Here is a 72,089-nt window from a genome sequence, read left to right as displayed (position 1 = left end):
TTTAACAAGTGTGTATAAACCTGCCGATCATCACTAAATAAATCAGTTCATATAATTATTAATATTTAAAAAACCAAAATACTTTAATTATGGGTTGGCTTGTATCGGCCAGCCTAATATGATCTTTTTAAGTAGTCAATTTTTTATATAAATGCTTTTATTTATTTATTTTTGTGACTAGGATTGCAGACCAAATTCGTTAAACGTGCGAGTGTCAAACTAATTTGGGTCGGCTCGTATAATTAAAAATCCCTTAATTTTATGTAGCTTATTTTCCGGGGTTGCTGCGACCTGTACGTCAACTCATTCTGAACTTGACTCTTTAGCGCATTATTTATTTAGTTATTTATTTTGGATAAATGTGGTCGGTATTATATTGAATAGTTGGCTAATTACAATTTAGATGATACGAATATTATTATTTTACACATGGGTTAAGGTTGAATAGGGTGAGCCATCCTATTGACACTCCAACCACTGAGATCAGGAAATATATCAGTAGTCACTGTTTGCTAGATCTACATATGCTTTTCCACTTTTGAAGCCCTCAAACCTAATTAGACCTTGGGAGAGGTAAGCATTCGAATTAAAACTGAAAAAAAATGCAAAATTATCTAGAGAAAGAAAAATCTTTATTATCTACTAGTGGGCCAAAAAAAATACACTACGTGACTCTGTTAAAGAAAGAGAAAAAAATAATAAATTCATCCTTATAATTTGGACGGTTATTAAAGATAAAATAAAACTAAATATTAAATAAGAAAACCCCTTTTATTATTAGTATATATATATATATATAAATTTTGACTTATTTAACAAATCCTTTTATATTTTGTAAGTGTATAAATGTATTATAGTTAAATTACAGTTATTTCAATTATTTTTATAACACATCTTAAATATTTCTTTACAAAAAAAAATACGATAAAAAGATATTACACAAAAATTAAAACGATACAAAAGTAACATTAAAAGAATAAACAAGAAATGTAGAAAATTAAGTTGGGAGGAAGTGTTTGCCAAATCTAAAAGAAATTGTCATGTGTTCGATAAAAATACTTATTGATAATAAATAAATAAATAAAAAATAAACAATAAAAGATTATAAATTTCATTATTTCAAAGAGAAGTATTTAAAAATTATCGCAATGAAAGTTCAATAAAAACTAAATCACAATAATTGTTGTCACATTCTTAATAAGAATAATAAGCACTAATTTATTCTAATTAGTTTTTCAAGAATTAAATTATAACAAATTTTTAGTCTTATTAGTTTCAATAGAAAGTTTGTTGGAGCAATAATTTTTCTATTATTTTTGTTGTCACTAATAATGTAACGATCCGTCATTATTTCTATACTTAATGAACACTAACTATACTAGTTAACTAAGAGGAGCTATTAAACTGGATAACAATATAAACATGAATATAAAAAAATAATAGTAAAACCACACCACTATGTACAAAATGGAATACTATGTATATACAGTCATCCAAATAATAATACTCTCTTAGTGTTCGTCAAGCACCTCTAAACAGTTATCTCGAGCGGTAACTCTAACATTAGGACAGAACTCCTCAACTCACAACAATCACCACGTCCAACTCCAACCTAACCTTAACTTGCTTCCATACACAGTATGATCATCGCAATCCATCAACATGAAAATAGAAGGGTAAGCTAGAGTTCAATAAACAATCATGCAAGCATAAGAATAAACTTCTATGCTACTAAATCATCACATCAACAATCATTCTTATAAAGTCATGCCATACGCTCTATCATACCATAATCATGCAATAAATGCAACTCATGACAGATATCCATATATATCAATAATCTAATGCATCGTCACACATTCACCTTGGAGATCTCCCCAACAACAGAGCAGCATAAGTGACATCTCATCCTACCGAAATCATCTCGATCGCTTTTACGTTCGAAGTGCCCTGCTGGGTCAATAGCAAATCGAGATATCAAATCTCCCCAGTTGTTTACTCGGATAGTGTCACTTATATACTTGGAAGTCCGGTTCCACTGTCAGGTATATCACAGCTGGGTACAGGCTTACCATGACCAATGACCTATCCACGCACCACTCTCACCCAAAACTAGTGGCCTATCCAAGCGTCACTCTCATATATACCAGTGGCCTATTCAAGCACCACTCTTAAGAGACTCTGCGTGAACTTTTCCAGTTCAAAAACATTTTTCCCTCTCCTCAAGTTCTAGGCTAGACTACACATCATACATGGTCAATCCACCATCATGATTAAATTCATTATCATATGAACATACATACATAATACTCGCCTTTAAACATTCATACATATCTTCCTAAGCATAAATATGAACCAAACATCAATTCACCTACATATATGATCAAACATTCAACATTAAAACATGCAAAAGCATCACAACCCAACCACAACAACCAAATGCAAATTCACGCCTGGCGCAGCTTTGTCGCGCCCAGCCTAAGCTCAACCCAAGAGCTCCAGGACTTTCTCATGCCCGGCATCAGGGTACCAAGTCTGGCATAAGTTTGATAGAGACTCCCCTACAAAATGACGTTTGACGCAACTCACTTTGCGCCCGATGTCATGAAGTCAAAGACTTCTTTGGGCATCTATGCTCGACGCAACTAGACATGCGCCCGGCATCATATAGTAAGATCCCCACTTGAGCCACTATCTGATACTACGTCTGGTGTGGCCTTCCTCACATCTGGCGAAATTTATCCAAAGGCTCCCATTTTGAATCACGTCTGATGAGACTAACCTCACGTCTGGCGTGATTGCAAGATGGATACCTCTAATGAAGGTCCATTTGATGCCATGAAGACACGTCCGGGGCAGATTCAACCTGTAACACCCAATTTCAGAAAAACCAACCAAAAACTTGCAAAATCTTAGAACAACAGTCATATACAATCCACACCAAACAATAAATAGACTTCTTACAATCCATGGACACCCTTAGATCCAACATACATCCTCTCGATGTACCAAAATCACTAAAAATCCCATTTTTAGCCCAAAGCCCCAAAAATACCAAAACCCCATCAATTTAGCAGATTGATTTGTTAACCATAATTTTCTGAGTTCCTAAACTCACATGTAATCATACAAACTACGTTCTAGTTTCCCTTACCTGAAAGTGGCTCCAAATCAGCCATGAAAGGGTGAATAAGAGAAAACTTCAAGCAGTCGACTCGACGGCTTCAATCCAACAAAAACAAGCTTTCTAACCTAAATTTCAAGAAAAGATAAAAGAGATTAGCGTTCTAGGGAAAGAAAGGAATTACACAGAGAAATTTGAAAGAAAAAGAATCCTACAGTTCAAGGGTCTTCTTTCTAAAACTTCGCTCTAACTTTCCTTGAGAATGAGCCTACAAGGCTTTGTTAAAAAAAAATCTTATATATCTTTCTTTCTAAAGTAAATTAAATTGTCATAATTATCTTACCCTTTACGGTGTTACAAATATTACTATTAAAAAACTGATTATATAATTATAAGTATAAATTAAATGTATTTTTTTTAAGATAATCATGTTAAAGTTAAATTGAACTTTTTTATAGGACAAAATTTTCCTTTCGATTATTTAACATATTATCATGTCTAGGACTTAAATTCAAAACCATTAAAATTGAAATGATTCCTAATCATTAATCCCCGTTCTAAATAGTTAGTAGACGATTTAATAATTCAACAACGGTAAAATCAAAATATCGCATATATAAATACGCTTTTAAAGTCGTACGACTCATTGAATTAATGAATCTATTGATTTACGATTCAATACTTTATACATGGTAAAATCTAATTTAGAACAATAATAATTAAATATTTTATAATATTATGTAATATATTTAGTAACAAAACAGAATAAAATTAAAATTATGAAAATAAAGCAAAATTTTAAATTAACATAAAAAGAAATCATATTACGTCTTGCAAACAAACAAAAAATATAACAAATAATAACCATCTATATCTAAATTTCATATATATGCCTTTATTTAGTTAAAAAAATGTTTTAGAATAAAAATAAAAAAAGTTCAAGCAAGTTTTCTGAACCGATTTTGATCGGTTCATGATCAGTTTGACTGGCCCCATTCCAATTGGTCAAATTTGCCATTTCAGGTCAAATTTTTACAAGAAAGTTTCCTGCATCATTAATGGAGTTACCTAACTTATCCCATATGAAAATGAGGTTTATCAACCCTATGGTTGATGATTAATTGCACAAATCATTTACAATAGTGTTTGGAACTGTTCAACCCCATTTTTTCTTCGGGATAAACCATCAATATCACCGATTTCTTTTTGGGTTTTCGGGTTGAACCAGATAGGATGATCAGCAAAACTCTGCTTATGCAATTGCATAACTAAAACTCTGCTTTGGCAGTATCACTACATATTTTTTTTTTAAAAGGATTAGTATCACTCTATTAAGCCTCGAGATAATCTTAAGAACAAGCAGTTTTATAGCCTTTCAAAGTTGCAAAATAATGAGACAATAAGGTGCAACAACACATGCATAATTTACATAAAATATCGATGCTAAGTCCAAGTTATCTTTGCATGCTGTTTGCATCTCTCACTTGGCACACAAAACTAGTACCAAAGAGTTTTGGCCAATCATTGCTCTAATGCACTGAAAAAGAAAAAAGAAAAATCTTATATAACAGCAACAAAGTTTTCATCTATCACTTTTCTGATGCATAGCATAGAGCATATGAAAGCTCTCCACTAAAACTAATACCTCCCCCATGCATTTGAAACGCAGCATACAGCAAAGCAAAATCGTGCTGCACTTTCAACAATCAAGCTTATCAGTGTCGTTGAATATGCATTAGAGCAAAGACACAAGTTACAAGAAGAAATGTAAAAATTGACGAAGAATTTCCATTCTGTGAAGAGGATGAAGTTGAAGACATTGCTGTTGTATTGCTTGTCACAGTTTTATTACTTCTGCAAAAGCACAATGGACGAAAAACCAAATGTCATATATGGTTCCAAATTGAATTTGTGCAATTTAAGGTCGTCCAAAATAAAAGGAAGAAACCAAATATCATGTCCTATATTGAACTTACCCAGCTTTCATGTAGATGCAGTTGTCATAGCCTGCAGAATTGACCACCACTTCATTAGTAACACAGAAAAGGAATAGACAATTCAATGAAACAATAGACGGAACAAGCCAAATATCATGTCCTATATTAGGAACATTGACAATTCAACGAGCAACTATGACAGCAGCCAAGTTTGCCAGATATCAAACAACTTCCACATAAAACACATTCCTCTACAAATTAATACTTTCTTCTACTAAAATTGAATGCATTTTGACTAGCTTTCTTCAAATTATATCTAGCATATGTATGCACAAAAGATTTTGGGAAAAACAGCACATTACAAAAACACTGACTAAATAAATGATTTATTGGTGATGGGTTGTGATGAACAACGAAAACATACTTGGATCCTTGTCAACTTTTACACCTGTGCCTCCAAAACTGCAAGCAACATCAGAAGCCCCATTTTGCTGGTAATAGCTATTAAACGCATAAGATGCATGTGAAGCTAGGTTATCTGGCTCAAAACAAGGCTGGCTAGGCTGGATAGCTGTACAATCCACATTGCCAGGACCACAGGCCCAATCTATGGCATTCTGCAAGTCAATTTGTGAGGCCTTACTTGAAGCAATGCACCATGTGGTTCCATTTGACTTGGTTACATTTGCCTCAGTGGTCATATCAACCGCACCTCGTCCGGTGAAATCTAGGCTATACACACTTGTCTGGTCTGGATAAAATAATCCCCAGTTCCTCTCAGATTCTAAACCAGGCTTCCTATTTTCATTGAACAATGAGAAAATATAAACATCTAGCTCCTCTCCAGGCTTTGCAGGAGTACCAGTGTTATTGATAACATGCCTTATCAGATTAGTATTATATGTTTGCGCATTATCAGGAGTTGCAGCCGTCTCCTTAGGTGACCCCTTGGAAGGCCAACCCGTTTCGGTGACCATGACCTTAATTGTTCTGAAGTTCAGGGCCATCAGAGCAAAGTAAATAGCATCAATCTGAGCATCAAACATGCTAGTGTACAGCAAACCAGTGTTTGGATCAATGACTTCAGAGGATGCCTCAAACAGGGCATAGTCTAGAGGCACTTTATTTGGGGAATCTCGGAAGGCGTAATAGGGATATATATCAATCATAAAAGGTGACTGATTTTCAGCAAGAAATTCTAGCAATGGCTTGAGGAAATGCGCATGGCTGCTATTGAAAGCCCCAGCAGAAGGCGGGAACGATCGCGACAAAACCCCAAGTGAATGAGTGCTGGAAACTTTGATCTTTTTGTGCAGGCCAAGTTTCTTGAGTGCTGTAAGCACATTGTTCATGGCAGGCACCAGAAATGAGGAGGCATTATTAGGACTTTCAGTGACTTCAGCACCAACGGTTATATACGTGATCTTTGTGGCCGGATAGTAAGGAAGGACACTGTTTTTCAACCAAGTGTCTGCATTAGACTGGAACTGAGAGAAGGACAGCAAATCTGAATTTGGAACCCCAATCATAAGCTCAACCCCAGTGTTTGCAAAGGCCTTGAGAACCTGTATGTTAGAGTCATAGATCCTGACATATTTTATTTTATGAAGTTGAACCAACTGTGCCACCTTGTCAGGTGTGGGGAGGTCATCAGCACTTCTTCCATAGCAGACCCCAATAAAACTCCCAGAGCAACAATCTGGCACAGAATATTTCATAACATTATATTAAACAAAAATTAAGCATTACAAACAGTCTTACTCTTTGTGAGTGAAAAATGCTAGCTCTACAAGCTTGTATCTTCAAGCCTAAACAATCAATTACTAATTTTTATTTTTGTTTTCAATCCACAGTACACAATGTGGGGTAAGGTGTCACTCTAACCAAACTATGAGCAAAGAAGTGATCTTTACACATGAGCTGTATCACAAATTGAAAAGAACTGCAAACCCAGTTGAAGGGGTAGGGTTAGGAAGAAAAAGCCCTGTTAATATGATATCATCATTAATTAATTAAAAAAAGCAATTTTTTCACCCTCCCTCAAGTTCTAAAGAAGATTCTACCACTAACTGCATGCGTAAATCTAGTTTCTGGTAGTGGCGTTTAAATATCAGACAGGAAAGGAAAATATAGAAGCAGAGCACAGCACCGACATTGTTTGAAGCAAAGTTAGGAAATTGAAGGAAAAATCGAAATGAAAGAAAGGTACGAACCGAGAAGCAAGAGGAAAAGTGAAGCCGCGAAGAAGAGGGTGAAGCCAGTGGCCATTGGTGTGTAGTGATGTTGGAAGCACGAAGAAGAGAGAGTGAAGTGTGAAGTGTGAAGTGTGAAGTGTGAAGTGTGAAGTTTGATGTTTCACTTTGGAAAGCTTTTTCACTCACCTAACGTTCCAATGCTCAGAAAGTAACGGCTATTGTCTCTCTTTCTCTGTTTCTCTCTGTTCTGTTCAGTCTAGAGATTGGAGCTCAAGAGTGGAGTGGGCAGGACCAGGACATCGTGTCTTGTCCACTAATGCAGATTTTTCTTTATACTCCCTCAGACTCAGAGGAACTACTTACTTAATTAATCACAATTATGCTATTATTAATATTTTTAACTATTTTATTCTTTAGTATATATCTTTATACAACGTTTATTTGTGTAAATAAAAAATATAAATAAAACTATTGTGATGTTGTTTGTGTTTGCATTTTGCAGGAGGAGGCGACAGAGAATTGAATATGTGACTGTAACAATACAAGGCTGCTTCGGGTGTCAGCGGAAAAGCGCCGGTCCCAAGTTTTTTCTTTTCTTTCGAATTCGGTTTATTCATATTTCTCGATCCCGCAATTTCGCATGTTTGTTCCTTCTCTCTATGCGTTTCATATATTTTTAATCTTATATTATGTTACTTTTAATAAAAATAATTAGTTTCTTTTAATTTATTTATATATTTTTGTATATCTTTTAAATAGGTTTTTTAATAAGCATATCATATCTATTTCGATGTACAATTTTGTTTCATCAAATTTTAATTTTTCAAATTTATAATTTAATTTAATTAATAAATATTTATTTTTAATTATTAAAATTATATCCTTGATTTAAAATTAAAAATGAGTTAACTTCAGTCAATTCAACTGCTAATATTTAACTTAGATTTACTTGAATTTTTTCATCTTAAACTCGTCTTGATTAAAAATAAACTCAATATACTTATTATATATACCCTAAATCCTAAATTCTAAATTTATATATTTATATATTTATGTTTATGCAGGAATTAAACACATGAGTATTACCCATAAAAAAACTCAGTATTAGAGATTTAAAAAAAGATAATATGCTTGGCAAATATTATCAAATGATAAAAAATTCATCATATTGAAAAAAATTTCTATTATTGATAAAAAATTAGAGTTTGTGATTAAAAGATATTAGACTAATTTCTAGCTAACATTTGTTCTCACATTAATTATATTCTGATAACGAATTGTTTCGAATGTGAAATCATCTACTACAACCGTTATACATTCTTTTATTAACTTTACTATAAAAATATTCTTTTAAATAATAAAAACAAAATAAATTATTTTAAAATCAATTTGAATATAATATATTCAAATAAAATTCATTTGACATAATTAATTATAAAAATATATTTTTATTGAAATAATTTAATATTTACTATCACGCGTTAGAATGTTAGCTTTGTCAAAGTAGGTGTATGTCTTTTCATCACCAATGTCCTTATGTTTTGGATTTCATAAATTTTTTTTCTTCTTTAAATTGGTTTTATAAATTAATAAAAGAATTATATGTTAAAGCATTATTCATGACATAAATTATTATAATTAAAATATGATGGAAGTAGTTGTGTTTAATACTAGTTGGGAAAAACTTTCTCAATGATGTACAACACTGATTAGAGATTTTATTGACCATGGCATGGAGTACAATAGGATGATGTGATCATGAATCGCAATTTTAAGCTATGATTATTGATTACTAGTTACTAGTGATGCCCCAGTCAAAAATCAAAATCTTTTTCCTTGGCCCGTTGCACTGTTGTTGTTAGACTAGGCACAATGATCACTCCATTCTGCACGATCAATAATGTAATAATTTATCAAATAATATATCAAAATCTTTCTCCTTTGGCCCGCTGCACTGTTGTTGTAATAATATATCACTCTCTTTCTTAAATAATTATTACATCCTTCAAATCATTTTAGTAATTCTTAAAATTAGAAATCATAACATATAATCCTTCAATATAAGTAAAATATATCAATCCAAAAACTAAATGAATAAATATTCAAAACTCTAAAAACTATATATATAATTTAATTAGTTTAAATGTTTAATAACTATTTAAGAGAAAGAATGATTTATTCATTTTCTAATCTATACCCGGTGTCCACTCAACAGAGAAAATAAAGAATTCTGCTTAACACGATATCATTTTCTTCGAGATATCTTAAGATTTTGAGAATGTGGTTATTTTTTTTCTATAACAACATTTTCTTTTCTTTTTTTTTGCCCATGTTTATATTTGTAGGGAAAGAGTATTAATTTGCAGGAAGGGCCATGTCTCTACTCGTAGGTGATCTGTTCAGAACAGTTCATTTCGTATTGTTTACTTTGGCAGATGATATGCATCACAGTGGAAAACTCAATTATGCCTTAGCCTTTTTCAAACAAAGGACAAAAGTTCTATTTATTTATGGACCATGGCATGACAATTGGGCCTATGAGCATCATTTTTGTTCTTTTCGTTCGTTTCTTTCCTTGTCGTGCTTAAATCTACAACTCCAAGTCTCCAAATTTATTTTCCTAATAAAAAACAAATTACGTGTTTATTTTAACTTATTATAAAAAGAATAACTATAGTTTTTTAATAATATATTATTAGACATTCAAGCTATCGGTGCATCGATCTCCAAGGAACATACAAAACCCTGTGGGCTGTTATGCAACTATCCTAGTCAGCATCCACGCGAAGAAAATATTTAGCAAGGAATAAGATCCTATGGCCTGATGTGACTTTCAAGAATGAAAGAGGTGATGAACAACATCGAGTTATGTTCATTTTAAACTGAAAATGAATTATCTTAACAGACAACATAGGATGATTTACGGCCATGAGATTGTATGATAAGGCATCAAGAAAGGGCTTTTCATCGATGTGCCTATGTTAGTGGACAACAAGAAATTAGTTGTCATGGAGAAGTTGCAATGTGTACTTTCTTTGGCACAAGTGTATGTCTTTGTAGACTTGGCAATGTCCAAGACTAGGTATTTCAACTCTTCGGGAAAGCTAATGAAGATGATAAGTGCTTAAATAGTTGTGGCTTAAGCTTAGTTTTCATTTTTTTATTTTTTTATTTTTTGTATTTATGAACTCTCATAAATTGGTTGGGTATTCAACTATTTGCTAAAATAGGTTTTTTTTAATATTTTTTTAAAATAGGATAGGTTTTTTTTAATATTTTTTTAAAATAGGTTGATTTATTCATTCGTCAACATTGAAGGTGAATTTTTTTATATAAAAGAGTGAACAATAAGATCAATGATAAACCTATATTATAGTGAAGATAAACAAATGCACTTCCGCATTTTAATTAAATTATTAATATATATTTAAAAATATTATATTTTATATTTTCTAATTTTATATATTGAATCAATCGATGATTGCTTTGGATATTTATGTTTTGCTTTTTTATATATATGATAATGATTATTAATTTTTATTTTTAAAAAAAAGTTGTGTCCATTAACTCCGGGTCTTGAATCCACCATCAAATAAGATATCAAAAATAATAATGAAACATGTAAGGATCGAAATAGACAGAAAAAATAGCAAAAGAAAGATAAATGACAATTTTTTTTGTATTTAGTTGACACATTTCATAAATAAAAGAAACTGCCTCCTATATTCATCGTAACAAAAAGTAAAAATGTAAAACTAAGGTTAATTTTATGATTTATTCGACATTCATCGTTAAAATGAGACTTTTTACAGAAGAATCATTAATGAGGTAAAAAAAATGCACAATGGAATGATTGTAGTCGAATGAAAATGAAATTATATATATATATATATATATATTATTCTAATTAATTTTATTTTGAGATTAATTATCGTAATGGAAATATTATATTATATATATTGATCATAATTACCTTAATTATTTCAAAATATATTCTTTTTATAATTACCTAATAACTATATTTATATATTTTTATGAAGTATAAAAAAAATAAAAATAAAATAATATTAGGCGACATTTTAGTAGAAAAATAATCAATAATATGATATTTACTTGACAAATCTCTCTTTTATTAATATATAATACATTTGAATTGTAGGTGTGCGCGGTAATTTCTTTTCCTAATTAATAAAAATATATATAATATGTTGGGAAGTCTCATATAAATAAAATAACAAAAACAAATATGACTTATAAAATATACACATAGATTGAGATGTCTTTTAGGTAATGATCAAAAATAAAATCTTGAAAATGTAGATTCAAAATGCATAATATCTCATCATTATAGAATTATGGAGTTGTGTGTAAATTAATTTTATAAAAATAATTATTATAAAATATTTCTCAAATAAATATCATTAAAAAAACCATGAAAACGAGGATCATTCACTAAAATTATTAGAAAATTATATTTATATATACATGGTGTGATAAAGATAAACAATGCATTAAAAGGTGGGAATATATATAGCTGTCTGTCATGCCTTTATGAAGCAAAGTTGGTGAGACGGGAGATCACAGTTTCACACGCCAAAAATCAAAAGAAGTTATAATAAGGTGATTCATTGATTCAGGATATGGATGTCTTCAAATTTAGTCCTTATCCTCTATAGCGATAGAAGGGTATTAATTTTGCACGCTATAACGTTATCTAACAAACAATGACAAAAAGTTATGATTTAGTGTTATAATTGATAAACTTAAATAAACAATAATGCTATTCAGTTCGTCATTGGTAATCCTATATATAAAATCACTCAAACTGTTAAATGTAACTGCTCGAATCAGTTGATATCATAATCTACAACTGATCATGTGAGATTATACATAGATGAGCTCCCTTAATGAAGGCCTATTCCATTTCATAAAGTAGAGAAGAGATAATGTTCATCTTTCTTCTTCCTTTATTTTCTTAATTTCTATAACCGATGAGAAGGCAAAGCAAGTCTCTCTAGCTAGAAATGAACGTGAAGGAAATCATGAATGGTAGTGGAGCTGGAAACACAAATTGGGTTGTTAAGGAAGATGTCAACAATGATGTGAGCGATTCAATATTCAATAATGGATCAATCTCAGATGATTCAATGAACTCTGTGTGTTTATATTCTTCATCAAAATTGGCTGAGGATGCATCATCCTCTTCAACTTCTTATTTATCAGCCTCATCATCTTCATCAACACATTCAAATAACCCTTTGTTTGAATTATCAGAGCTGATGAATCAACTCCCATTAAAGTAAGCAATTTCATGCATGATGCATTTAAAAAAAAAAAAAAAAAAAAAAAAAAACTTTTACTAATTTTCTTGTTTGAAAATTAATGTTAGGAATTGGTTTAAGTTGGTGCGTTAACATAGTTTATATATCACGTGTGCAGGAGAGGCTTGTCTATGTTTTACCAAGGGAAGGCTCAATCTTTCAGTTCTCTAGCGAACGTGGAGAGCATAAAAGATCTTCCTAAGAAAGAGAAACCTTACAGGAAGAAAATCAAATCATGCAATAGCCATACAATAGCAAAGAAAGCTTCAAGAGGAACTTTTGTATCTGTGCTAGCTAAAAGGAGAGAGTTTCCTTGGAGGGTCTAGACCTTCCTTCTGCACATATATAAAAACTTTTGAAATCCAATCTTGTTAATTAGAGAGCTTGATATTTCATGCACAAAATGGGGAAAATTTTGAATCCCCCTCGTCTTCAGCTCTGACATAAAATCATATATATTATACGCATATGATTCAATGATTCATCAATTAGTTTCATTACTACCGTACTAAGTTTTTCATGGTAGTATAGAATCTTGGCCCATGTTTCATTATTAATTACTAGTATGGTATGAAGATTGCTAATTAGCACATGTATGAGAGGGATTATCAGGCAATCGTTGTTCGTAGGAGGATTATAAAAAGCAATTATATGTGGGAAATTAATTCAAACTACGATCGAGATCATGAAAAAATCAGTTAATGATTTGAGCTCACACAACATAATGAATATATTGTTTTAGGTTTATTAATTAGTTGTATTGATCACTTCCAAACATATCTCCATAAAAATTGAAGCATGAATGTAAATGGGAAATTACCACAACCAGCTAAGCTGACACCTAAATAATCAGCAACACTATAGATCCGTTAAAAAAAATTATCTTGTTTTTATTATGATTCGTTATCATCATAGGATGTGAAGGCAAATATAATCGCAAAAAATACGTACCCACTTTAGTTAATTACAACTTGATTTATTAAATGTGAAATAAGATGAATGTCAACATTTCTTCTGATACTCACTTACTACCCCTCCGTCTTCATTATTATTTGATATTTATTGAAAATAACAAATTTTTGTAAATATTAAAAAAAGGGTATTATGAAAAGGGTTAGACCAACTAAATTAAAATTTGAATCCTTACGGGGAGTAATACTCATATTTAATAAGAAAATAAAATATACCAAACCTTCTTCAAGTTTTAAATCCTTCAAAAAGCCTTCACCTTATACATGTACAGGCACATAATGTTTGCAAACTTATCTAGACATTGTTGCATAATTTTTTTTTCTAGTTTTTGACAACATAAAAATATGTAAGCTTGCATAAGCTGATCCTGCTGAACTATTTCTCCTAACCAAATCCAACACCAACTTCATGTTTACAAGTAGAAACAAAAGCAATCAGACGAAAAACAAAATAACTAAACCTAAAGCAGAAAACGCACTAGGCATAATTACATCATCCACTGCAAAAGTGCAAACTTGTCTGAATCTTGCAAAATTGATTAGCAACTTGTTTGAAACAGATTTTCACATTTTAACAATATTCATCTTAGCTGCTTTTTTCTCCAATTTCCTACGGCAGTATACTAGAGCCAAAGCCTTCTTACCCTCATCACCCTTTTCTTTCCATTTAATAAACTACCAACTCACGAAAGTTGGCCATATTCGGCTGTATCCAAAACCAAACCTCTCCAGCAGTTAACACACATGCCAACTCCTCCAAGTCCCTGATGTGAGATAACACCTTGATTAACTTCAAAAAGTCCTTGTAACTTGTAAGTGAAACCATTATTATTATTCAGGTTTTCAATGGTAAACAGATCCTCACTGAAACCAACCTGCAAAAGCCCAGCGCATGCTTCTTGATCACAGCTTGTTGTCTCTCCAACGGCTCACAATGGTACATTGGTATGCCATTAAGAAGTGAAACCTGCGAAACAAAGAGAGAAAACACAAATAATTATATTGTGGTGATGAGACTGGCTGAAACTATATATATATATATATATATATATAAGGAATGCTAATATACTTTCACCTAGGCCTGAGCATCGGTCGGCCACGGTCGGTTTCGGACCAAAATTCCTAAAATCATCCGAAACCGATTAAGAAAAATCAGGGGCCATTTCCGACCGACGAAGAACTCAGATTTTGGCGGGTTCAATCCGTGCGGGTTACGGGTTCATCGGATGGATTTATCGGTTTGAGAAGCTTCCTCGTCGCCATCCGTCGCCATTCTTTGCCGGTCTCTGTCGCTGCTTCATTTGGGGGAAATCACGGAGTTTCAGATCTCCGCATCACCACCTTCATCAACCAGAACAGGAAGTTTCTCAGCAGCGGTAGCCATGGAAGAAGAAGAAAGAAGCAGAAGAAAGAAGACGAAGTGAAGAAGAAGAATAAAGAAGACAGTGTGAAGAAGAAGAAGAAAGAAGCAGAAGAAAGAAGATAGAGTGAAAAAGAAGAAGAAAGAAGACGGAACGAAGAAGAAAAAAAAAGAAGACGAAGTAAAAATGGAGAAAATAAACGGTGAAGACGAAGGTGAAGAAGAAGAAGATAAACGGTCGGATTCGGGTACATCGGATAAGAAAATTCCAACACCGAATCCGACCGTTCAAAACCGTTTGAACCCGAAATTTGCTTAAAAAAAATCCGATATACCTAAGAATCAATCCGCCTCACCCAATCTGATCATCGGTTTGGCCGGTTTCGGATCGGCCGGAAATTTTTGCACAGGCCTACTCTCACCTATTTTTTAGTTAGAGTATGTTAGCAACCTACACCAAAATTTTAGGACAAGAAAATCACTTATTTTTTTTATTTGGTTATTAATTTGTATAAAGGATATTATAGTTATTTCTCACTCCTATTAAATTCCTTCTTCAACTCATTTTTCTTTCTTATTAAATATCTTCTCTAACTTATTTATTTTTCTCCTATTAAATTCCTTCTCTAACTCATTTATCTCTCTCCTATTAAATTCTTTTTTTAACTCATTTCTCTCTCATCTCTTATGATGTCTCTCCTCTTTCTCTGAACAAATAAAAAATTAATTAATAAAAAAAATGAATTGGAGAACGAAGTTAATAAGAGAGAAAAAATATTTTATTTTTTTTTAAAATTAAATTAAATTACTATAATGTCCTTTATACAAATTAACCAAATCAAAAGAAATGAATGATTTTCTTGTCCTAAAATTTTGGTGTAGGTTGTTAACATACTCCAAGTAAAAAATAAGTAAGAATATATTAGCATTTATATATATATATATATATATATATATATATATAGAGAGAGGCTGGGAAAGACGAATTATATTTTCTAACTATTCCATTTCTGGTTTCAATGCATAGTAAATTGTAATATTGTTGGAATTCTAATTTTATCTATTGAAAATTTCACATTCTTCTTTCGAGATTTCGAAATTCTAACCGACAACAACTATACATTTTAATCCAAGTCCAAAAGAAGTTAGGCTAAATTAAACACATTGTTATTATCCTTGTATAATGATATTCGTTTATCTGCATTACCTCGGTAATTTATTTCACACTTTTTTTTATCCCATATCTCTATTGGTTATAGAGAAGATTGTAAAGGACAAAAATAACAATATAATTTCTCTAATTGTAAAGCTTAATCAGTACATTTTTTTTATATATATATTTTCATATAGTTTTTCTATGAAGCTCAATTTTTTTTTTACTATTACATATGCCACTATTTTTTTTTTTCTCTTTTTCATATATTTTTTTCCTTACATTTTTCCTATTAGCTAGTTCCGACTGTTTTCAAAGTGTAGTGTGTAGATACATCTGCACAGCAGCAGGCTAATATTAGAATGAAGGCGCAGGTCTGTTTACATCTGAATATCTGATGCAGTCTAATGCACTGACATTTGAACTGTGTGCAAAAAATAGTGTCTTCTGAAAATGAGTATTATATATCTTCATAGGAAATTAAAAAAAAAAAAAAAAAAAAAGGTGATGAGGACTTCAAAATTGCTAATATTATTGGTTTTGGTTGCTGAAAGAATTGCCCTAAGTGAAGTGTGACAGTTGACTACCATGATCAATTATTAGGACACTAATTTGTGTTGTGATGTCTTTTATTATTACTTGTGATCTATGTAAAAAGGTTGTTTAGATCTCAAAGTTTTTGTTACTGTTGTGTTGAGTCTTCAACTATTTTCTAGAAAAGAACTACATAGAGAACCTGTATTTAACTAACTTTAATGTAGTTTTATTTGTCAGATTTGCTTAGACTCAAACGCAATATTTATAAAAAAGATTATGATTTGCTAACACTATAAATAAAGTTATGTATATAGTTTATTGTATCATTAAATAAGATGTAAAATTTATAAATTATTTTATTTTTTAATAAATTTTAACTAATTAAAAAAGTCGTGTTTAAAAGAGTGTTAGAGAATATAGTATTTTTCTTATTTTGGTTAAAATGTTTAGGCGTCTTTCGTTGCCCTCTTGTTGAGTAGTAGTAACTTAAATTTCTTTTCACAGGATCAACACATCAGGGGCATGTTTAGTTTCTCCACAAATGGGTTCACACTTTTGTAGTGTACCTAGCTAAGTTGGAAGGTTCGATTATGATTTATTTTACCGAATCTATTATATTTACGAAGTTGGGTATATATATTTGGACAAAACTTAGGTGCAAATATACCAGTAATGATGTTGGGTTACAATATTTTCCATCATATCACTACTAGATTTTAATCCTTTAGTAACATTTTCTTGTTTACATTTATTAAAATGTTACTATATATTAAATAAATATGTTATTTTGTAATACTTTTTTGAAAAATATCATTATAAGTAGAGTAACATTTTTTATTTCAATATTATTCTTTCTAATTGTTTTCAAAATTAAAGTCCCATATCGAGTAAAAAAAATTTACATAAGTTATTTTGCAACATTTTTTTGAAAAATATTACTATAATTGCTTCTAAAGTCAAAGTCCCACATCGAGTAAAAAAAAAGTATATTTCTCTTATATATAATTGTAACTCATAATTAAAGTCTCACATCGAATAAATTAATGACATATAAAGAGTATATATACTCATATAGTTATACTTAAGATAAATAAAATTTGATATTCTATATATAATTAGTGGTGACTAACTAAAAATGTCTTTCCCTAAAAACTTAAGGAAGGCTAGAAGTTTAGGAGACATAAAAATATAATAATTGGTAGTAATATTTAAATTAAAATTAATTATTATTTTATAAGATTATCAAAATCTTGGCAACATCATTAAAATGTTACAAGAATACTACTTTGATAACATTTAAAAAATGTTACCTATAATATGTTGCTAAAACAATTAGCAACATTTATACATAATTAAGTAATATTTTTCAAATGTTGCTAAACACCATATGTTTAAAAAAATGGTGTTTAGCACACCATTTATGTTTACCTCATGCGTACATATCACACTACAACAAAAATGGTGTTTAGCAACATTTGAAAAATATTACTTAATTATGTATAAATGTTGCTAATTGTTTTAGCAACATATTATAGGTAACATTTTTTAAATGTTATCAAAGTAGTATTCTTGTAACATTTAAAAAAATGGTGTTTAGCACACCATTTATGTTTACCTCATGCGTATATATCACACTACAACAAAAATGGTGTTTAGCAACATTTGAAAAATATTACTTAATTATGTATAAATGTTGCTAATTGTTTTAGCAACATATTATAGGTAACATTTTTTAAATGTTATCAAAGTAGTATTCTTGTAACATTTTAATGATGTTGCCAAGATTTTGATAATCTTATAAAATAATAATTAATTTTAATTTAAATATTACTACCAATTATTATATTTTTATGTCTCCTAAACTTCTAGCCTTCCTTAAGTTTTTAGGGAAAGACATTTTTAGTTAGTCACCACTAATTATATATAGAATATCAAATTTTATTTATCTTAAGTATAACTATATGAGTATATATACTCTTTATGTGTCATTAATTTATTCGATGTGAGACTTTAATTATGAGTTACAATTATATATAAGAGAAATATACTTTTTTTTTACTCGATGTGGGACTTTGACTTTAGAAGCAATTATAGTAACATTTTTCAAAAAAATGTTGCAAAATAACTTATGTAAATTTTTTTTACTCGATATGGGACTTTAATTTTGAAAACAATTAGAAAGAATAATATTGAAATAAAAAATGTTACTCTACTATTATAATGACATTTTTCAAAAAAGTGTTACAAAATAACATATTTATTTAATATATAGTAACATTTTAATAAATGTAAACAAGAAAATGTTACTAAAGGATTAAAATCTAGTAGTGTCAATTGCTTCCATCCTATGAATAAGTGGTAGAGGAATGGGTTGCAAGTAACCCATTTGTTGAAGCCACAAAAACAACCTTTTTACAATATGAATTACTTTAAGGGTCAGCTATCAAGGATATGCTTAGATTCATGTTTGCATTCATATCCTAATTGCATTAGGGTATTCAAGGACCATGCTTAAATTTATTATAGAATTGTATTTAACATCATCAAAGACTCAGGAACAGTCACATTTAGAGTCACCAAAACACATTGCATTCCATCTCATTTTTACAATATGAATTGCTTTAAGGGTCCGCCATCAAGGCATATGCTTAGGTTCACGTATGCATTCATATTGTAATTGTATTTAGGAACATCAAAGGTCATGCATAGATTCATTGTAGTATTGTATTTAGCATCGTTAAAAACTTAGACACTGTATTTAGCATAATCCAGAAAACAAAAAAAAAAATTCAAACGAGATTGGGCTAGTGCAAACCGTGTACTCTAGTCTGGATGAAGGCCCAATCAAGATCTCTCTTAAAGTTTTGAACGAACCCAACCTCTATTTTGGGTCTCCGTTAGAGTTCAACCTCGTGTGTGAATTTTATAAAGGCTTATGTTAAACACACCTCCACCCTCGTATAAGCACACCCCCTTTTTTAAAAAAAATATATAAAATGTCTAAATTACCCTTTAAAAAAAATTAAATTCCTAAATTTACACCTCTCTTCCCCACACCCCCTTCCCCGCACCTCCCTTCCCCACACCTCCCTTCCTCCGAAAATGTTTTGTTACATAATTACGGAAAGTACTTTCCATAATATTAAAGTTACTGTTACGGAAAGTTCTTTCCGGAATTATATAAAAATGTTCCGGAAAATACTTTCCATAATATTAAATTCTTATTCCGGAAATTATTTTCCAGAAATATTTTGTTACATAATTCCGGAAAGTACTTTCCATAATATTACAGTTACTATTACGAAAAGTTCTTTTCGGAATTATATGAACAATAATTTTACTATTCCGGAAAGTACTTTCCGGAATGCTAAAAAACTTATTTTACATTCCGGAAAGTACTTTCCATAATATTAAAGTTACTATTACGGAAAGTTCTTTCCGGAATTATATGAACAACAATTTGGCTGATGATATATACACCTCCTATCATTTATAAATACACCTCCAATCTTTTTTTTAAATTCCTAAAATATCCTTGTAACTAAATTATTATTTTTAAAATTGTTTTATTCACCCCCTTCTTTTATCATTCTTCTTCTTCTTTCTTCTTCTTTCTTCTTCTTTTTCTTATTCTCCTTTTTTATCACTCTAGTCATTTTTTGATGATTTTATTCTTTTTCGTTTTTCATTCTTGATTTTTCTTGTTTTACAATCAACATAATCATATTTTATCTTTCTATCTTTTAAATTCTATTTTTCACTTTCCACTCTATTCTTTCTTAAACCCTAATTTTTCATTCAATCATCATTATCCTCTACATTCAATACAAGGTACAAAATTAATATATTAAATTACATTTCATATTTACAATTTTTTTAAACTTATTTAACATTACTTATGCACAACAGGTTCGATCGCAGACGCCGGTGGTGGATGAAGAGATAAAGAAACTGGTAAGTTAAATGTGTCATGCGCTTGTAAAATAAGTTTTTTAGCATTCCGGAAAGTACTTTCCGGAATAGTAAAATTATTGTTCATATAATTCCGGAAAGAACTTTCCGTAATAGTAACTTTAATATCATGGAAAGTACTTTCCGGAATGTAAAATAAGTTTTTTAGCATTCCGGAAAGTATTTTCCGGAATAGTAAAATTATTGTTCATATAATTCCGGAAAGAACTTTCCGTAATAATAACTGTAATATTATGGAAAGTACTTTATGGAATTATGTAACAAAATATTTCCGGAAAATACTTTCCAAAATAAGAATTTAATATTATGGAAAGTTCTTTCCGGAACTATAGTATTTTCTAGAACTTTTATATAATTCCGGAAAGAACTTTCCGTAACAGTAACTTTAGTATTATGGAAAGTACTTTCCGTAATTATGTAACAAAACATTTTCGGAGGCTACAGAATTAAATATTATGGAAAGTATTTTCTGGAATAAAAATTTTATTATTCCTAAAATATTATATTTTTGTTTTTAGTACAATTCTTATATTTTTTTTATCTCTCGTTATAGTTTTATTTATTTAATATTTTATTTTTATTTATATGTGCACATGAAATACATGTTAGGAAAATGTCTGAGGTGAGGAATATATCAACCAATGGAACAACAAATAAGACTATTGACTGTAGTGGTGTATTTAACACTAAAGAGGTAATTGAACAATCAATTATTTTTGTTAAGTTATCAATATATAATAATAATAATAATAATAATTGTGTTTCTATTTATATGTTTAGGTTTTTCCATGTCGAGATGCTATGTTGGATTGGGCACGACATGTTGCAAAAGAAAGTGGATTTGTCCTTATTATTTTTAGATCAGATACAAATACAGGACGTGATAAAAGGAAGACATTTGTAATTTTGAGTTGTGAAAGAAGTGGAAAATTTAGAAGATCAAACAAAAATGCATTATCTAATAGGGTGACTAGTACCAAAAAATGTGAGTGCCCTTTCAAACTAAGGGGAACAACTTCAAAAAAGGCTGGAGGATGGACCCTTAAGATAATGTGTGGTTATCACAACCATGATTTAGCAGAAACATTAGTGGGTCATTCATATGCTGGTCGATTGAGTGCTGAAGAGAAGTCTTTAGTTGGTGAAATGACAAAGAACATGGTAAAGCCAAGAAACATACTACTTACATTGAAAGATCGTAATGTGCATAATCTTAGTACTATTAGACACATTTACAATTATCGACAAGCTTATCGATCCTCTATGAAAGGTTCTAGAACAGAAATGCAACATCTGTTGAAATTATTAGAACGTGATAAATATGTGTACTGGTATAGAAAGGTGGATAATTCTGATGTTATCAAAGATATATTTTGGTCACATCCAGACTCCATTAAACTTTTTGGTACTTTTCATACTATTTTACTCATAGATAGTACTTATAAAACCAACAGATATGGGTTGCCATTACTTGAGATTGTTGGTGTCACTTCAACAGAGTTAACATTCTCTGTGGCATTTGCTTATGTGATGTCTGAGCGAGTTGATAACTACACTTGGGCACTACAAAAGTTAAAAGGATTGATTACTAATGACAATGATACACCACAAGTGATTGTAACAGATAGAGACCTTGGTATGATGAAGGCCTTACAAATGATATTTCCTAGCTCTACTAATTTGTTATGTCGTTTTCACATCAACAAGAATGTGAAGGCTAAATGCAAGATGGTAGTTTATCCAAAGGAGAAATGGGACTTAGTAATGGATGCATGGGATGATGTTGTGAATTCTTCTAATGAGGATCAATATGTGCAACGTTTGACATTATTTGAGAAGGTTTGCTCAAATTTTCCTATTTTCAATGATTATGTGAGAGATTCATGGTTGATTCCGCACAAGGAAAAATTTGTCACTGCATGGACAAATAAGGTGATGCATTTGGGTAACACAACAACCAATAGGTAAGCTTAAATTTATATTTTTATAACTTATCGTCAAAATATATTATAACTATTAGTATGATAATTAATAATTTAAATACAATTATGATTATGCTAATAATTCTTTTTGTTATTATTATTATTATTACTACTACTACTAATGTATTATTATAAATATTACTCTATTCAAATAATTTATCATGAAATATATTATAATTATTATGCTATTTTTTGTTATTATAATAATTATGTCAAAAATATTATATTAATTATTATTATTATCATGCTAATTATTTATATAATAATGATTATTATAATTATTAACTTAGTTATTATGTGTTACTTAATAGGGTTGAGGCTGCACATTGGTTTCTTCAACATAGTAGAGGGGATATGTGTAATTGTTGGGATGCTATGAATAACATGATTACACTACAACACACAGAGATTAAGGCATCATTTGAGAAAAGTATAAATGTAGTGGAACATAGACACAATAATTCATTTTACATTAAGTTGCGTGGATTTGTATCGAGGAACGCATTAAGTCATATAGCTTACCAATATGATCGGGTTAAGACCATTGGTATTGACAGTTCTATATGTGGTTGCACAATTCGAACTACACATGGTTTACCTTGCGCATGTGAGCTTGCTAGATACAGTACAATGTGTCAACCAATTCCCTTAGATACAATTCATAGTCATTGGAAGAGGTTAAATTTTGGTGACCAAGGGAAAAACCATGAAGGTAACGTGTTATCACTGCAACCTTATATAGATGCTTTGCTAAAGCGATTTATGGAAGTTGATAATGTTGGAAAAGTAACTATACTTGAAAAATTGTGTGAGCTAGCATTTCCTGATACAACTTCATTGTATCCACCTCCTGAAAAGGTAAAAACAAAGGGTGCACCAAAGGGTTCAGGGTCAAAGAGAGATAGATCAACTAAGCGTGATCCTTCTTTTTGGGAGCATGTTGATGCAGTAGTTTCTATCCATGATAGCACATCAACTCACCCTTCATCTTATAAATCAACCCATGATTCTAAACGTAGGAAAGTTTTACCATTTATGGACTCTTTTCCGATTGAGCTTCATCCATTTATTGAAGATATTATTGATGTTAAAGCGGATGGAAATTGTGGTTATCGTGCAGTTGCAGCACAACTTGGTATGGGTGAGGAATCATGGTCTCTAGTTCGTCAAGATTTAATTAAAGAGCTTCAACAGTGGAAGGATGATTACGTCGAACTCTTTGGTAGTGTTAGTCGAGTGGATGTATTGAGACAATCTTTGTATGTTGATACACATGCATCTGTTGATAAGTGGATGACCTTACCAGATATGGGTTATGTAATTGCCTCAAGATATAAAGTGGTTCTCATCACTTTATCCTCACAACAAAGTATGACATTCTTTCCTCTTAGAGGATCTCCTCCATTATCCAAGTCAAGTCACCGACTTATTACTATTGGGTTTGTAAGTAATTGTCATTTCGTGCAGGTATGATATGATGCATATTATTTTAATTTAAAATTTTAATCTAATTATAAGTTATTAACTTTTTAATTTAAATTAATTTACAGGTTGTTTTGAAGGCCGAAGCTGCATTACCTCCCATTGCTTTGCAATGGTCAAGATATTGCAAAGTTGAATCTCGTTTTTGGAAAACTCCATATATTAGTCGTATGCAACGGTTTACATCATTATTTACTAAAAAAGTAGATTATGTAGACATTACTAAGGATTGAACGACCATATGTTATAATTTCGAATAAGATTGACCTACCAGAGGTATGTGGTGCCCGAGCTTCTATGTGAGTTAAGTATTATCCCTTCTCTTGTTGGGATTAATTTATAGGGGATTGATTCCTTATCTTCTTGGGATTATCCCTTATTCTGGCATAGATCTTGCTGCGTATGAAACCTTGAAAGATATGTCCAAGACGTATATTCTTCATGATGGAGGTTAAAATATAAAATCTTATTCAAATGTGATGTTCCATATATTTTCTTCCCTTATGTAATTAAATTCGTAGAGAAACAACTTCTTTTTATTTATTAACTCTAACAAACAAAAGAAAAGGCACTAAACTAATCGCTGTGATGCAAAATACATAACAATAAATATAAAAAAAACAATGTAAAATGCTGATCAATTTTGGTGAACTGACTTCTTTTTATTTACTAACTCGAACAAACAAAAGAAAACACACTAAACTAGTTGTTGTGATGCAAAATGCATGAAATAAGCATAAAAAGTATCGCAAAATGCTGATCAATTTTGGTAAACTAACAAGTGTGGCAAGTGGCACTTGTAACTGTCTCAATCCATTAGATTTGTTTCTCTACTAAGGTGTACTGCCGACTGTTTTCAATACCCGCACTTTGAATAAACTAGGGTATCAGTTTCTTTGGCTTTGTTTTTATTCATTCATGACATGTATTAATATTTTCATTTTTCAGGGCATAGTTATCTTGAACCGTTTCTTCCAAATGTCACCACACTCACAAAATAGTAAATGACTGATATCCAAGTCCAAATTAATTTCTGTAGAAAAAAAATCAAAAAAATATTGCAGATAAACTCACATTATTCAAAGCAAAACGCTTCCATAAAGGGTTGCATGAGGGGTTTCTTACTCAGTATTCTCGTGCATTAAACGCTTACTTCACTGCTTTTTAACCACGTCAAGTTAATGGTATTGTTACCTTCATTATAACTTAAGAAAAATGAAAGAAATTAAGATAATTGTAATAAATGATGAACTTAATAAAGCATGTTTCTTGCGGAAATAAACTCATTTAGTAGTTAAGTTTTCTAAAAAAGAAGAAAGAAAACTCAGTTGAGATTGAGAATGAGAATTCTAATTTAATAATATTAATTATTATAAAATACTTTATATCAATATCATAATTAAATAGTTATGTTTTATATAACTTGGACAGAACGAGGGTGAAAATAAGTAAAAGCTAGATGAAAATATAATATCACAATAGAAAAGTGACAAACATTGAAGTCCGCAGACAAAGTTAAAATGATACACTTTTTAAGGAACAAAAATTTCTTACTGTGATATCAGGTGAATGTCTTCTTCTATAAAAGTCTGTTATAGTACTAAAAGACCAAAATATGTTAAAATAAACAAAAGAGACCAAAGTAAACTATCACTATTATATGGTAAATTCAACCCTTTCTCCCTTTTTGATGTGTGAATTTTTCCCCACTCCCAACACGTGCCATGATCAATGCCTGTCTAGTTATATCCCAAATTTCAGTACCTTCTATTGCCAATCTTCTATCAAATACCATTTGCAAAATATCATAAATCTTCTTACAACTCTTGCACGTCTCCTACACATAACAATAAATTTAGAATTATTTGATGCATTTTGAAATGAAAATATACAAAGTTATTTAAATGAATGACATAATCTTACCCCTACAAAATGAGGGCCATTAATACTTGGATAATGAGAAATTGTAGCAGGTTGCATTTGAGGCACCTTAGAAGTCTCTCTCTCCTGTGGTGGAATGATCAATGGGTGAGAAATCCGAGAGAACCATTGCATATATCCATCTTCACAATCTATTGAATGCTCTTGTTGATGGCCTATAACAGCAACATCCACCACATAATTTGCATAGTGCAACCATATATCATCAATCTCCTCAAGAGAAATCACCACACTAGTAACATGTTGAGGTGATCTTGGGATGTGTTGAACATGTCCATATTGACGTAATACCCGCTCAGGCAAGTGTGCTTGCTTGTAGGTACCCCACTTAAGCCACCCTGAATATAGTGTTATATCTTCAAATGGTCGATAATCTCTATGATGACTATAAGGCATCCAACAAACTTCATTAATGATGATTGCATCCAGTTCCTTCCTATATCGAAGCACGTGGCCTATACTCTTGCTATGTGACCAACGACTAGCACGAGGATTTTGCTCCAAGTATTCCATGGACAACTGACGGGAACCAATCCGAGGAAAGTGCTCAAATATCCATGCCTTTTTCAAAATTAATAACCCAAATTAAATTAAATAAAGTCAAAAGCAATACAAAATTTTTACATTAAGCATAAAATAGTATGAAAAGTTTTCACCTGTAAAAGGGTCATGTAGCCACCTATTTGCTTAGTGCTATGGACACAAGCATCACCCAAGTACTCATACAAGAATGTCAAGGTAGCTGCACCCCATGCATAATCACTACAAGCTGAAAGGTCACGAAATAGGTCCAAGAATGATACATCCACATATGCTGCGCTCTTGTTAGCAAAAATTGTGCAACCAACCAAGAATAGAAGAAAAGCCCTTGTAGCAAATTCCCAACGCTTCTCTTGGCACCTCGCATCATAAACATCTCTCAACCAACTCATGCGAACATGAGCACCTCTTGTAGCCCTTATCTCAAGGATTGCATCCTCGTGTGAGACTCCTAACAAATCTTCTAAGTATACACATGCAATGTCATGGTCCATGACCGGCTGACTAAAAAGTGCACCTCTAATTGGTAGGTGCAATAAGCATGACACATCATCAAGAGTGATAGTCATCTCTCCTATTGGCAAGTGGAATGAGCTTGTCTCTGGATGCCATCGCTCAACAAATGCAGACACAAGACCTTTATCCACCATCTGGTAGTTGCAAACTAGAAGTGATGCCAAGCCAGACTTATCTACCAACTTTTGTATTTGGTGGTGCTTGATGACAAAATTTTTTACTTTTCTTCCATGATTGACAATCTTAAGCTCACCATGATCCTAATGTTTTATGATCTTGTCATTATAAAAGTTTATTAAACATCAAATTTAAAAAATCCAACAACATTAATTACCTCGCCACTCCATAAGCGGGTTGCAACATGGTCTGAAAAATTCCTAAGGACTGACAAATCCTCAGGGCCTCCTAGAAACGACCTCGGTGCTTGAGGGTTTACAACACCATCTAACATGACCTCTTGAGGCTCCTCGTGATCATCGACTATAGGTACTTGAGAATTCACATGTTGCTTATCTTTTGTTAGTCGTTGACGCTTTCGTGCAACGCTACCACCTCTTGTCCGTGCCATAACTTCACATAACGATAGATGATCGGTCAATTTCAAAATACAAAGACAATTGATCAATCAATTTCAAACACACAAACCCTATAAAGAATCCTAAAAATAAATGTAAAGATGAGATACAATGTTAACAAAATAGAGAAACAATAAGCAATAATAAAGGACAAACAATAAGAACAAAAGAATATAGAAGAAGGTGGAGATAGTGAGGAGAATTACTTGGAGGAAAAATGCATATGACCTTACACCTTTTCCTTTGACACTAAACCGTGAGCTTACAGTTTATAACAAAATAAAAAAGGAAGAAGATATTACAAAAACTAAAAAGGCTAGAAGAGGAGGTAGAGAGGTCGGATAAGAAAGTGATGAAGAAGAAAATAAGAAAGGGGTAGAAAAGAAAGAAGACGGGGGGTGCGGGACAAAGAAAGAAGAAGAGGGGTGTGGAGAAGAGAAAGAACAGGGGGTGCGAGGTGCGGGAAAAAAAAAGAAGAAGAGGAGTGCCAGAAAGAGAAAGAAGAGGGGTGCGCAATGTTAGCAGGTGGTCTTGTAAGAGAAAGACTCTTACTTGTTCTATGGAAAGAAACACTAGTACAAAAATGACTTTTAAAATCGGGGTTTTAAAATCAGTTATAGGTAGCCATTTTAAGGCACATGATAAACACACCTCCACTCTCGTATAAACACACCTCCTTTTTTAAAAAAAAAAATATATAATATCTAAATTATCCTTAAAAAAATAAAATTCCTAAATTTACACCCCCCCTTCCCCGCACCCCCTTCTCTGCACCCCACACCCCTTCCCCGCACCCCCACACCCCATACCTCCCTTCTTCCTAAAGCTTTTTTGATTATTGATATTGCTCGATATTTTGGATAAGCAGAGTATTTTAAAACCTTGGCCCACAGTATTCTCATGACTCAGCTTTTGGTCCATTTCTTTCAATTACCCTTTTTATGTTTTTACTTTTATCCTATATTGAAATTAACTGATAGAATACCTTTTACTTGGCACGCATTAAACAGCTATTCGGCCAAAAGATCTCTCCCGTTTTGATTACAAGTTTTAGCTAAATACTGCATAAAACCAATTGAGAGCTAAATTTTCAGTTCCAAACTATAGTGTTCATACTGTTATTACAGATATATAACAATTGTCATTTTTTCTTCATATTTCCAAGATAATATAGGGGAACATGTATAATATTTTTCTATAAAAAATTAATATTTTTCTTAAAATTTGACCTTTTTATTATTATTTCATTCTTAAAATTTGACTTAAAAATTAGTTTTATTCCATCTTACTAATAGTTCATATGATTAACTGTTTAGTAATTTTTTATTACAAAAATTTTAAAGTGGTCCGTTTTATTTGAATATGGAACGATAATTTATTTTATTATTATTCTCTTATGATTCTTTAATGCTATTGTCATTTGAGAATTTATAATTTTAAAGTTATACTAAATCGGAGGGATTTAATTGAAATGTATCAATAAAATAGAAAGAGTTTGTATAATATTCAACAAATGGGACGGGTTCGTATCATGAGAAAAAATAATTTATAGATATTTTTTTAATACAAAATAATTATTTTAAGCTTTGTTAACACAAAATGAGATAAACATACTAAGATGATAAAAACTCAATGGTGAAGTATTATTAAACTGTTAATTTTAAACCCATATAATACCAAAACATAATATATTCAAGATGAATTTCACTTAATATTAAAATTTAGTTTATAATTACTCTAAAATCCAAATATTAGATGATATAAAAGCATCAAAACATTGGTCATTATGCTTTCAAAGTGCAAAGATTTCACTGTTAAATTCTTTTATGTGGCTTTTTACTTCTTCTAAATAGATTATTATTTATGTTTATCTATCAAGCCACAATCACAGATATATTGGTTTTACATAAAACAAATGGAAATAAAATTTATGGTCTATAGATATTGGTATTAAGTATAAACTATAAACCAACCTCTTCTCCTTTACAAATGGACCTCTGCGCAATTATTGTTGCTTGGCCATCTTTATCCTGCAAGCAAAATATGCAAGGTTTTAAAGATAAATCTTTAGATTCAATGTTACAGACAGCACTAAAGCATAGGGGAAGAAATGCCCTGTTTGTTTTCAAGGTTACAACCAAAAAGTAGCAACATGAACAGAATCTAGACAGTCTAAGTACAACAAAACATGTTGAATACAATAAAAAGGAATAATTGTGAATTTAATAATGATGTGAACACCAAATAAGCAGCTGATACTAAGATTAATAACTTACTCTAAAGGCCAATTCTAGGAAAGAGAATTGTTCAACTTCAAGTCTTATAAGGACTATTCTAATCATATTCTTAGTTAATGTCACACATCTTAACAATATTATCTATAGTATGAAAAAGCCACATGCTTACTAACAAAGCAAGCACGGAACGAGAACTTCAACCAATCAAAGGTCTAAAGGATCTTGTAAACACACAAGGCAGCCACATGGATAACATGAATTCTTATTTTCTTTTTCTTGTTAAAATAGAAACATGATAATATATACAAGGCCAAAGAAAATTACTTTAATCATAATCTTTGGGGCATCAAATGAAGCCAAGTATGCTAACAACTCAAACCAAATCAAATAGTAAATAAAATAAAGATAGTTTTGCCCCACATACCTCATCTCTTTTGAAAGCTTTGGCATTAGGACAACAAGAATGATTCAACCAACTTTGCAAGGGAAAAAATGCAATTCCTAAAATAAAATTCAACTTTATCACTCAGCATTTAAATATAATGATCAAAATGAATGAGGATATAACAAATGAAAATGCATTGTTCCAATGATCAGTTAGGTAAATACTATTATGCTTTACTTTGGAGAGTCAGAATGATAATGAAATATAGCAGTCACAAATAAAACTTCATCAACACATTACATCTGAAAGTAAAAATAAATTCTAGGAACAGATGCATAATTTCCTGTTCATTTAATTACTTAATTAGTCTATCAAAGGCTAACTTCTAACCACTCATCAAACAAAACCTATCAAACAACACTTTTAACTTGAAGATCGATTTGCATTAAGACAACAAAACAAAGACACAACATGAGCTTCAGCAATGATAAGACAATTCAATATTAAGAAAGGAATTATCTGCAGATGTCACCATACAAACTGCAGCGAGTAAAATGATACTGGACCAGAGATAGAAGAAAATGATAGAACAGAAATGAAATTGTACTATATTATTCATTAGCTGCATTACGATCAATGTGATTGAGAAGTGGAAGATGATACAATGGTTACTTTCTAAGGGTATCTGAGAGACCATTATCTCTCTCGACAACCAAATTGCTATTGCCAAAATACAAGCTAACTAACTACAATTAATGCTCTGTTGTATTGAATAATGTCAATTGATTCCTTGCTTCCAACCTATTCCTCCACTTGTAGATCTTATTTGTTGCAAGTATTATAATAAAATCAGTACCTTCACAATGAATAGAATAGTTTTCACCAAGGCCATCCAGAATTGGTTGTGTAATTTTCTCAACTTCTTCCTGCCATTAATGTTAGAAAAAAGTTTTTTTATATATATATATAAAAAGCTTGTTCTTTTTGGGATAATGCAGTAAATTAAGCAAACCAAAGTCTAACCTTATTAGGATATCTCAAATCATCGATACTCCACGGGAGAAGCTACAACCAAATCCCTGGCAATATAAACTCATAATTAATATTCAAATAAGTATAATCTAAAATTTAAAATCTAATTCTGATACTTAGTTTAACTCAATGGTTATAACTATATTTACAATTTAGGCAAAAAAGTATGCAGCTTAAACAAAATAAGAGGACACAGAAAAGCTAAAAACATAGAATTTCCAAATAGCCTCTTGGAACAAATTAATTGACAAGCAAAGGAATCATAGCAGTAATATTTTAACTTCATTGATTCACCACATAACCTAACACTTTTTGTGTGTATCCCTCGTATTTCTATTCTAGTCCCAGATTTCCCAATTTCATAACGAGGTTTCCATCTCATAAGCGAAACGCATAACTAGGTATGTTTGTAAATCAATCGTTAAAAAAAAGTGTTAAAAAAGAGTCTTGAGAAGAATGAATTTAAATAAATGAAAGTATAAAAAGTGGGGAAGAATGAAAGCAAGAAATAGAGCAGAGAATACCTAACAGAGAAGGAGGTGTGGCGAGGGAGTGTTGGAACGGAAGGTTCAAAACAAATTAAAAGCGCTGTGTTGTTAGCATTCTTCCAATATTTTAAGGGAGGTGTGGGGTGTGGGGGTGCGGTGAAGGGGTGTAGGGTGCGGAGAAGGGGGTGCGGGGAAGGGGTGTGTGGGGGTGCGGGGAAGGGGTGTAGGGTGCGGAGAAGGGGGTGCGGGAAGGGGGTGTGGGGTGTGGGGTGCGGAGAAGGGAGGGTGTGAGGTGCGGGGAAGAGAGGTGTAAATTTAGGAATTTAATTTTTTTTAAAGGGTAATTTAGACATTTTATATATTTTTTTAAAAAAAGGGGGTGTGCTTATACGAGGGTGGAGGTGTGTTTAACATCTGCCTTTTATAAAGGGGCTCACACAATATGGCTCATGATATTTACACTTTAAAAAAAAAAAAAAATACGCTCTCTTTCTCTCTCTCTCTCTTTTAAAAAATATTGAAATATTTTTGTAATTAATTTTTATTTTAAATAAATTATATTTTTAAAATTATCTTTTTTATTTAGCTCTTTTCTTCATCCTTCTTTTTTTTGTCCATCTTTCTAATTACTCTTTCTTAATTTTTTTTCTTTTTTTCTTTTTAGGTTTTGATTTCTCTCTGCGACAATCAGGTCATATATCACTTTTGTACTTTTTAAATTATATTTTCTCATGTGTATAGTCAAGTATATTTAGTTGATTTTTTTTATTTTATTATTTTTTCATGCTCAAGAATTATGATTTAAAAGAATAGTAAATTCTGAAAATCATAATTTTTATTAATGATTAAAACATGTATGATTGATCGTAAGTATTTCTATAAATATTATTTGAAAATCAAATAATTATATTATATTAAATAAATAAATAAAATAACATGATATTGGTTTTGCAATTAAACTTTATTTTTAACTTAAAGATGCAATAAAACTTTTTTTTTTTAACTTGAAAAGGTATGAGTTGTCTGTCCATTTTCTATTTTCGCTTCCAGCAAAAGTGAAACATAGTGATGAATTTAAAATATGCTTGGTTAAGTTTTAGAAAACATGTTCAATGAGACATTTTGAAAATGAAGTCCAAAATTAAAAACGAAATATTATATTATAATTATGATATATGGCAAAATTGTGTTATACTTACGGTCATAACCCATATAAAAAATATAATAAATGTAGTAAAACAAAAAAAAAAAACTTTTAACATTTCATGCGTTTTTATGGATATCATATTTTTACATATTAAGATTAGTTAATATTGCCATCAAAAAGTTTATTTCTTTACACTAAGAGCTTACTTTTATTAAAAAAATAATAATACATTATTTAATTCCTAATTTTTTTTATAGAATTTTCAATTAAAATTACTTTTGCTGCATCTAGTTTTGGTGTATCACAAGTATTGAATTGTTAGTTATTAGCTGTTGGAGTTTTTGTAATTTTTTTTGTAATTAACTTAAATTTTCATTCAGAAGTATGATTTGTTTTAGTGGTTTGTGTTTGGTGAATTGGTGATTTATTACCAATGTACTCTATTATGTTATAGCTTTGTATGAGTTAAAGTACTCCTTGTACTCCCTTTTAAATATTATTCACTTTTGCCTAAAAAAAAAAAGTCTCTAATCTTAAAAAAAAATTAAATCCTTCATTTTTGTATATTTTTGTATATTAGTTATATATTTGTGAAATTTTTACGTAAATAATATTTTTTAAAAGAAAAATTACAAAAATGACACATGTGCAAGTTTATTTACAAGAATAGAATGGTTTACTGTTCATGCTCGGAATTCGGTTCCTCGAGAACCGAATTCTGAGCTTCAAACTTTTTTTTTCTTCTCAGAATTCGGTTCCCGGGAAACCGAATTCTGAGTTATTTTTTAAATTTTTTTTTTCGTGTTTCTGACCCATTTTGGGCAAATATTGGAAGTGGAACGGCCCGTTCCAGAATCAGAACGGACCGTTCTACTTAAAGCCACAGAGTGTTTTTTTTAAATTAAAACGGGCCAAGAACAGCCCGTTCCAGAATAGAAATTTAAACAATTTTTTGAACCTGGAACGGCCTTGGAACGGCCCGTTCCAAAAGACGTTTTTAGGAATCAAAACGTGTTTTGGAACTGGCCGTTCTGGTTTTGGAACGGCCCGTTCTTGGCAAACAGTAAATAAGAAGACCAACATTTTATTAATTAATTTTTATTAGATATTTGTGTAAAAAAAATATATAAGTTAATAGGTTCAAAGAAGTATTTTACCTTTTTTTACAAATTCTATTCATAATAATTATCTTGTATATTTCACAAATCCTGATTAATTTATATTATTATAATTTTTATGTTAACAAATAACAATACACTAAAAATTAAAATTTACTATCAGAATTCAAAACTATAACTCCATCCCAAATTTAATCCTTTAAAGTTAATTCACTTGGATCAAGAAATATCCAATGAATGTGAGTGGGGACTAAAAATTTATTGCTATCCCATTATTTTAACTTTATTATCTTTTTTTTTTTTTGTAAAAAAAACGTGAATAGTTGATGGACAAAATGCTTATTAGATAGGAGTATAATTGAGTAAAAAGATATTAATTAGACTGTAAAATTCTAATGATATTTCTTTATAAATAAAAAAATGTTAAAATGGTCAAAAGTTTAAGATGAGTGAAATAATATTTAATATTAATGCCTAGAAGTTAAGAAACATTTAATATCAGTTATAAATAATATATTTAGACAACCACTTAAGATAATATCTTACGCTTAAAACGTACAATTATCCCTGAACTATAGGGAATATATTCTCTCCAATAATATAATTATCGGATAAAATTTTAACTATTCAATTAATTTTATTAAAATAATATATTTTGTTATAAATTAAATTTAAAAAATTAAGGGTCAAATTATCACACTTCACCGTCTCAAGTGTTCTCTCTGATAGGGAAATTTCTCGTCTGTCAAGCATAGTTTAAAATAATCTCAATTAATATTTATATTATACTTTGCGACTTGAAATTATTGAGATTTGAAATTTATAAAACATTAATTACTTTGGAATAAAAATTAAAGACTAAAACACTAAAAGTTTTGAAAAGGAAGAAATAAGAGTAATTGTAGGATTAAACATGAGTGTTAAGAGAGGTACATATGAAATTAATTTTTATTAGATATTTGTGTAAAAAAATTGCAAGCATTTATAGGAAGAAAAGCATTTTTACTGTTTGCCCAGAACGGGCCGTTCCAAAACCAGAACGGTCCGTTCCAAAAAACGTTCTAATTTCTAAAAACGTCTTCCGGAACGAACCGTTCGAATGCCGTTTTAGATTCAAAAAAATGTTTAAATTTCTATTCTGGAACGGGCCGTTCTTGGCCTGTTTTAATTTAAAAAAAAAAAGACTTTGTGCCTTTAAGCAGAACGGCCCGTTCTGCTTTCGGAACGGGCCGTTCCACTTTCAACATTTGCCCAAAATGAGCCACAAACACGAAAAAAAAAATTAAAATAACTCAGAATTCGGTTCCCCGGGAACCGAATTCTGAGAAGAAAAAAAAAAGTTTGAAGCTCAGAATTCGGTTCCCGGGGAACCGAATTCCGAGCATGAACAGTAAACCGTTCTACTCCTGTAAATAAACTTGCACAGGTGTCATTTTTGTAATTTTTCTTTTAAAAAATATTATTTACGTAAAAATTTCATATATTTGTACAATCATATTTTTTTATTCGTCATCAATGTATATCAAATTTTAATTCCTAAATATTAAAATTCTCTACTATTTCATTATTTATTGTTTTTTACAATTAGAGAGGTTACAAAAATTTTTATTAATAGATATTAGGCTAAAACCCTATTTTGGTCCCTTATAATAATTGTTTGTTTCAATTCAGTCCCACTTTTATTTTTTGTTTCAATTTGGTCCCAAATTAATTAATTGGTTTCAATTTGGTCCCAAATAAATTAATTGGTTTCAATTAGGGACTTCCATCCAAATTATTTAAACGGAGTTAACTTTTGGCCACGTGGATGCCACGTAGATGCATATGTGGATACCACGTGGACGCCAAATTTTTTGAAAACATCTGGAACCAGAACGGCCCGTTCTGAAACCAGAACAGCCCGTTCTGAAACCAGAACGGCCCGTTCCGGATGCACTCGTGGTGTGTTAATTTTTGCACCTGAAACAGGCCGTTCCAGATGCAACAGAACGGGTCGTTCTGCACCCGTTCCAAAACTAAGAATAAAATATTCTTTATTAATTTTATTAAAAATATAATAATTTTTGAAAAATATTTTTTTATGGTAAAAATTTTAAAATTACTTATTTTTATAAAATACAATTGTCTTATAAATAGAGTAATAACTTTTTCTTTTTCTCTTTCTGTCTGAAGAAATATTTAATTGTCACTTTATAATTTTTTGCAACTTATTTAAAATTAGAGGAATAAAATGATAAAATTTAATAGGATAAACGTAATAAAAATAAAATATAAAAAAATATTAATATATTTATTATATTAGATATAACAACATAATTAAAATGTAATTAATAATATATTTTATAAAATTATTAATTTTATATATATATAAAAAAAATGAAAACAATTTTAGTGGGGCAAGTGCCCCCACTATAATTAACTTAGATCTGTCCCTGCATATGATTGTGTGGTGAAATGTTAGTCCTGTGTATCCTCTTCCTTTACTTCATGTTCTACCTCTTCAAGAACAAGTTGTTGTTGTTGGGGTACATCGTTAATGACTTCAAGAAAAAATATCATGTCATTTTATCTTTTACTGTATAGTGTCAATTTAGTAGTAAGTGGTTCACTCCAGTTTGAAATAAAATAAAATCTGCTACCATTGTCTTTAGTGATACATTGCATTGTCCTTAATAATACACTGTATAGCCTAACTGTTTAGCCTAATTGTTTAGACTACCATAGGTGGATGCCTGTGGATGACAATTTTTTTTTAAAGCACCTGGACCCAAAACGGCCCGTTCTGAAACCAGAACGGGTCGCTTTGGTTGCACTTTTGGTGTGTTAAATTTGCATCCGGAACGGGTCCTGGGTCCAGGTGTTTTCAAAAAAAAATGTCATCCACGTGGCATCTACCTATGCATCTACGTGGCATCCACGTGGCCAATAGTTAACTCCGTTTAAATAATTTGGACGGAAGTCCCAAATTGAAACCAATTAATTTATTTGGGATCAAATTGAAACTAATTAATTAATTTGGAACCAAATTGAAACCAAAAATAAAAGTGGAACTAAATTAAAACAAACAATTATTATAAGGGACCAAAATAGAATTTTAGCCTAGATATTAAAATCCAAAACACATAAATAATGACATGAAATAATAACATGATGTAACTGTTCATATGTAAACATAATTTTTTTAAAATTTTACAAATTATAAACAGTCTTCTAATCTTGGAAACTAAATTAAAAATATTAAAAAAAATGAATGAGTCATATACATAATCCGAAACACACTAAATTTTATTGAGAAAATTCGATGGATCACTGTTCTAACCGGTTTCTACAATTCCAAACCCTCTTGTGGGTAAATGGATTTGTAAGGAAGACAAAAGCAGCATTTATAATCTGGTGCAGATACCATAATTCGCCTTGTGACTGCAATTATTGGACACATGCATAATGCATTATATTAGTTGTCTCTTATTACTCACTGCTGTGGGGCCTTCAATCATCAACTAAACCTTTAATTAATTACTTTTCGTTTCCTACACCTTTGGACCAATTCTAATTTCTAGCCTCTCTATACTTTGCAATCTATTATTTCTTCAACAATTTCTACAAGTTTCTTGCTCTTGCCATCTATTGGAGAATAAATGTCGATACAAATATAGGTTGCATTTTATTAATTATATCGTAATAATATAATTAACACGGTTTTTTCCCGTTATAATCTTTAACCTCTGCACTATTTCATAAATAACACTTTATTTGAATTAATTATATACGTGCTCTCATACATAATACATACCACAGTCACCATCTTCTTACTGGCTGCAGTATTTAATTTGTGTTCGGATAAGATTTGATAATAGTGCACTATTTTTTGTTTTAAAATAAACAAAAACAAAAAATGATCCAGAAAGAGAAGCCACTCACTACTCAGTGATGATAGTGGGACTGAGGATAAAGTAAAACGAGAATCTACTAAAAACAAAACAAGTTATTTTTTTAGTTTTTACAACAAAAATGATAGTCTTCCAAAACACACAAACAGTGGCTGTTGATGATGATGCCTTATAGTTTGAGTTCTTTCACGTCAATGAAGTTAAAACTTATGGCGCATAGCTTTGTTACTTTTGCCAATTATACTTTGTTAGACCGTGGTGCTTCTCTGATTCACCAACTAGTTGGAGTTTATAATTGGAATCAATGAAGAAATAATAAACTAAACAACAAGCACTTAATTGTATACAGGAGGGACCAACTATTGGACGGCGATGATTCAAGGTAGGTAGGTACTATACTATGAGCATGCAGCTGCAGAAAAGTTAGCAGAATAATGTTCATGCACATATTACTATTGTCTTAAAACTCATAATAAAAATTTAATTTATGCTTATGATTGATGATTTTTGTTGGTCAAATATTATTTTAATATTAATAAAATTCAATTATAAAAATACCAAATCAACACCACCCGTATCCCAAGATAGACGTCGAGATTTGTTATACAAGCACAATCTGAAACGACCCGTCATCACAACAGAATAATTTCATCGTCACACACAAACAGAAAGAGAGGGGCTCACGGGCAGCACCAAACAAGCAACAACAATTACAACAAAGTAAAAGTGTCCAAACATAAATAAATTTCAAACAACATTTTTATAGGCAAAAAGTGCAACATGTCCTGTGGTTTAGATTGCTCATCTCTCTCTCACTCTCTCTATCTCTCTATCCATGTCAGTAGAAGCACCCGTGACCTCTCTCTCTGTCAATGATTCTCTGATTCAGCTTCACTTTCCAGTCCCACATGTAAACAAGTACCAACTTTACCTGTATATAAACCATGACACAAGCCAATTCACACAGCACTTGTAGTTCCAAACTTCATTCCCCCACCTTGTCATTCTTTTCCGCACAACATTCTCTCTGAGAATGTCAAATTTTCATATCATTTTCTATGGTTTAGTTGTGGTAATTCTTCTTCTGCATAATCCAAGTGCAACACAATGCCACACCAAGGGAATTCGACCTAAGCCAGGGAATGGTTTATCTATCAACATGACCAGAGCTCAATTTTCAGAACAACAGTTCATGAAATGGGTGAGATTTGTGGGTGGCCTCAAACATTCTATCTTTAGGACAGCAAATAATAAGCTTTTTCCTTCTCACACTTTGCACGTTTCTAAGAAGCCCGGTAAAGGATACTTTACCTCAATTCAAGCTGCCATTGATTCCATTCCATTCATCAATATATTTAGAGTGGTAATTAAGGTCCATGCAGGGGTTTACACGTAAGTACTAGTATTATATTTCTTGTCATGCCACTTGAATTCTGCCACATTCTAGTCTTTTTGCTATGTGTTGTTTGTATATGGATTTTTGTTCATGTGAGACATGGGTTTTGGTGTTTGTCCTGTCCACGTTCATTATTATATTTTTGTTTGTGTGAGCTGTGGTACATAGGGAGTGATAATAACTTGGGTGTCTTTTTCCCTTGTGATTCAAATGCCTGAGAATTGGTCTTTGACTACAGAAGACCTTGCAGCTAATCAACTGTCCTTTCTTTCAGCCTTGTCCTCTTTTTTTATTTTATTTTACCCTCTTCCTTTCGCAACTTGCAAATTTTCTTCTATGTTGTAACAAATTGTGAATTACATTTGACTTAAAATTCTTATTCACTAGCTCTTTTTTCATAATTATACAGGGAGAAAGTTAGCATTCCTCCTTTCAAATCCTACATAACGATACAAGGAGCAGGAGCAGATAAGACTATCGTTCAATGGGGTGACACAGCTCAAAGCCAGCCACTAAGAACCTATGGTTCTGCAACTTTTGCTGTGAATGCTCCTTATTTCATAGCCAAGAACATCACATTCAAAGTAACTAACAAGCTTTATTACTCTACTTTGGTTTAAATGTTGCTCTATTTGTGATTTCATAAGCAAATATTGTGCATGCAGAACACTGCCCCGGTTCCAGCACCAGGAGCAGTTGGAAAGCAAGCAGTGGCATTGAGAATTTCAGGAGACACAGCAATATTCCTAGGCTGCAAATTCTTAGGGGCACAGGACACACTCTATGATCAACTGGGTAGGCATTACTATAAGGATTGTTACATTGAAGGCTCTGTTGATTTCATATTTGGCAACGCTCTCTCTCTCTTTGAGGTTAGATTTTGTCTCCCTAATTTTACAGCTGTGATGTTGAACTATTGCTGTTAAATAATCTGAGTTGTACTATAGTCTAATATTAATTTAAGCCGTATCAGTATCACCTAACCAATAAATTAACCTGAAATGGAATCTAATTTGTTCCTTCCCTCTATCCTTTCCATTTAATTGAAAGAAAAGGGAAATAATGTTTTGATTAAGAATCATAGACACGGTATGGTAACATGTTCTGATTAGATTGGTAACACAACACTTACTAGGGATGTCACGTGCATGCCATAGCACAGCTTACAGGGGCCCTAACAGCACAAGGAAGGAGCAGTTTATTAGAAGACACGGGATTCTCGTTTGTTCACTGTAAGGTCACGGGTTCGGGGGCACTTTACCTTGGAAGGGCTTGGGGTCCCTTTTCTCGCGTTGTCTTTGCTTACACTTACATGGACAACATCATCATTCCCAAAGGATGGTATAACTGGGGCGACCCTAACCGTGAAATGTAAGTTTCTCTCTCTCTCTCTCACACACACACACACATTGTGACACAAACAATGGCACTTAATTAGTTGGTAACTTTTTTAATTGAATATAAAATATAACTCATTGAAGCTAAGATTTGCATTTGTGCATGCAAAATGAATGTGCTTATCCTTTAAAATGTTAAATGTGCTTATCCTAGTTAAAATTTATGCAGACCCAAAATGAATTTAATTACTCCGTTTAGCTAAAAAGCACCACTAATGCCATTGAAGATGTTTGGTGTTGGTCAGTATTAAATTCCCCTATTTGTAATCTTCTAGACTACATGGAAACACAAAATCCCTTCTTTTTGTCCAATTTTTTAATCTTATAGGTGACCCAACTAATGTGATTGCATCGCCAAAATTGTTTTTATCTGTCTTCAATGTAAATGATCACCATCACTATGTAAAATTGTTGACTATAATGTTGTAACGGCCGTAACAAATAACAATTATGTTCCATAACTTAATTAGTATAATATTTCTTTCAAATCACTTTTGTTTCACCAGTGTCATCTCTCTTACAATGGGAAGTACATGGTGTTATTCTATTCAGAATTACCTTCTCTTGTGACAACCCCTTTTGCACTAGTAGGGGCACACAATGTTTCTGAATGCTTTTATGCAAAGTGACAAACAAACGCACTTAGAGTCAGTCTCCAACTCTCCATCGTACCATATAAGAATAATGAATGAGTCTATTCTCTGATGACAGAATAAGGGCATTGTTGGGTATATCCAGATAGAGTATTGTGCCACCAGGAAGAGAAGTGACCTAACAATAACGTGTTGTGGAAATCTACGTGTCACGCTCAATACACAAAATGCTATAAAAAAAATGAAGTTTCTGAAGAAAAAGAAATTAGTAGATAAAAAAGGGTAGGTAACTATAGGGAGATACGAGTCTGTATAACTTGGTGCCTGAGCTACCTAATCTATTCTATATTGTTATTTGCTGTATACATATTGAGACATGTGAGTAATGTTATTGTATTATTTTGGGTCCACTAGGACTGTGTTCTATGGACAGTACAAATGCACAGGACCAGGAGCAAGCTACGCGGGGAGAGTATCATGGTCAAGGGAGCTAACCGATGAGGAAGCTAAGCCATTTATTTCACTTAGCTATATTGATGGCTCTGAATGGATCAATCTTTCTATTTGAATTTATCTGCTTACAAAATCCATTCTGATGTATAAATATAATTTACAATTTCATAGTGCTTGCTTCACTTATCACAATTCGTTCTTTTACTTTACCCTTGTTAGTGAAAGTGGAACTGAGGGGACGCAACAAACCACAATTATGGCCGCAACATTAACATTTCTTTCACAATTCCTTGCTTGCAACTGTAAGCTCATCTCTAATATGAGGTTTATACGAGCTTTTAGAATAAAATTTGGTTCTTAGTTTTTTTACTATTGGAGTGAAGTGACCTGATAACCATGTACGTAAGAACATGTAAAAACTGGTTTCTTATAGAAAAAAAATATAGATCTATTATAGAATATACAAAATAAATTAAGAATTCAAATTAGATTTTTTTATTATAGAAAAATATGGAAATTTTTTAAATCTTAAATAGTAATAAAAGGACACATAAAATGTATATTAAAAACTTAAAATGAGTTATACTATTAAAGATATTCCAATAACTAATACATTGGTGTAAAAATAAAATAAAATAAAAAAACCTAATACATCTGTTGCATGTAAATATAAGAATCGAAACTAAACTGCAAGAACAACTTAAAACCTTTCTGGATGATCCAATTGGACATACTTTCATTTTTTTTAGCCAAAATAAAATTGACTGATGTCGCATAGTATATACTTATTTATATTGTTTACTGATATCTTTTTGTATAGTATATTATTTATATATACACATATTTATATATATACAAGTCTAAAAAATATGTCATAAAATTAAAGGAATAATTTTTTATTGCCTTATTTCTGTGTTCAAGAAACATTTTCAGGCAGGACATCAGTGAGACATCGATCATTAGCATCTCATTGTTTTTTCCTTTTAAAAAACTATAATTGTTTTCCAAAGCACCTAAATATAAAAAGAAATTATTTCTATCTTTTCTGTTTAATGTACGTTTATAAAATTTTAAAATAAAACAAATACATATTTAATTTATGTGTACTAACAATTCCAAAAGGAATCACTATTTTTTTTTGTTGATACAGAAGGTGTCATTTTTTTTTTTTGCGTATTACCATTGGTTTTTTATATACCTCTACTAAATCAATATATTTACCTCTCGTTTAAAAAAGGAAACAAATATAATGTGTGGCTTATTATATGTAGCAGTAGGAAAAGAGACATTTTGTGTCTCTTAATTTTTAAAAAATATAAATAAAAATAGAGAATAAATAAATAAATACATAATTATAGATGGTTATTTAGAAAATATAAACATTTCTTTCATTTATTTTTGTCTTAACAAATGATGAATATATTGATCCACTAAAAGTGGAGGCTAAAAATAATTATTAAATAAGAGAATAATGGTTAATTAAAAGTATAAATCAAAAACATTTATTTATTATATATCTTCTTTATAATGAGTATAGATCCATCTCTATATTCCGTGACATTTCACATTTTCTTCTCTTTTTTACCCTAACTTTCATTATTTGTTACCATACGAGTAAAGATATTTTAGTTTATGCTCTTGAAAGTATTTTAATTATTTTTTCTCTCTAAATTTCTTCCACACTAAAGGGAAGTGAAAATTGGATGAGGACAAATTTTACTGTTCTACATTCTCATCTCCTTTGAATTAAACAACAAAAATTTATAAAATTATCTTCTTTCTTTCTTTCATTTTTCTTTGACCAACACTATGTAAGAGAGTCTGTATAATCTTAAAAAATATTTTAACAACGAAGAAACAGTAAAGTTATGTAAATTACATGTATTAACATTTTGTGACATGTTGGGTCTGCTTTGGGTTGGGATAATGCTCTAGCAATGTAGGGTTAAATGAACAAACGCACTCGACCCAAAAGAACATAACCAAGAAACACAGTCTACCCACAACAGACGCAAACGTTAGGTTACAAAATTCTTCACAAAGTTAAACAATCAGTCACATCCACGGTTCTATTTTCTTAAATATTATATATAGTTTTTTATTTAATTTCTGCCATACCATATATACCTATTTTAAATATAGAGAGACAACTTTTTGTTGACTCAGTTTTGTTGTTTATTAATTTTAAAGCATCACAATGTAAATTGTTTAATAATATATTTTATTTTATTAAATTTCATATTGTCATATCACATTTAAATAATTTATAAGTATTTTACTATATTTTTATCAAAATAGTAAATTTTAAATGATCTTTACTATATAAAAAAAAATTAATATGATTTACTGATTTTCTTTCTTCTTTTTCTGAACTTGATGATGTAAAAACAAATTTTTTATTCCTAAATTATCGTATTTTAAAAAAAGACATGGAGTTTAAATTTGTGATATTCTTTGTATCACGTAAACTGACTCTAATATAAGACACGATAAAAATATACAAATTTTTATCATAAGATATTTGTAAGATATTAACATTATTGATATTCTAAATGTATTATATTAATTATAATTATAACATAAATTATTATGTATCTATCTCATCTTTTATCTCTTTTTTATTATTAGATTGATCTTATATATAATACTCTAATTAAATACTATTTATTTATAATAAATAAAATTAAGATGTTTAATATAACTTTATATCCTAGCTACTAAAAATTTAATTTTTTTATTATCAATATATCACAATTTGATTGAATTATTTCTATAAAGTTACCACATTGTCTTGAGAAGAAAAGAATATAGTTGAAATGAAAATGAAGAAATTATTAAATATGATTTGTCAATTATTTCAACAAATTAATAAACAATAAAGATGATAGATATTTCACATCTATAATATTATAATATTATATATATATATATATATATATATATATATATATAATAATGCATTATCTTTTTTCTCCTTCTTATACAGTTATTCAAAATTATTCTTAAACTTTTTTTGTTTTTTCGTAAAGTTAACTCAATCCGGAAGAGATACTATCTGGTGTTTATCAAGTTCTTTTTTAGATTAATTTTTGTGTTTGACAGGATACTCCTTAGTAATAACAAAAAATAAATAACTAAAGGATGTATTAGATTGTGATTTTGAAATATTATTTTAACATGAAATTTTTTTAAGTATTTTATAAATTTTAAAAGACTTTAAAGAAATGTCATGACTTTTATTTTTAAAAAAACATGGATATTAATCAAAGACTTTATAATTCAAATTTTGATGAATTTATATCATAAAACTTTTAAAATATTTTACGAATTTCATAGAAAAATATGATTTATAAAACACATTTAATATTATAAAAATTAATATAAAAAATATAACAAATAATAAAGAAAAGCGTAATCAACACAAATTTTTTTATCTTTTAATAAATAATTAATTTTAATATCTTTTGAATTAATATTTTTTTACATATTTAAAGTTATATATGAGGTAGAAAAAAGAAAAGGCGAGAGAGAAGAGAAACTAAGATAGGAAAGGAAAGAGGTGAGACAAGCAAGAAATACTAGAGAGAAAAAAAGAATATGAGATAAAGAAAAGAGAGTTAAGAAATAATGAGAAACAAGAGAGAAAAGAAAGAAAGAAAGAGGAGAGATATAAGGAGAAAAAGTGTAAAATTTCAAATGTTGTGAAATTATTAGATGTATGAATTACATGTAAACTATAATAAAAAGTCTTACAAAATTTCTTATTTAAAATCATCTATTGAAATTTCTATTTTTTAAATACCAACAAATTTTTTTAAGTGAAAAAACTCTTAATTGAATATCAAATTTTGATATACTCATAAAAAATATGATTATCTTAATTAAATATTATAAAAAAAAATTATATTAAAAAATCTTAATTAAATATCATTAAAAAATTATAATAATTATTTTTTTAAAAATCCATTGAGATCCTTTAATTTAGTATACTTTGAAGTCTTTAAAAAATAAATGGCGGATATAACTACAAATATTATTCTTCACTTTAATTTTCCTTTCACTGTCTATCATTAAAATAAGACTTTAATTTTTTATATTTAACTGATGGTAAATTTCTGTTAATCATATTTAATAGTTAATTTCAATACAATTAAATGCGTTGTGGATAAGAAGGTGAACAATCGTTGGATAACTTGTAAAAAAAAGACACAGCATTGGGGCAACTAATATTGTATTTATTCCAATTATTTGTAAATTTTATCTATTAAATTTACAGATGACTAAACATGGTCTTAGTTTTTCATAAATCATAAAGTTCTATATTTGAATTTTATTATTATTATCTATTTTATCAATAAAAAAATAAACATAAAATTATTTAAAAGATTTAATTCTTTTATAGTATATTTATTTAGGAAAGAAGATGAAAAAGAAAAAAAATGAAAAGACAGGTAATTTTGTAAATCATTAAATGAGAAATGATATATTTTTTTAAAGAATGATTATACTAAAATTCAAATTAAAATTTTTTTGTGTATTTTTTTAACTTCTTCATCACTAGCCACTCTTAAATATATTTGATAAGAAATAGTACGAAAGAAAGTAAAATATGTATATAAAAATATATAAATATTCTTAACAAGAAAAAAAAATCTAAAAATAAGATTATTTTAATCATTTAAAATAAAAAAGAGTAATTTTTCCAATTTCTTTCTTGTCAACATAACAAAGCGATAAAATTAGGTATTTCTATTTGTTTAATCCTTTATCCCTTCTTAATAAGTAACCATACAGAGGATCAAAAGTGATTTTAAGACTTTTTCATCCTTCCTAAATTCATGGTTTCAAACTCATCCTTAAAATAAGGACAAAATAAATAATTTTAATTGGGAAATTTCTTATCAATGTTAATATTCTAACACATCATAATATCATCTATTCTAAAATGGTTATACATTTTTAAAAAGTCTATTCCTATTTCAAATGGTGGTAAAGTTTCTTTTCTTATTTATTACTCTTGTCCTACGTATGTTTTAACGGTAAAAAGATTGTTTTATTTGTCCTCTTATGTATCTTAGTATCTTTTTTCCTGATTTTTATTTCTCAAATTAGTCGGCAGAATATTCTTTCGTTTGGAGGTAAATTTTGATAATAGTACCTTTTGCCTTTTAGACAATTTTTAACTAAAAACCATGTGCACACCATGTGCATATGATTTCGTTAAAGTTAACTATTAAATTTAATGAAAGAAAAAAAATATAATAAATTTCACAAAACCAATGTGTATTAGTACATATTTGATTTACTAAATTTAAAAACAAGAGATTATTTAGCAAAACAAAAGTACATGTTTGATTTACTAAATTTAAAAAAATATATATTTTTTTTTTTAATTTTTTGAGAAAGGTTTTTATTTTTTTTAAATATTTATATAAAAAAATCTAATTTTCAAAAATGTACTTATGTTAGATTTAACATGTGTGGCTGGAAAATCTAATTAGAGTAAATAATTTAAGAACATAAAATGATTTTGAAACATTATTTTTCCTACCATTCAGAATAATTATAGAAGGAACTTTACCGGGTTAATATAGATATTCACTTGAGTGAGAATATTCAGATCAATATGCATCAGAAAAGAAAGAAAATGAATGAAAATAAATATGCATAACGTTGTGTAAAAAACAAGTGACAAGTGTCTATTTTATGCTTGCAAATTGTGTATGTTAGACAAGTTAAAATTGTGTAAGAGATTACACAGTGAGTTGAGGGAAATATTTCTTCTCAATTATTAAGTAATATAAAACTTTTTAATGTTATGTAAAAATAAGATGTTTTACAATATTTTACATGGATAATTTGTGGTCTTTAATGTTGCTACTGATTTCATGTGCATTTACTTAATGTAGCAATGACAGTATGTAAGTTTTCTGTTACGACAAGCAGTTAATTAATAGGTTAGCATTGGTGGTTCCTGGCTGCAGTGTAAACGAAGGTTCCAACAAAGAGGGTTAAAAAGATTGAAGAAAATAATACCTGAAAATAACAGTACAATTTTTGGGATCTTTCAAGCAACATGCCATCAAAAACTGTACCCTTACCCCTCGTTCAAAATTCAAAAGCAGTTAAAAAATATAGCAACAAACATCCAATTATAGTACGTGTGATGCATCATAACTGCATTCCCTGACATTCAAGATTCCTTGTAAATCATCTTAATTAAATTCTCAATCATTAATTGTTAATTATATATGCGATTTTAATAGGTTGAACTCACCAAAAGGATCCTCTGTCATTATAATAACAGCACATTATGCACTTGAAATCTTACAGTTAGAATAAATAGTTATAACAATCATTTTTTTTTCTTCATAAAACTTGAATACTAGTAAATAAAATATGCAAATGAGAACTTAAAATTTAACCCATCAAAAATTATTAAATTAACCATTAGGTGGTTAGAAATAAGGAATTTAAATAAATTGGATTTAATTTTTTTTATCTTCATTTTTGTAGATTTTTTTGTTATGAATAAAAAAATTATTACATTGAGTGACTTTTATTAAAATCATAAAATGAATTTTATTGATTAACAATCTAAAAACTTTTAGACTAAATCTTATTAAACTCTCAACTTTAGAAATGGAATATCTTGAACTGATAAATGGTAGGGGGAAAAAAAATCAATGTAACTTCGCTGTAAGGCATTCTTGCTCTCAATGCTGTGTCAACCAGATTTTCTTGATAATATATCTATCATCCTTGTATGGTACAAAATAGCAAAATGCAATTGCTTCACCTTTTTGAGGTACAGAATGCACTTTAGTTTACAGCTCTCAAGAAAAAAAAGAAGTTATATTTTCAAATAATAGAACAGATAGAAACTTGTTGTTATAACATCAATCTTTTCAGACTTTTTTATTTCCTCTTTTTAGTGCAAATATGTGTTGTTTCAAGTTCCTACATCCACATTTTCTATTCATAAATCTTGTTTAATTCAATGTACTTATTTTATGTAACAAAACAAGCTCAAGTAGAGTGAATAGCAAAGATCCAGAATTGTTTAGAAAGGAAAGATGAAAACTAATTGCTATTGCATTTGATTATAATGACAATATATGAAGCTAATCCCGAGACCAAATTTTTTCCAAGTTACAATGGGGACCTTCTCATTGTTCTTCTATTTTGTCTTGACCCCCTGTTTCCTACCCGCTACATGTTTTCAAATTTCCAATCATGGGACAGAACAGGACTATTGCTAACATTGTGAAAAAAGCAGAAGAAAGCAAAATCTCTCATAAGTTTCACCAATCACTACTTCTTCTTGTTGCAACACCAAATTCCGTGGACTTCTGAAGCTTACTCATCACAGCATTCTTGAAATTAATAGCTTCCTGAATCTGTGAGCAAGACCTCTGCATTCTAGCACCACTCAAACTACTCCTAGACTCCATCATCTCATTGAGGGAAAGCCTCTTCCTGGGACCCGGATCAGGGCGTTGCTTTGGAGCACTATGAGACCTCAACTTGGCCTTGAAAGACTGAGTGCTGGCCATGTAGTTTGGAAAATTGTGGTACTGTCCATAGAAGAAGTTTTCTGTGCAAACACTTTTTGGTGTCATAGGTGCAACAACAAGGGATCCACAACTGCAAGAGTTTGTGAAGCGTGGAGTGCTTTGTGCCGTGGAGAACCTGCATTCTTCTCCCGTTAGGCCCCACTCCGAGTCATGCAAATTCCTTCTGTCTGGTATGGACAAATGAGTGAATGTGAGAGGAGAAGGAAGTGCATGAAATGAAGGGTCATCGCCAAAATCTGACATTGAGGTGTTGCTCCTGCGAGACCTTGACTTTGGCCTCCCTGTGTCCACTTCTACTATTTTGGGGCTTCCATCAACACTATTGTTCATTGTGGCATCAAAGGAAGATGATATCCTTCTGCTGTGGATGGGACCTATGTACTCACTCTTTATGTCATCAAATCTCTCCTGCAAAACATTAATCACCATAACTATGCAAGGTTACACGACAGTGGACAAAAGGAATCTAAGATCTATGTTATGTAGTACCATGGATCTTCGTGCTTGTGTTTGAAACCTATGTGCTTCATTCTTTGTAGTGAGTCCTCGAGATTTCTTAGACCTCACTGTTGCTTGAGCTCTAATTAGAGCCTGCATACTATGCAGGGTTGCTGCTGCTTGCTTCCTCACTAAGTACCCTCTCACAAGTGCTTGTAACTTCACCAATCCTTTCAAGGCTCTCAATGCCTTCCTTGCCTATTTAGAAAAATCAAAGAACACCAAAATCAAAATATCTCCGATCTGTTTTTATATAATTAAAATTCATGATAAGTTGAACAAGTTATAGAATTATACTTGATCTAACTAAAAGATAATTAAAAGGCTTGAATTTTCATCTAACTAGTTCAAATTTAGTCAAAACTAATGATGTTCTGTTTTTTGTGTATGAAATTGAAGAAAGGCTAACTTACCAAGTATCCTCTAAACACAGTTTGAATCTTAACAACAGCCAACCTTTCTTGTCCACCACCAAACATGGTTTCCCTGTTGTTGCCGTGGCTAGTAAGTCTAACCACTGCAACGGCTGCTTGAGCTGCAGCCACAGCAGCATCTGCAGCTGCTGCTGTCGCTGCAGCAACTGCGATGGCATGCTTGTTCTGCTCCTTCTCAGTTTGTGAGTAAAAGGATTGTAGCCAAGCAGCCTCCGCCGGTGAAATATTGGGTGGAATGGTGGTTGGATTATGACATAAACCTCTGGATTCTCTGTCTGAGTGACACAATTTGGTGCCAGAATTTGAATTCTCTCTGCGCTCTCTCTCTGTCTTTATCCCAAACAACCCCTTCAACCACCTGATGGCTCTCCCCATTACTGATAAAGGGAAATGCTAATGAGGTTTTTGAGTAGTGCAAATGAGAACGGCTAGGTAAAACCTATAAAAACAAAAACAAAACAAAAAAAACTAGTCTCAGACACAGTATTTTAAGACATAAGAAAATGCCTCGTGAAAATCTGCATTACATGACAAAAACATGCCTCTGGAACATGCAAGAGGCATGGTAAGCAAAATCAAACAACATTAAAATAATGGGAGTGTTACATTGTGGTGTTGGCGTTCACATTGTGTACAATACAACAATTATACAGAGTAAGTATTAAACAAATGAAGTTGGGTTGTTTGTAGTAAAATAATCATATAAGAAGAGAGGAAGAACCCACCTTGGTAGAATCAAATTCTGGAAAGGAAGAAAAAGCAGATCAAAAGTAGTAAAAGGGGAAAAAAATTGTGCAGTAATCCAATAAGAAGAAAAAGATGGGAAAGTTCAAAGAAGAGAACAGCCCCATAGTGAAATCTCTATCTTCATCTGTCCCCTAATACTGTGTGGAGCGACGTATCCTGAAAAAGAAAGATACCTCATTGTCCCAAAATATCTGACACGTACACTCGCGTCTCGTGAAGGCATTCACCTAATTTATACCACAGATCAACTTCCTCTGCACTCTGCAACTGTTTTACCCTCCTTTGCTCTTTAGTTTAACTCCTAGCCAGCGAATGAAGCAGCATCATTCATTCTATTTTCTCAGCTCCCTCTTTAGCTTTCAGTGAAGAAACAGAATAATAATAATAATGCATCCTCCTCCTGCATGTAGCTCAGCCAGTAAAAGGTAGCTTTTTAGTTCAATTAATGTTGTTCTTTTCCGCACCCAACACCTATCTACGCTGTTCTCTGCAACTCTTTCTCTCTTTTTTATTTTTTACTTTTCTCTTTCATTGTTTCGTTTTACTGTGTTCTCAATTATTTGTGTACTAATTCCAGCTCTCCTTTGTTTTTACTGTCGTTTTTCTGTAACATAGAAATCACAGGGCTCTCTCCTCTCTCAAGTATTTTTTTTTTTCTGTTACGGAGAATTTTGGATGAATTGATCCATAGTTAAATGTGAATGTGATTAATTTGTTCGACACTTGAAACTATATTTACCAAATAGCTGTGAAAACTTTTTGGGCATTCGAAAATTGCAAAGACAAACTTAGCTGTACTAGGCTACCAGTACTATGCTGACTGGAACGATCCAGATGAAAACAAAATTTCGCTGAACACGTCGCTGTTTACGATTATTGCGCCATTTTGTAATCTAGTAAACATATTGAAGACCATGTTGGGTACAATTTCAAGTCTAGTAAGTGCAAATAAATTACCAACAAATTTTTTAATGAGTTCTCAAATCAAAGTAGTTGATGACATTATGTTCTCGGTAGAACTAACCTCAAATCTTTTAAGTAAACTTTTTGAGTTCCAATTTTGTAATAAAATGTGATTGAAAAAAAAAACTTATCAAATATGGTAGAAATTCTTTGAAATTAATCATCGTCTCATCATTACAAAATTTTACAAACTAAAATTATTAGTGAAAAGAAAAATGTGGTATCCTCGGAAATTTATAAGCTGAAAAACCCTCCGACCATTTGGAAGTACAAGTGTACAACATCTATCTATTAATTTAATATAAAAGCAATAATTTAATTTAATATAATCAATTTTTAAGACTTTGGAGGATGATTCGGCTTCTGCAATTCAGAATCTGTAGCATATCTATAGTGAAAAACCTTTTTCACTCAAAAGCAGATAACTGTTAGGTAAACTCTAATAATAACATTCTAAGAATAAAATATTTTGAATACTTTGAATCTGAGGTGGGGTGATTTGATAAAGCAGAGAGAGTCCCGTTGGAAACCATTGAAAGAGAGAATCAACGTTGAGGTCATAAAATTCAGAAATTGAAGCATTTAGCCTTTTTTTTTTTTACGAGAAAAGAAGCAAAACGAAAAAATAGAGATGAGAAGAGAAGACAAGAAAAGTGTGAAAGTTAGAGAAATAAATAAGAAATACACAAAAAATAAAATTTGTTTGATAAATGAAAAAAAAAAAGAGAAATGGAATAGAAATTTATTTATAATGAATTATTATTTTATTATTATAAAATTATTTTTTCATTATAAATTTATAAACTTACAACTTGTGCACGAATGTAAATCAACATATATGATTACGTATGAATTGTTCCCTCAACAAAAATATAATTCATTTTTTCTGTTATGTTTCTTTTAAAATTTAAGTTTTAATAATATTGAGTAAATTATATTTTAAAAATAATTTTGTTAATTTTTAAAAATTAAGTTTATTGACCTAATTAACATTAATAATTTAAATAACTTTTAAATAGGTTAATATGTTATACTAGGCTTTAAAAAAATCAAGCTAGACCTATAAAAAAAGTCTATAATAAATAATAGATCAGACTTAGACTTTAATTTCGTAGAACAAAACCCTGTCTATATATTTAAAATTTAGTCTAACTTGACCTATTTTAATCTCTACTAATAACTCATATTAAATTTTTAAAAGGTCAAAATAGGTTTATAAACTTTAATACATAATTAAATAACTCAACACCTTATACTAGAGTAAATGACAATAAAATGAATTGTGATCATGACAACAACAACATAATAAGTATCACCTGCACCAACATACATAGATGAAAATGTGAAATTAAGGAGAGTGAGAAACATCTCACTCTAGATCATGACACGAAATAAGACCAGATAGCCAGACACACTGAAGATAACATATATACCCTTATAATACATACATATACAATTAAATATTCACAATAAGGTGTCAATAAAATCATTCTCAACTATATTTCATTTATCCCAATCACTCATAAACGATGCATTCACACACGAGATGCAATGGACACGAATTAGGATTTGCATACATGTGATGCCAGTCACAAAATATATACAATGTATATTATATCAATTTATTGATTTGTATGCATATGATGCATATAACACAAGACTCAATAGTATACCATGTTTTCAATGTACATACTCAAACGATTTACCATTACAACAATTTGTCAATTACATTTCATTCACAATATTCATTCATCAAAGCATCACAATTCATACTCAATTTATCATACTTAATCATATTTGTCCATTAGCATAATACATTGTATGTCAAATCCATGAATATAATTCATCTTAAGAAATAAAGGTGATACAAGGAAGAAAAGGCAAGAAAAGAATGAGAAAAAAAAAACATGAGTCATAGTCATAACTCACGAGTCATTGTTGTGACACTGGTCACGCTCGTGACTGGCTTGGTGAAAACCAAAAGAAGGCCAAAATTTGAATGCTTCATAGTTGTGAATCACTGATCACACCCATTACTTATCGATTATGCCCATGATTCATGAGTCACGTCCATAATTGACTAGTTATAGTCATGAGTCACGTCCATAATTGACTAGTTATAGTCATGATTCACTGGTCATACCTGTGACATAATCTAACATATACAAACTTTGATTATTTGAATCCTATAACTCATCTCATCATCAAAGTTGATCATCAATCGATAAAATCCTAGATTAAAAGCCTAAAATCACTCTATTAAGCCATTAATTACATACATTTGCATACTCATACCAATTCTTCATACAAACACCAAAATGATTCTGATTTCCACAGTAAGTCAGGAAGAATCCAAGATTCACAAGATTAGTCCAAAACATATGAAATTAAATATATACACATGTTAATCAATTAGAGCATCGAAGAATCACATAAAAGATAGAAACACAAGATAACACATAATTTGGGATTTCTCTTCATATAATACATGCAACAAAGAAGAAATCGAAGGTTAATCTTACTACCTAATAATTATCTCACTTCTAGAGTAAGACTACTTTCTCCCCTTACTTTGATAATTGTCGGATGATGGGCACAAAATTTTGAGATGTTCTCCTACAAACTTTGGTTTTTCTTATTTTTCAAAATGTTAGTGTAAAAGCAAAAAAGGCTACCCACTCCCCCTTCTTACCTTGATAATTGCTAGATAAAAGACCAAAAATTTTGAAATATTCTTCTACAAACTTTGATTCTTTTTGTTATTCTTCAAAGCATAAGTATAAGAGAAAAAGAGAAGGGTGAGAAAACTAATGTAATATCTTTATTTTTAAAAAATTAATTTAGATTGTACATCTCTTACCTAATTTTTTTTTATAATAATAACAACGTAAACATTTATTTATAAACCTTATAATATATAATATATATTCATATAAAAAATAAAATAATTATTTATATAAATAAAATACATTATAAAATCAACTCACTCATAATTTAAAATTATATATATATATATATATATATATATATATATATTTAAATAAATGAAAATTTTGAGTGTTACTATGTTCAAATTGTTTTTTTTATAAAAAAATTAAACATAACTGAATTTTATCATTTTTTTACAGTATCACATTCTCTTTGAGGTTGCTTGAAAATGAAGAAAATAACACTAAGTAAAGCCTAAAAAATTGTTTTTATCAAATTATTTAGAATTAGTAAAATAAAGATAATTTATTATTTTAATTTTAATATATTAAATATGTTTATTTAAAGCTGTTTACTTTATTTCTTTTAATATGAACTATAAATTGTTAATCGTATCACGATAATTTATTGTGTAAAAACTTTTTAAACTAATAACAAATACATTATTATAAGTAAAATTAGTCTTTAACCCAATAGACTTAAATATTTGTAACATGACATACACATATAAAAACTTATAAATACTAGTTAACAAAATTCTCATAAAATTGAGAAAATAAACATATTTTATCATGTATTAGATGGCATTTAAAAACAAAATGGTTTCCACATTAAGTAGTTCACACATGAATCATGCACTTACAAATTCCAAAAAAAATAATATATATATGAGCAAAATAATTTCAAACATGTATTGGTGTTTGATCCTAAGTAGTAGATTCCTCTCCATTTCCTCTTTATTCACTAATTAATTCATAAGCTTGTCATGGCAGCCGCACTTATTTGTAGAAGAATTGTGAGAAGCTGTTTGGTGGTGGTACAAGTCCATCAAAGCACTTCCTAGTTCCACCTTTCCAATTTACATAAAGATGTTATGGTTGCATCTGCATGCCCATCATAGCACAGCTCCTATGAGAATTGATGTATTTCCAATTTGGACAAAGACGGGGAATAGGTACATGCCCACCATAAAACTAACACCCTCTCGGCAATGGCAATTAGGTTAGGACCATGATATATTTTCTTTGTTTAGGCATCACCTAACATTATTCCATCAAATAATTTTTCCTTTACTACTACCATAACATCATTCCATATTTCTTTCCCCTTTCCAGCCTAGTTTTCCCTTTCGTCATAATGGGGACCAATAACTCAATTGTTCATACCAATTTCCATTGCTATATTCCTGTGACTTTGTCCTCTAATTCTATAAATTCGTATTTTTCAGATTAGTATAACAAGTTTCTTTGATATTTATCATGACTTTCAATTTACATGTAAAACCCGTGCAAAGCCAACCCTAGTTTAAAGTTATTATGGCATATTTTAATTGCAATTTTTAAAAAATAAAATAAGACAAGGCTATTTAGTTTACATATACTTTTAGAGAAGCTAAAGAAAAAGATGAGTTATGAGTTTTTTTTTATATATATGTATATTTTTTAGGACAGTTACATGAGTAAGTATTTGCTTATGTGTGTTCAATTTATTTTACATCATTGATTCTTTTAATATATATATTGAAAATGCTTACAAGTGGCTGCAAAAATGTCTCCAAAGTCAAAATTTGCAAGCCTTATGACAATGTGGGAGTCGTAGTTATTTACTCATTAATTTACAGTGAAGTTGATGATTGATAATCATGGTACGAACAAAAGTGAGTTTATTTAAAAAAAATAATAATAAAATCCTCCTTACAAAAGGTGTCAATGAAAATTTAAAGTTTTACAAAATTTGAATTTGGGATATATATAATATAACATAAGCCTTTTTCAAAAACATGTTTAAAACTAAAAGGCTTAATTGCGATCCCTTAAGTATTGTAATTGTGCAATTTTGATTCTCAAAGTTTTAATTGGATAATTTTAGTCTTTAAAAGATTGTAATTATGCGATTTTGGTCCTTTAATTTTTAATTGAACAATTTTAGTCCCTAAAATATTATTGTACGATTTTAGTCTCTCTCATTAAAAATTTAATAATTTTAATATATATATATATATAATATTTTAAAATTATACAATTATTTGTCTATTCAAGTTAACACATATTATAATTTTCTTCGATGTATCAAATGATATATATTTATTTTTAATAAATAAATAAAGTTTATATATTATTATTTTTATAATATTATTGATAAATTAATATCAATAATATTATTAGTATATTTATAGATAAATTAATATATTGATAAATATAATTTATTATATATTAATATAATTTTACAAAAATATAAGTATATTAATTAAAAATATACATATCTTTTCTTATATATTTATATTTTTGTAAAAATATATTAATATATACTAAGTCATATTTATGAAATTATTAGTTTATCTATAAATATACTAAAAATATTATTAATATTAATTTATCAATAATATTAAAATACTAATAATATATAAATTTTATTTATTTAGTAATAATAAATATATATCATTTGATATATTAACAAAATGTATAATATACGTTAACTTAAATAAGCAAACAATTGTATAATTTAAAAATATTATTTATATATATATATATATATATTCTAAAATTACTAAATTTTTAATGGAAAAGACTAAAATCGTACAATTATAATAGTTGAGGGATTAAAAATGTTCAATTAAAAATTAAGGGACTAAAATCACACAATTATAATCTTTTAAGGACTAAAATCACTGAATTAAAACTTTGAAGATCAAAAATTACACAGTTACAATACTTGAGGGATAAAAATGCAATTAACCCAAACTAAAAGTATATCTTGTGTTAAAAAATTCCTTTTATAGCAAGACTTTTAAATAGGTTAAAAATCTACCTTTCGGTAGGTTAAAGCCTAAAGGACCTAAACTTATTAGTAAATTTTAAGCGTTTAAATAGGTCAATAAACATTTAAGGGAGTAACATCTGCTACCCCTAGATTGTCCCTTTAAAGCCTTTTTTTTTTTTTTTATCATTTTAAAAGAATCAAATCAAATAACTAAAATTAAATTAGGATATGCTAGGTGGCATGAATCCAAATAAAAATATACCTGTATGCATTTTAAGTTAGATATATTAATAAATTTAACGATTATATACTATTAATATAAAAAATATATATATTATCAATTAATAAAAATTATTATTGATATGATTTTAAAAATAATTATTGAAAAAAATTAAAAAAAAATTCATATATGATAATTTATTATTAAATGACTACATAAAACTGTTTTATATTATTAATATATATTCTATTTTCTCTATATCTATACTTGTATGATTATATAGTTCGAAGTTCATTTTTTTTTACTTAATTATATTAATATATTTATAGTTATTGAATCATTACTGCGGGATTTTTATTTTTATTTTATTTTTTTTCTATATCAAATATATTTTTGGGGGAGACTAATTCTTAAAGTATCTTTAATATTTTTTTCTTCTAATTTTTTTAATTTTACACTTCTAATATTTAATTTAACACTTTCTCATTCTTTCTCACACACCTCCTCTCGTCTTTTCAGTTTTCACATTTATTTTTTTTATTTTTTCTTGCTTTCAACCTATTTCAGTAAGTAATTTTAATTCTTTTGATTTTTGCATTTTTTTATTCTCTTTTTTTTATTTTTAGTTTTCATACTATTATTCACCTCTATGCTTTTGGTAGGTACTTATTTGTTTAGGCCTAGAGTGATTTTGGACTTGCCCACCTCTTTGCTTTAGTTTGTTTGTTAGGGCCCTAAGCGTGCTTCAAACTTTTTTGTTTCGGATTGGGCTTCCTTAAGCCGACGGCAATATGATTACCTATGTTGAGCCTAGCGTGATTTTGGGCTTTCTCACCTCTTTGCTTCGGTCCTCCAAAACGAGTATATATTAGCAGCAATGGAAGGATAAAAAACTTAATATTGCTTATAAAGAAATTTTCATTATTTTTTTACATCTTTATAGAAGAGTTTCATAATTAAAAATGGATATCGTTTAAAATAATTAATCTCAATTAAATAAAAATTTCATAGATCGAGAATGAATGAGAATACTTTACGATGAGTAGGCAGGAGTGAATAAAAAGTCAACTAATTTGTCGATAAATCATTATTAACACATTTTTTTAATAAAGTTTTAATTTATATTTTATCAATATAATTTATTTTATATTCACAAGATGATGTACGTCTCACCTTTTATTTAATTTATTTAATAAGTCATGTTTCTTATCTAAACATATATTTATGTAAATTTTATTTAATAATAAATGTGTGTTAAAAGTGTATTTGAACTAAATTAAGTTTTCAGATAATAATATATTTGCTAAAAAATGGTTTATCATCTCATTTTCTCGAGTTTGGAAATATCGATAATAATATGTTCTTTTATCATTTTTATCTCTAATTTGTACTAATAATAAAAAGCATTACTCCTCTTGATATTTATTTTTATTTTTTCTATTTTATCCGGTTTGATATACAAAATATTTTTACTTTCCTAAAAATATTCTCACGCGGAGGTAAAATTTTTTTTCAAAGTTAGGAAAAAAAAGTTTTATGTATATAAAAAGATCATATTTCTTTATAAAATAAAAAATATCTCTTTCTCTCTTCTATTTCTCTTTTTCTTCATTTCTGCCCCTCCCATATCTATATTTTTCTGTCTTTTTTTATCTCATTATTTCTTGACCTTGTTAATTTTAATAATATTATTAAAGTCTATTTTGTTTTTATATTTTAATTGTATCTGTTAGCACTTTTTAAATTTTTTATTTGAATGAAATGAAATAATATTTTTTTTATTCTTTTGAATTATAATGTAGCATTTTCCTTTTTCTTTTTTTTGTTGAATTTTGTATTTAAATAATTTTAATAAGTTTTCAAGTTTTTAAAATAGTTTAATGCCATATTTGTAATAAGATTTGAGTTAATAAATATATCTAATGAGTTTACTTTAATAAAGGATATCTTTGTAAAAAAATATTTATATACCTAGAAATATATTATTATAACCAAATATGAGATATTTAATTCTTAGGAATCCTATATGAATATTCGTAAGAACTTTTATGAATAACTAAATATATTTTAATTATTTTTAAGAATATGATTCTCAGCCTTTGTAATTCCTATGATCATAGTTCCTAAAAATGAAAAATCTTTTTCCTTACCAAACATCTCCTTAATAACAAAATATTGTATATACTAGCTAATAGGGATAACAAGTAAACTCATACCTGTGGATAATATTTAAACATGTCTTAACTTTGATGGAGAATATTCGATGTACTCATACTCACTTTAAAGTTATAAAAATTGATTTTTTTTTTTAAATTTTACTTGACTTTTATGTAATTTATACTCTATTTTAAATTTATGTCAAATGAAACTGAATTAATGTAATTTTGTAATTGTTATTCTATATTAAAATTCTTATTTTTTTAATATTTTTTAAAAAATAACATTTAATTAATTTTTGGACAAGTATAGCACGGATACATGTATATTCGATATCAACAAAGAAGAAAATGAAGACACAAATCTCATACATGTAAGATATGAGGATAGACATGAAACTCATACCCATCCCACTTTGTTGTCATGCACTAGTACAAAAGAGGTGTACTACGTCGGATATTTTCAGCTTTTTACGTCAGAAAACATACCGACGCAGAAGCGGGAGACGTAAATTTTACGTCGGATTCGTAAAACCGACGTAAATTTACGTCGGACATTACGACATCCGACGTAAAAAAGTAGGAAAAAAATATAAAAAAAAACATAAAAATGCCAGCAAAACGGCCCGTTCGTTCTGCTTGGAGAACGGACCGTTCTGCTTCCAGAACAAGCCATTCAGCTTCGTATAACAACTTAAAAGAAAACGGTCACTACCTATACAAATAGAACAACCAAAAAATCAAATAAAACAGATAGTCAGAGTAGCAATGCGAAGTAGAAAAGTGTTAAGGAAACCTTGATTCATACCTGAGGAGCAGCAACAATGTGCAAATGAGTAACAAAGGGTTCATCCCTCTGCAAAAGACAAAAAAAATGATTCAGTAACAAAGGAGAGGGAGAGGGTTTAGAGAAAAAAAAATGAAAAGTGAGGAAGAGTGAATGCGTGTGGTGTGCCTCGCGCTCTCTTATTCAAATTTGCGTCCTTTTTTACGTCGGACCCTACCAGGTCCGACGTAAAAAAGTTCGCAAAAATTACAAAAGTTCCATCACGTTTTTTTTGCGTCGGATTTAAATATTTCTGACGTAAAAGAGGTGACGTAATATGCTAATTTTCCACTAGTGATGCCTACTAATTGCACAAATTACCAAAAGATATTAATTATTTTCTCTTTTTTACCGGAAATATTCCATGCCATTTTTTTCCCACTAGTATTACATAAAATCAGTTAACTTACCAAACATTAATTTCATATCTTATTTTTCATAATTTTATTATAAAAATTATTATTTTATGCAATCTAAATAAAATATATTTTTTAAACCAACTTTTTACTTGCCATATCTAAATATAAAATGTATTTTACATAATTGATTACAACAATAATTAACTATATTTAGAATTATTAAGTACTTTCTAGAAAAAATAAAATCAAAACACACTTAATATTCTCCCTTCACTGGCGTTCCATTGTAAGATATTTCATTGAAAATTGTTTAATATTACGAAATGTGTTTGCTCGAATACTAAAAATCAACGAGTTCCCACGATTTATGTCAAAAAATTTATTTACTCCTATATATATATATATATATATTACTCAATTTTTAACCGATAAAAGACAAGCAGATTGTTTAATATTTGACTCAAACAATTAATTTTTCAAAACATGTAGCATTCCTCCAATTTTCATTAGTTTAACTGTAATAAAACTTCGGCAATGTGCATGGGACGTGGATTATCTTTTTAAAGTTTCTTAGTTTCATCTCATTTACTCCTGAGAAACATCAGCAGGAAAAAAAGCATTGTAAAATCTTATCCATACTTGCTTAAATGTCCGCAATGTACCCATCGTACGTACCTCACACCATAAAATATGGAGGGTGCTGATGTAAAAGAAATCTATGCATGCATATGTGTTGTTACCTTCTTAATTTCACATCTCTATACATTGAAATTTAGATTTTAACGTAACTTAATTTCAAAATCAACTTATAAAATAACATTATTTTATAATTATATATATTATTTTGATCATAACACTTATTAATATGAAATTTCTCAAAAAAAATTATAGTTCGATCTCTAATTTAAATATGAAATCAAAATAGAAGATACTATTTTACTTTTATAGAAATTGACTCAATAAAAAATTATATCTTATTATTAAACATAAAAATAAATTATAGAGAGAAAGTATATTGGATCAATGCATGTTGTAAACATGAGTAGGAGTTGAGAAAGGGTGTGGCCCAGGCAAGTGTAGACCTTAAAGGTGGGAGAAGATGATGGGTGGGCAAGAGAGTCCTATCGTGTTATAACCATGTATGAAAGCATTGGTGGCACACATTAGGCATTGAAGCCCATGTGTAGGATCATCCCTTGTGACTTGTGAGGGGTTAGGGGGACATGGCAAGCCAAGTTGAGAAATAAAAGGCAAAAGTTGGTTGAGCAAATCATGTAAAATTAGCCTTTTATAATACTATCATAGGCCTCTAGCTAGAATATACATATATAGATAGGTTGCCTATATCGTGAAAGAGAATAATATTCCATGCCTGTGGCTTTGTTACTTGCAGGGTGGACACAGGCCATTCCTGTGGGCTAGCTACATATTGTGTGTGTATCTTTCGTGGCAAAGCTATATTTAGGGTTTTCTTCGTGTAGAGACAGATGTGATGTGGAGGGTCCGCATGCATGGCGATCATGATGGGTTGGCTTGCCTTGGTTGGTTCTTAGTTGGTGATGAACTCATGATCCATATATATACTAGACCAAATTGAAATATTTATTTGCTTCATGACAAAGTTGAGATCCAATAATTCTATTATTTTAATGCTTTTATTTTGATTTTAAGATATTGAATATAACTACTTTTATTTAATATTCTCTTAACTATGGATTTGATCGGAAGAAGATATACCATTATTTATGAAGATGTGGTGTATGGGTTTGGTTACTCTTTATTTATTTATTTTTATAAGCAAAAGAGATTTATATTAAAGGGAGTACAATGGGTACTCCAACCCGTTACAAGAGACACAGATACAAAATTAGTCTAAAATATAGAATAGTAACTATAAGAAATACAAACCTGGGTTATTATACCAAGTTGAGTAACTAAAAGAACAAACAGAGATAGAACAATTTATCCACTTCCATGAACGCAGTTTAATATTATCCAACACTTCCTTGGCATCTATAGTACCTTGCTGAAAGATAATAACATTTCGATGAAGCCATAGTGACCAAATGACAGAAACTCAGACTACTCGCAATAATTGAGAATGTTTTTCATATATGCCAAGATTCGTCCAATATAAATAATGAGAAAATATAGAATTGGGGAACACCACCGTAACCTCCAACCACTTAGCAACAGCTAACCAAGTATTAAAAGCCATCGGACACATTAGAAAGAGATGAAGAGGATTTTCTACAAACAGAAAGCAAAAAGAACAGAGATTATTTTCCAACTCCACACCACGTACTTGTAACAATGATTTGCACGGAAACGCATTCAATAGCACTTGCCAACAAAAGACCAGACACTTGATCGGAACCTTACATTTCCAAAGACTTTTTATAACTAGTTGAAAATCCGAAGAGTTTCTGAGTTCTCCACCTACCGATCTTTGTAGCCAAAGGTACGCACTTTTCACCGAGAATACACCGTCCTTGTCATAAATCCATCTCCAATAATCTTGCCTTGACGAGATAACCTGCAAGCCCTGAAGCATATCCAACAAGATATTCACACTCCTACCTTCATGGACAAAAGGTTCTCTTCTCCACTTAACCTGCCATACCCATGTAGATTCCTCCCAAGTTCCATTATCTGCCACCACTGACAATGGGTCTAAGGCAAAGGAGTACAACCGAGGAAATACTTCCAGCAAGCGCAAACTACCTGTCCACTTATCCTCCCAAAATCGGGTCATAGTACCATCACCAATACAGCGTTCAATCTTTTCGTCCAACCAACAATTCCCTTGATGTAGCACCCACACTATATCCTTCCACCACCAAGATGTCCTTCTATCCACATTTGAGCAATTTGAAAAAGACTCAATACGACCATACTCTTTATATATATATATACTCTTTGAATTATTTTGGATATATGATAAAATAAATATTGTTTATGAAGATTGTATAAACAAGCAGTCACGCACGCAAAAAGGCATCGAAAAACAAAACAAAACAAAGTTTTAAGGGCGGTTCGAGAGAGATGTTCAGAGGATTGGGTGGGTTGCCTAAAAGGGTAGCCATGGGAGATGGTGCAAAATGATCGATGTTGTCTGTAACCAGTTCATGCCTTAGCTTTGATTTGTTTCTCCTTTGCATATGTTTTGATTTTCATGTCTCTCCCTAAAACTGGTTCCGGCACTTTTTACCAGATCTCGTAGCTAGCAGTCTAGCTAGTTAATTAGCTTGCGCCCTATTCAGATTTAGTTATTAATTAAGTGTTATATTCAAATTGATAAGAATAAACCTTCAGCTTCATCTTAAAACTATTATCTTCATCCCAAATGGTTTTATAGAAAGTATTTAGCGGGATAAAGAGAAGTGAACAACATAGTAGATAAATTTATATATATATATATATATATATATATATATATATATATATATATATATATATATATATATATATATATATATATATATATATATGTGTGTGTGTGTGAAGCACGTATAATATAAGAATGAAAATATTTAATCTTAATTCTTAAATTTAAATAAATGACTCACATTAAAAAATTATAAATAAAGTTATCACATATAATTATCTATATATTATTGTTATTATTACTATTATTATTAAAATAATTGTTATCATAATTATTATCACCATTATCATTACTAGCAAAAAAAAGGTACTTCCTGCCTACATTGTATTAAAAAAAATATAAAAAAATGAGAAGTTATTCATAAAAAAGTAGTTATTAAAAAATAAATAAAAGATAAAATAATCTATATAAAATAAAATAAAAATAAAAATTAAATAATAAAAGTATATAAATATAATTGGTGTTATGATTGATCTATTAGTTTTAAGTTCTTAAATTTGATAAAAAAAAAATTTTAATTTTTTAAAAACAGAAGGGTATAATGGTCCAAAAATTGTGGAGACCAAGGTGATTACTGAAAAGGGTATTCCCTTTATATATTAGTATAGATTATCATCACTATTATTTTTGTCATATCATTGTTGTAATTATTATCATTATTGTCATTATTACCAATATGATAATAATGATGGTGGTGATGATGATTGAAATAATATCAACAAAAATAGTGATAATTATGATGATAATAGTTACTTGAAAATAGTAAAAACGATAATAGTAATATAATGACAATAATAATGTGATGCAAGTAATAATAATTATTATTATTTATTAAAAATAAAACATCATAAAGCTTTGACTAATAGTTTTATTGTTTCCTTTAAAAAAATACTTTTAATGTTTTATAACTTCAACAAATCTATAAAATAAAATAGTTAGATTAAGACATGCATATAAATTTTTTCTTAAAAATTTAGAAACGACCAGGACGTTATTCCGAATTTCCAATCCTCACAAAGCCAAAAAGTCAATCGTGAGGGCAGCACAAATCCCTCTGAAATCTCAATCTGATGTCGTCTTAAATTCTTAATATGTCATCTACCATTATATTGAAGCCAGAAAGCTACAACAATGTATGTCAAATACATATTTTGGTTATATACGTAAGAAAAAATCTATTGATTATAAAAGAATTTATCTGACTTTGTTACAAAGTCAAATACAATTCTATAAATTCATTTTTCAAAAGCCATAATTCATTTATATTGAATTTAAAGGTTTGCTTCATTTAATATATATATATATATATATATATATATATATATATATATATATATTAGGGAGTTTGTTCCGAAAAAATAATATATAAAAGAGTTAAAAAAAATTAAAAATTATTTGATATTTTATTTTATTAATTCAAATCAATATATAAAATATTTTTATGATTATCTATCAATTTAAATTAATGAAACGGATAAATAATCTTTAAATTCTTAAAAATTTTGCAAATTTGATCTATACTTTAAAATTTTTTAATTCAACTGACACATCATTGAAATTTGATGTAAAATATAAGTTATTGAGTAAAATAAATTTAGGTGAACTTATTCTTAACATAAGTAAATCTCACACACACACACGGAGTTAAAAAAATTAAAAATTATTTGATATTTTATTTTATTAATTCAAATCAATATATAAAATATTTTTATGATTATCTATCAATTTAAATTAATGAAATGGACAAATAATTTTTAAATTCTTAAAAATTTTGCAAATTTGATCTATACTTTAAAATTTTTTAATTCAACTGATACATCATTGAAATTTGATGTAGAATATAAGTTATTGAGTAAAATAAATTTAGGTGAACTTATTCTTAACATAAGCAAATTTCACACACACACACACACAACTGATACATCATTGAAATTTGATGTAAAATATAAGTTATTGAGTAAAATAAATTTAGGTGAACTTATTCTTAACATAAGTAAATTTCACATATACTCTGGATCTGGTACCGAATGGTATCAGAGCCAAAGAAGTTAAATTTGGCGTGATATAGTATTAATATTTGAAGATTTGTATGAACCTAACTTGGAGGCTCTGCCACCATTACTGGGAAGTATACAATCTGAGAATATTAATTCTGTTGACTAATTGAATCATATTTTATTCTTCGTATCATTTGAATATTATCTACAAGCTTTAATTTTTCTGAAAATAAATTTATTAACCCAACCTTGCCTAGTTCATTGTGGGTAGTTTTAGCATTGGTAAGCCAGTGAGTGGTAGTAAGTCCTGAGGAAAGGCAATAAAACCCGTAGGTGTTCCCGTAATAAAACTACTTGTGTGATAGGATGGCTAGGTTAATAAAATTATTTAAAGGAAAAGAAAAGTTTGAAGATGATATGAAAAATGATGAAGATAATAATATGAATCAGTTAATGCAACATGAATTAATAATTCCATAAATAGAAAACCAGTTGAATAAGTGGACCCTCCCAAAATTAAAAATTTCAAATATTTATGAAAAAGAATGGACAGATAAATTTACAACTGAATATATAATAAAAACTATAGACAAAGAAATTGAACTTAAAACAAGTCATGAACAAATTCCATTAATAACTAAGGCTTTAATAGCCGAACATATAAAAAACTATAAATATATGCACATAGGTTCAATACAAATAGCAATAAAACCTTTGTTTAGATTAGGAATGGATACTCCAATGTTTGTAGCACTAAGAGATAATAGGTCAACCGAACTTGAAAATCAAATTTTGGCAATGTTTGAAACAAATTTGCATAAAGGACCCGTATATATTAATAATTATCCAAATTATTCAGTAGCCCTTAAAAGTTTTCATAACACTGATAATAATCTAATATTGGATGTTAAAATTCTTGAAAATAAATGGAATAAAAACTCATATCCAGTAGCAGTAGTGTATAGAATATATTATAAAGTTATGAAAACCCATTTAGCTCCTAAAGCTTTATTAATGTCTCCCAAAGATGAAACAACTATGCTTTTAATAAATCCTGAAAAAATAAGTGCAGTAATTCCTAAAACTTTAAAACATAATGAAATAACCACTGGATTAAAATGGAGACTAGAAGACATTTTAAAACCAGACCCTCCAGATCCAGTAGAAGTAGAAGAAATAATTGAATATAAATCAGGAACAGTTGAAGTTTCTTTTACTCCATTAAGAAGAATAAATTCTTTAAAATTAGGAGAAAGCTCAAAAGCATCTCCTCAAACTTTTCATACAGCACGAAGATCCTTAGATAGACCTAGTTTTGTATATCATAAAACTATGAATTTAAGAGGAATTAAACCAGATCATACAGTACCCACCCCAGAATATGATTGGGAAGAACCCAAAACTCATAATTCGCCATCTAATACTGAACTAGCAGGAGAAGAACATATAGATACCTCTATAAATGTAATTAAGAAATTTGAAATAAATAAAGATTTGTTAAAGCAAGAATTTTTAGCAAAAGAAAATCAAGAAAAAAGAAAATGGTTTTTTGAAACATTCTCCCAAAAAGAATTAAAAAATTTCAGAGAATCTTATTATAAATGTTTAGAAGAAATTTAAGAAAATATCCCTTATTTTAATTGGTTTGAAGAAAATTGTTTAAAAACTTTAAGTATAAATGTTTTAAAAAATGCTGAAAAAATTTGGAAAACAAAATCAGGAGAAAGAATAAGCGAAATACCTCCTTTAGAAGAAGTAAGATTTCCAAATATAGAAAATAAAGAGGGAATAGTGTCACCCTTTAAAATGATAGGAAGAAGAAATTTAGATGAAAATATATCAGTTCTAGATATACAAAATGTTCATAGTCAATTAAATTATACAAATTAATTATTACATCAAGTGGCAATAAAAAATTTTGAAGAAAAAACCGAAATAAAAGATGTAAATCCTTTAGGCATAAAACCTTTAGAAAGATCATTAATAACTCCTACAAGATTTACGAATAAGGAATATAAAGAATTTAAACTAGGAAGTAATACAGATAATTTATTAACAGAAATTAATAAAAAATTAGAAAAATTAAATATAAAAAACATAAATATATTAGAAATTCCCCAAGAAGAAATAGGAAGTATAAACCCAGAAGACTTAGAAAATGATATATTTAGAATACAAAGAAAATTTAATCAAAATCCCAACACAAACAATATGCCCACTACTAGAAATTATTATAGCAGACCTACACTGCCAGACATACAATTTGAAGAATGGAATTTAGAAAGTCCTTATGCCTTCAATGGTGAAGGAATAACTGAATGGAATATAGATGGATTAACCGAACATCAAATATTAAGAAAAACCCATGAAATGTCTATGGCTGCCTCTGCATATAGAGCAAAGCATAATGAGGCCCAAACTGTAAAACTTTTAATAGTTGGATTTACTGGATCATTAAAAGGATGGTGGGATAATTATCTTACCCAGGGACGGAGCCAGGATTTCAATACTGGGGGGCCGAGAATTGGAATGATCAAATGAGGCGCTACATTTTTTAAAATAAAAAAAAATTCCAAAGTGATACCACATAGCAGGCCGTACCAGAAGTCCAAAAGTTGAATAAAAAAATAAATTTGGGTTATTCATTTAATTATACATATGAGTTTATATTAAAAATAGGGGGTGCCATATAGTAATATATATGTATATAAAAAAAATTAAAATTGTTGGGGGGGCCGTGGCACCCGTAGGTCCCCCCTTGGCTCCGTCCTTGATCTTACCCAAGAACAAAGAAATTATATTTTAAATATAGTAAAAGTTGAAGAAGGAATAACTATCCCATTAATGCTAGAAACTTTAATAATATCTATAATTCAAAGTTTTATGGGAGATTCGAATATCTTTGATAATAAGACAAATACCCTCTTGCATAATTTAAGATGTCCCACTTTAGGAGATTTTAGATGGTATGTAGACAACTTTATTATGATGGTAATGACTAGGGCAGATTGTAAAGAAAATTTTTGGAAAGAAAAATTTATTACAGGATTGCCCCCAGTTTTTGCTACAAAAGTTAGAGAAAAATTAAGTCAAACATATGATGAAAACTTACAAGAATTAACCTATGGAAGAATAATTGCGATAATAAAAACTACTGCTTTAGAAATTTGTAATAATATGAAACTAGAAAAACAAATTAAAAAACAAAAGGATAGTGGAATAAAAGAATTAGGAAACTTTTGTGCTCAGTATGGATACGAAGGCATAATTCCTCCATAAAGAAAATACAAAAAGAATATTAGAAAATCTTTTAAAAGAAATCAATCCTTTAGAAAAAATAATATACCCTTTAAGAAGAGAAAAAATTTTAATAATAAAAATTATAATAAAAAACAAACTTTTACTAATAAAAATAAAGGAATAGTCTGTTTTAAATGTGGAAGATATGGTCATATGAAAAAAGACTGCAGAGTTAAAGAAAAGATAAATAATTTAAATATATCTGAAGAATTAAAAGAACAAATTGCAAAACTTTTACTGTATGAATCAGAAAGTGAGGAAGAAGATAATAGTAGTATGGAATATATTGATAATATAGAAACTTCAAGTGATGAAGAAAGTGAATGTGAATGTGATGAAAACCCATGTTCATGTTCATTTAGTATAAATGTAATAACCGCTGAAGCAAAATTAATGTTAGAAATGGTAGGAAAGATTCCTAATGAAGAAGAAAAACTAGAATATTTAAGTAAATTAAAAGATTTAATATTAGAAGACAAAACCCATGAAGAACCTACTTATACTCCTGAATTTAATGGATACGATTTTTCACAAATATTAAAGAAAGCCTCAATAAAAGAAAAACCTATAACTATTAAAGAATTACAGAGAGAAATAAATGAATTAAAAGAAGAAATAAATATAATAAAAACTCAATTGATTGAAATAAAACAAGAAAATTATCAACAAAATGAACAAATAAAAGAAATCCTTGAACAAGATAAACCATCCACTTCAATAAATGAAGAAGAAAGCATAGTTATATGGCAGATAAAAATAATACAACAAAAATGGTTAATAAAAGCTACATTAAAAATTGGAAAAACTTATCATAAAACTTTTACAACTTTAGTGGATTCAGGAGCAGATTTAAATTGTATAAGAGAAGGTTTAATACCATCCCAATATTATGAAAAAACTGTTCAAACCTTAAGAGCAGCAAATTCTAACAGATTAAAGGTAAAATATAAACTTTCAAGAGCTTATATTTGTAATAAGGGAACTTGTTTTCAAAATACGTTTATTTTAACACCAGATATCAGTGAAGAAATGATTTTAGGAACACCCTTCTTAACTCAAATATATCCCTTTACAGTAACTTCAGAAGGAATACAATTTAAAGAATTGATTTTTGAATTTATAAAACCAGCAACCACTAAAGCAATACATAATGTAAAAGATATAACTGAAGAAAATTTTATAACCAGAATACAAGCAAAAATAGAACAAATAAAATATTTAAAAAATGAAATAAAATATAAACAAATTGAAGAAAAATTGCAGGATCCAAGAATTAAAAAGGAATTTGAAAATATTGAAAAAGATATAATAAAAGAAATATGCTCAGATGTTCCTAATGCATTTTGGGAACAAAATTATTTTGAAATAGAATTACCATATGAAGAAGGATTTTTAGAAAATAATATCCCTACTAAAGCAAAACTCGTACAATTAAATAAAGAAACATTAGAATATTGTAGAAAAGAAATTCAACAATTTCTAGATAAAAAATTAATAAGACCAAGTAAATCTCCTTGGAGTTGTGCAGCATTTTATGTACAAAATGCTTCAGAAATAGAAAGAGGAGAACCTAGAATGGTCATCAATTATAAACCATTAAATAAAGTCTTAAAATGGATAAGATATCCTCTTCCTAATAAGTCAGAATTAATAAGTAGAATTTATAATGCTACAATATTCTCAAAATTTGATATGAAAAGTGGATACTATCAAATAAAAGTAAAAGAAGAAGAGAAATATAAAACAACATGTGTAGTACCTTTTGGTCAATATGAATGGAATGTAATGCCAATGGGACTCAAAAATGCTCCCTCCAAATTTCAAAATATAATGAATACAATATTAAAGTCATATTCAAAATTTGCGCTAGTTTATATAGATGACGTGTTAATATTTTCAGAGTCAATTGAACAACATATAAAACATTTGAAAATATTTAAAAATCTAATTAAAAGAAATGGAATGGTTATTTCACAAAAGAAAATTAAACTAGCACAAACAAAAATTAGATTTTTAGGACATGATATATATCAAGGAACAATCACTCCTATAAAAAGAAGTATAGAATTTTCAGAAAAATTTCCTGATGAAATAAAAGATAAAAATCAATTACAAAGATTTTTTGGTTGTGTAAATTATATAGTAGATTTTATTCCCAAGGTGAGAATCCTTTGTAAACCCCTTTATAATAGGC

The 72,089-nt window shown here is 29.5% G+C and overlaps 6 protein-coding genes across 12 annotated transcripts; 3 read left to right on the top strand and 3 right to left on the bottom strand.

The window, feature by feature from the left end:
* Nucleotides 1-4,524: 4,524 nt before the first annotated feature.
* LOC109799755 (glucan endo-1,3-beta-glucosidase 13) lies at nt 4,525-7,596 on the bottom strand. 2 transcript variants are annotated; one of them, XM_083069047.1, is made up of 4 exons: nt 7,443-7,596; nt 5,486-6,760; nt 5,101-5,131; nt 4,525-4,978 (listed from the first exon to the last, which is right to left on the bottom strand). In XM_083069047.1, the coding sequence occupies exons 2-4, from the start codon at nt 6,588-6,590 to the stop codon at nt 4,840-4,842; spliced, it is 1,275 nt and encodes a 424-aa protein (XP_082925173.1). In that variant the 5' UTR covers nt 6,591-6,760; nt 7,443-7,596; the 3' UTR covers nt 4,525-4,839. The 2 variants fall into 2 exon arrangements, with proteins under 2 accessions (XP_082925173.1, XP_020215964.2); XM_020360375.3 differs by having other exon boundaries at nt 7,275-7,587.
* A 3,912-nt stretch (nt 7,597-11,508) lies between these two features.
* Nucleotides 11,509-14,072, top strand: LOC109799723 (uncharacterized). Its single transcript, XM_020360343.3, has 2 exons — nt 11,509-12,555; nt 12,696-14,072. Exons 1-2 carry the CDS (start codon nt 12,281-12,283, stop codon nt 12,901-12,903), a joined length of 483 nt encoding a protein of 160 aa, XP_020215932.1. The 5' UTR covers nt 11,509-12,280; the 3' UTR covers nt 12,904-14,072.
* Nucleotides 14,073-21,183: 7,111 nt separating this feature from the next.
* LOC145955191 (PKS-NRPS hybrid synthetase cheA-like) lies at nt 21,184-24,489 on the top strand. Its single transcript, XM_083069898.1, has 5 exons — nt 21,184-21,264; nt 21,351-22,534; nt 22,864-24,019; nt 24,103-24,212; nt 24,378-24,489. Exons 1-5 carry the CDS (start codon nt 21,184-21,186, stop codon nt 24,487-24,489), a joined length of 2,643 nt encoding a protein of 880 aa, XP_082926024.1.
* Nucleotides 24,490-25,473: 984 nt separating this feature from the next.
* Nucleotides 25,474-32,306, bottom strand: LOC109800319 (protein MAINTENANCE OF MERISTEMS). Of its 2 annotated transcripts, XM_083069046.1 has the most exons (10): nt 31,785-32,306; nt 31,252-31,307; nt 31,085-31,154; nt 30,268-30,344; nt 29,580-29,636; nt 28,592-28,667; nt 27,366-27,601; nt 26,632-27,291; nt 25,958-26,536; nt 25,474-25,871 (listed from the first exon to the last, which is right to left on the bottom strand). In XM_083069046.1, exons 7-10 carry the CDS (start codon nt 27,597-27,599, stop codon nt 25,704-25,706), a joined length of 1,641 nt encoding a protein of 546 aa, XP_082925172.1. In that variant the 5' UTR covers nt 27,600-27,601; nt 28,592-28,667; nt 29,580-29,636; nt 30,268-30,344; nt 31,085-31,154; nt 31,252-31,307; nt 31,785-32,306; the 3' UTR covers nt 25,474-25,703. The 2 variants fall into 2 exon arrangements, with proteins under 2 accessions (XP_082925172.1, XP_082925171.1); XM_083069045.1 differs by lacking the exon at nt 28,592-28,667 and having other exon boundaries at nt 31,785-32,305.
* Nucleotides 32,307-38,615: 6,309 nt separating this feature from the next.
* Nucleotides 38,616-41,934, top strand: LOC109799595 (putative pectinesterase 53). 3 transcript variants are annotated; one of them, XM_083069044.1, is made up of 5 exons: nt 38,616-39,295; nt 39,709-39,883; nt 39,965-40,171; nt 40,435-40,670; nt 41,408-41,678. In XM_083069044.1, exons 1-5 carry the CDS (start codon nt 38,937-38,939, stop codon nt 41,436-41,438), a joined length of 1,008 nt encoding a protein of 335 aa, XP_082925170.1. In that variant the 5' UTR covers nt 38,616-38,936; the 3' UTR covers nt 41,439-41,678. The 3 variants fall into 3 exon arrangements, with proteins under 3 accessions (XP_082925170.1, XP_020215770.1, XP_020215769.1); XM_020360181.3 differs by lacking the exon at nt 41,408-41,678 and adding an exon at nt 41,704-41,934 and having other exon boundaries at nt 38,619-39,295; nt 40,462-40,670; XM_020360180.3 differs by lacking the exon at nt 41,408-41,678 and adding an exon at nt 41,704-41,934 and having other exon boundaries at nt 38,643-39,295.
* A 6,885-nt stretch (nt 41,935-48,819) lies between these two features.
* On the bottom strand, nt 48,820-51,579 carry LOC109799364 (protein IQ-domain 26). Of its 3 annotated transcripts, none has more exons than XM_020359900.3 (4): nt 51,172-51,579; nt 50,231-50,690; nt 49,809-50,015; nt 48,820-49,727 (listed from the first exon to the last, which is right to left on the bottom strand). In XM_020359900.3, exons 2-4 carry the CDS (start codon nt 50,624-50,626, stop codon nt 49,047-49,049), a joined length of 1,284 nt encoding a protein of 427 aa, XP_020215489.2. In that variant the 5' UTR covers nt 50,627-50,690; nt 51,172-51,579; the 3' UTR covers nt 48,820-49,046. The 3 variants fall into 3 exon arrangements, with proteins under 3 accessions (XP_020215489.2, XP_020215488.2, XP_020215491.2); XM_020359899.3 differs by having other exon boundaries at nt 50,977-51,578; XM_020359902.3 differs by lacking the exon at nt 51,172-51,579 and adding an exon at nt 50,858-50,970.
* Nucleotides 51,580-72,089: the final 20,510 nt, after the last annotated feature.

This window comes from Cajanus cajan, chromosome 2, assembly GCF_000230855.2.
Source record: "Cajanus cajan strain Asha chromosome 2, NIPB_CcT2T_4, whole genome shotgun sequence".
Lineage (NCBI taxonomy): Eukaryota > Viridiplantae > Streptophyta > Magnoliopsida > Fabales > Fabaceae > Cajanus > Cajanus cajan.
The sequence above is the reverse complement of the archived record's forward strand: the minus strand, read 5'-3'. Positions and strand labels throughout refer to the sequence as shown.

Excerpts from the sequence above, each read along its gene's own strand:
- LOC109799755 (XM_020360375.3), bottom strand. The coding sequence starts at position 7,329 with ATGGCCACTGGCTTCACCCTCTTCTTCGCGGCTTCACTTTTCCTCTTG. Across the intron at positions 6,761-7,274 it reads ACTTTTCCTCTTGCTTCTCG|ATTGTTGCTCTGGGAGTTTT; the intron begins GTTCGTACCTTT and ends ATTCTGTGCCAG. Across the intron at positions 5,132-5,485 it reads AAAAGTTGACAAGGATCCAA|GCTATGACAACTGCATCTAC; the intron begins GTATGTTTTCGT and ends TCAATTCTGCAG.
- LOC145955191 (XM_083069898.1), top strand. The coding sequence starts at position 21,184 with ATGTCTGAGGTGAGGAATATATCAACCAATGGAACAACAAATAAGACT. Across the intron at positions 21,265-21,350 it reads GTGTATTTAACACTAAAGAG|GTTTTTCCATGTCGAGATGC; the intron begins GTAATTGAACAA and ends TTATATGTTTAG. Across the intron at positions 24,213-24,377 it reads TATATTAGTCGTATGCAACG|GGGATTGATTCCTTATCTTC; the intron begins GTTTACATCATT and ends ATTAATTTATAG.
- LOC109799595 (XM_020360180.3), top strand. The coding sequence starts at position 38,937 with ATGTCAAATTTTCATATCATTTTCTATGGTTTAGTTGTGGTAATTCTT. Across the intron at positions 39,884-39,964 it reads CCAAGAACATCACATTCAAA|AACACTGCCCCGGTTCCAGC; the intron begins GTAACTAACAAG and ends TTGTGCATGCAG. Across the intron at positions 40,172-40,434 it reads ACGCTCTCTCTCTCTTTGAG|GGATGTCACGTGCATGCCAT; the intron begins GTTAGATTTTGT and ends AACACTTACTAG.
- LOC109800319 (XM_083069046.1), bottom strand. The coding sequence starts at position 27,599 with ATGGCACGGACAAGAGGTGGTAGCGTTGCACGAAAGCGTCAACGACTA. Across the intron at positions 26,537-26,631 it reads GCTACATGACCCTTTTACAG|GCATGGATATTTGAGCACTT; the intron begins GTGAAAACTTTT and ends ATTTTGAAAAAG. Across the intron at positions 25,872-25,957 it reads ATGGCCCTCATTTTGTAGGG|GAGACGTGCAAGAGTTGTAA; the intron begins GTAAGATTATGT and ends TGTTATGTGTAG.
- LOC109799723 (XM_020360343.3), top strand. The coding sequence starts at position 12,281 with ATGAACGTGAAGGAAATCATGAATGGTAGTGGAGCTGGAAACACAAAT. Across the intron at positions 12,556-12,695 it reads ATGAATCAACTCCCATTAAA|GAGAGGCTTGTCTATGTTTT; the intron begins GTAAGCAATTTC and ends TCACGTGTGCAG.
- LOC109799364 (XM_020359900.3), bottom strand. The coding sequence starts at position 50,626 with ATGGGGAGAGCCATCAGGTGGTTGAAGGGGTTGTTTGGGATAAAGACA. Across the intron at positions 50,016-50,230 it reads CTGTGTTTAGAGGATACTTG|GCAAGGAAGGCATTGAGAGC; the intron begins GTAAGTTAGCCT and ends TTTTCTAAATAG. Across the intron at positions 49,728-49,808 it reads CACAAGCACGAAGATCCATG|GAGAGATTTGATGACATAAA; the intron begins GTACTACATAAC and ends AATGTTTTGCAG.